The sequence below is a fragment of the Myripristis murdjan genome, chromosome 11 (assembly GCF_902150065.1).
Source record: "Myripristis murdjan chromosome 11, fMyrMur1.1, whole genome shotgun sequence".
In the NCBI taxonomy this organism is placed as follows: Eukaryota; Metazoa; Chordata; class Actinopteri; order Holocentriformes; family Holocentridae; genus Myripristis; species Myripristis murdjan.
In genome coordinates, this window is record NC_043990.1 from 25124920 (window position 1) to 25185867 (window position 60948).

The 60948-nt window shown below is 42.4% G+C and overlaps 5 protein-coding genes across 9 annotated transcripts in view; 3 read left to right on the forward strand and 2 right to left on the reverse strand.

The window, feature by feature from the left end:
• The window catches only part of khdrbs1b (KH domain containing, RNA binding, signal transduction associated 1b), a 16940-nt gene extending 14183 nt beyond the window's left edge, over positions 1–2757 (reverse strand). For both annotated transcript variants that reach the window (XR_003928918.1, XM_030063199.1), the window contains exons 1-2: positions 2339–2757; positions 156–277 (exon numbers count right to left, since the gene is read on the reverse strand). Coding sequence is in view for 1 of the 2 variants with exons in the window: in XM_030063199.1 (XP_029919059.1) it covers positions 156–277; positions 2339–2432 (216 nt within the window). In the remaining variant the exon portion in view is untranslated. The remainder of the gene's footprint in view (positions 1–155; positions 278–2338) is intronic.
• A 25447-nt stretch (positions 2758–28204) lies between these two features.
• Positions 28205–43733, reverse strand: LOC115368415 (homeobox-containing protein 1). 4 transcript variants are annotated; one of them, XM_030064530.1, is made up of 11 exons: positions 43436–43733; positions 42107–42224; positions 40358–40784; positions 39937–40022; positions 39128–39238; positions 37510–37740; positions 37051–37207; positions 35452–35534; positions 32084–32179; positions 31486–31604; positions 28205–30233 (listed from the first exon to the last, which is right to left on the reverse strand). In XM_030064530.1, exons 2-11 carry the CDS (start codon positions 42189–42191, stop codon positions 30087–30089), a joined length of 1542 nt encoding a protein of 513 aa, XP_029920390.1. In that variant the 5' UTR covers positions 42192–42224; positions 43436–43733; the 3' UTR covers positions 28205–30086. The 4 variants fall into 4 exon arrangements, with proteins under 4 accessions (XP_029920390.1, XP_029920389.1, XP_029920388.1 ...); XM_030064529.1 differs by having other exon boundaries at positions 42107–42292; XM_030064528.1 differs by having other exon boundaries at positions 42107–42221; positions 43436–43731.
• A 1643-nt stretch (positions 43734–45376) lies between these two features.
• On the forward strand, positions 45377–46736 carry LOC115368417 (gap junction beta-4 protein-like). The gene is made up of 2 exons (XM_030064533.1): positions 45377–45912; positions 46170–46736. Exons 1-2 carry the CDS (start codon positions 45377–45379, stop codon positions 46459–46461), a joined length of 828 nt encoding a protein of 275 aa, XP_029920393.1. The 3' UTR covers positions 46462–46736.
• Positions 46737–48988: 2252 nt separating this feature from the next.
• Positions 48989–49720, forward strand: LOC115367307 (gap junction beta-3 protein-like). The gene has a single exon (XM_030062979.1). The coding sequence runs from the start codon at positions 48989–48991 to the stop codon at positions 49718–49720; it is 732 nt and encodes a 243-aa protein (XP_029918839.1).
• Positions 49721–51100: 1380 nt separating this feature from the next.
• tmem54b (transmembrane protein 54b) lies at positions 51101–60551 on the forward strand. The gene is made up of 6 exons (XM_030064532.1): positions 51101–51235; positions 52426–52622; positions 54232–54291; positions 55619–55810; positions 58500–58646; positions 59670–60551. The coding sequence occupies exons 1-6, from the start codon at positions 51223–51225 to the stop codon at positions 59964–59966; spliced, it is 906 nt and encodes a 301-aa protein (XP_029920392.1). The 5' UTR covers positions 51101–51222; the 3' UTR covers positions 59967–60551.
• The last annotated feature ends 397 nt before the right edge of the window (positions 60552–60948 follow it).

Consider the following 60948-nt stretch of genomic DNA (forward strand, 5'->3'; position numbering starts at 1 on the left):
CATGGTTGAGAGGAGTAATTTGAGAGCTCCAAGTAACCCCATGGCTTTGTGTAATTGAAACCAGGCTGCAGAATGAATTAAATCAAGAGGGGATCAGAGTGGGTAAAGAGGACAGAAGAGGGGGGAAAAAAGGGGGAGGGGGAAACAAGGCTCACCTTCGGATACTGTTTAACAGGTATGAGCACTCGTTCCTTAAGTTTGATGTTCTTTGTTGTGAAAAGGTCCAGGTATGTTTCTCCCTCCTTTTTGGGCTCTCCTTTCTGGATTCTCTCGATTTCTAGAAGGGGAAAAAGGGAAAAGTTTCCAGGCATTATTATTGTTCATGCAACCTAACAGAATTTAATGTAGCAAAGTCGTGGTGAAGATTTATGTGTGCTTACATCAGCTAGGTCAAACAATGGCATCTGTACACACACAGCGGGCACCGCGTGGGTAAAAATACTAAGGGCAGATCTTGCCGTTACCCTGCCTGCACAGGAGCTCCATTTGAAGCAGCAGTGTTTTCACAGCTATGCTTTTGTCCTGTTGCCTACAGCCATTCAAAACCACTAGTCCATCCATTCAGCATTTAACTGTGCTATGCCTTGAGTCACCTCTTCCCTCGTGGCAGAGCACCCAGGCTCCAGCGCCCATAGCACCCAGCAGCAGTATTATAGCAGCCCATTTCAAACCACCTCCTCACTCCGGGCCATGACAACTCCTAAGCCTGCGATGTGCAAACATGTCAGCTGCTGTACAGGCTACCAGCTGCACAACGAGGAAACCACAGTGGATGTCTACCCGAGGTAACCGCAGCGCACACTGACACACTTGGTTTTTCTCCGTTACTCATTTCCACAAGCCTCTCTTTCCACTCTTCCTGTGTTTCTCTCATTCTCAGCGGCGTGGCCTGTTTCTTCTCTTCTATTTCTGCTCTTTCTGGGGTTCTCTCGCTCTCGTTCTCAGAGGCGTAGCCTGTGTTTTGCATATCCTGAGACAAAGACACCAAGCCAGGCAAGTTATTCATGCTATCACCATCAGGCAAGTCGTTGAAGCAACTCGGCTGCAGCAGCAGAAGCAGCAGCGAAAACAACAAGCAGCTTGCAGCAGATCCTCCACCAACCACTGAGAAAGCACATGGACGACAACAAAACATGCAGCTCAAAGCCTCCCTGACAAAATAATCACTGTACCACTCCTACAAGGCCTTGGAGTATTATCTCCTCAATCCCGAGCAGATATTGATGCTATTTTTGTATTCCCTGTGTCTTATAACTGGGTCTTACAGTATGTACACTACTCAGTCGTCAATTATGGCCCTTAGGTTTATTTTTTGACATCACTCTATTTGTTCTGTAGGAGGTGCCATGCTATAAAAAATAATTACAGGATAGAAGACTCCAATTTAAGTAATGCTTTCAGAGCTGGCTGGTGAACAGAGAAATACAGGAGTGAAAGAAAAAAAAAAAAACACAGTCCCAGAATAATAACTGTGAACGCAAAAAAAAAAAAAAAATCACGCACAACAATAATAATAATACCAACAATAATAATAACAATAATAAGAAGAATAAATATCGATCTCTGCAGGGAAATTTATTTTTGCCCATGTCCAGGTTCAGCAGCCCTGGAGCTGGCAGGAATTCAGCGTCTTGCCCAAGGACACTACGGCAGGGCGGCCGCATTGCCGACCCCGTGCGGAGCCTTGAACCCCGGCCGGCGCTCGGGCTGCAGAGCGGGCTCTCTCGCCGCCAGGCCACCGTGCCGCCTGCGGGGCGGCTGGAGCATCGAGGTGACCCCGCACGCTGGCGCACATTTTAACTGCGCAACGTGGCTGCCAGACAATGCGATCAACAGGGACTCGGCCGTGGACACAAACGGCCATATGCATGCCCTCTCTCTCTCTCTCTCTTTGTGTGGCCAGCAGAGTGGAAGTTTTCAGTGAGGTCCGGGGCCTGGGACTCTCAGCACCCCGAACGGCACAATGCAGCGGCAGGGAGGCGAGCGGAAATTACTCGAGAGATTTCTCTAAAGTATCTCATTAAGTGCAGCAGAGAAAGCTGGGCTAAAAAGGACACGTAGCCTAAAAAGGAAGAAGCCATAAAGTACCCTATCATTAAACTGTAACGATAACTCTACACGTGTCAACGCAGTCGCTTGAACCTGAGCACTAAGAGGATTATTGTGTGCGGTTAACGGGGCAGCCCGCGTCCCGTCCGCCACCACACGGCGCACCAAGCACTGAGGTTTTGGAGGGGTGCGATCATGGGCCGTTATAGCTCCCTGTCCAACCCGAAGAGCAGACCCCTTCTAAGAAAACAGCGAGCGGAAAGGCAGCCGTCGTGTCGGACTACTTTACCTGCATTTAAAAGTTTCATGGCGTGCGTAAACGACGAGTCCAGGCTGTCCTTCTCCGCCAGGAGCTCGGGGAGATATTTGCCGTCGTTCTCCATTTTGAGTTTTGAGGGAAGAAAAAAATCTCAGAAATACGTGAAAAAAAACCCCAACAGTAGAAAAAAAAAGTAGTCCAATTATGTAACTACGGAGTGCCGTGTATCCGTTCCGCAGTCTGCGCTTTGCATGTGGCTACCGTGCGTTTTGGCGACGGACGGACCGCTGCTTTGCGTTTTTGTGCTTTCCAAAGCGGCGGATTCCCTCTTGTCAGCAGCGCTGGCTGGATGGAAATGGAAGAACAAAAGCGGGCAGACTGGAAGAATAATGATCCGACTCAAACCGACGGAAGTGAGCTCAGAAGGACGCAGCTAGCCGGACTGACGCCGCCTACTGTGCTGTGTTGTTGCGCGCCTCCTCCAATAGTGATAATCCCGCTATCAGATTTTCAGCACTGTTATGGGTGTACCCGCTGTGAGGGGTGTAGCCTTTTTCCCACTTATAATAAGACCGTCTAGAGACCACCCTGGGAGCCTTCAAGTCAAGGCTGCTCCTGAAGTCACTCTGCCACGAGGAGAAATCACTGTAATATCATTATAGAGTGGTATTCATCTGTGTGTTTATTATAATCACCTTTTACTTTTAGGTATTTTTTCACCTCCTGCCGTATCTGTACAGTATACCGACAGGGATTTTGATGTGATTTTCGTATAGCACAGAATTCTCCGATTTATCCTTTGATAGGGACACAAGTTAAATATGGATTTCCGTCACTGTTTTGGTTGTTTTTGCTGTTTGGGTGTGTCGGTTTTTAATTATTAATACTATGACATCATTTTAAAGTTACCCAGAAATTCCCGATTGTTTCTGTGAGGGTGTTGTTTATTTCCGTGTAGCAACATTAGGGGTTATATCCTGTCCTATAATTTGTGAATTATCCTGAGATTACATTCCCAACATAACAACAGTTGAAGACTATATGTTTGGGTGAGGGAATTGGAAATCCAAACACTGCAGGAATATTAACCTTTTTTTTTTAATTGATATAAATGATAATGATCATCGTTTACGCAGTGCCATCGTTTAATTTGGCCATTTGATCTCAGTCCATACAAAGAGCTGAAGCGGTGGCAGTGCCATTATAGGCTATCTACCGCCCCTTAGTGGTTGTCTTGAGTATAGCAGGGAACCAGCCACAGTTCAGGTCACACATCTAGAACTGTACCCTTGTGAAGAAACCCCCCTTCTCTGTCCTCTCTCCTCCTTTCCTCTGGACTCCCATCGATTCAAAAGCACTTAGGGAAGGATATGCGCAAGTGAAAGGCACAGCGCGGAGAGCGTCCTGGAACACACTCCGCTCTTGGATTGATTCCCCCAACTCGGACGCTGGTAATGAACCTGTCATGGTGCTGAGAGGAGCACAGCGGGTCAGAGGTGAGAGCAGGCCTAATGCATACAAAGCGAGGCCACGCCATTCCCCTCTATCTCGTGTCTTTCAGCATATAGCATGCATTATCTGCTGTCTGAACAAGCCGCGAAAACGGGCCGGGCTATTTGTCAATGGAGTGAAAACTATTACGATCGACCGCAGGTGTACCCAAGCATGCATCTGCTCCAAACAAATGAAGGCAAATATTGTGTGCCATCAACACTTATGGGAGGCCGTGCACCCTCTCTAACTATCAGCATTCAGGTTGATCTATCTCTGACCATTACAGTGTTATTAGTGTTGGGGGTTGCAAGGTTGTCCCGACTCCTCTTGTCATTGACAGAATGGATAGCCTGTGAGCTGAATATCAATTGGCTCATAAAAGGAAGAATTACTTCTCTTGGCAGGTGGAGGAGTTCCAATCTGATGGCTCGCTCCCTTGCCTTCTGCTTGTGTGGACTTTCCCCGTCCCATAACATACAGAGCCACAGTCTGGGGTAAACACAGGGCAGATGGAGGGGGTGAACACCGGGGTTTGGCTCATATGGCCAATATCTTTACATCTGACCACTTTCATGGCTCTGAAATTCCTCAAAAATGTCAGCATCCTCAGCATTTCCCTAAGAATTTTATACTTGCCATGGTGGAAACGCCTCTGAAACAGCATTCAGACCATTATGGGACACTAAAACTCTCCACTAAATCCCTAATGGAATTCTTTTAGCTGTGTTAGTGGCTCCTCAAGGCAGAGTGAGGCAGAGTTCACCGCAGGCTTTACAGACTGCTGAGTAAAAATCCTCCCACACCACAGTGGAATGATTTCTCTGGTTAGACATCTGAAATAAAAATAACGATGATGAAAAACATATTCAGTAGCTCCGCATCAGTCAGAGAGGGGCTTCTATTATCTCTGAGATGGACAAGTGGCCAAAGTCAGCTCTGTATATCTGCAAAACGACGTGTGATCCGAACATTGTACAGATAGAGAATGGAAATGGTGGGGAGAGAGAGGAAGATAAACAGAGAGCTATAGAGTGGGGGAATTTGTAAAGCCTAAATCCTATATTGTGACCACACGATCAGTGGAGGGTTTTCCTGTCCATGGTCTGTTTAGGCATGAAAGAGAGAAAGAATGAGAGAGAGAAAGAGGAAGAGAGAGAGAGATGGCTGGGTTCGGCTTCAGGGTCACGCTCAGTTTAGCGTCGCTACAAGGCCAGAGGAACCTTTTTTTCCCCATGAAAGCTTTCAGAACTGTCACACCTGCTTAGGTCTGTAACACCCTCCCTCTGCCCCCTTCCTCCTCCTCCTCCTCCTCCTCTTCTTTGCAACAACCCACACACAAAAACACACACATCACAAACTCTCTTCATCCCATCCCCATGACTCCCTCATTCCCCTTGTCGTGCCCACAAGGTGATTATTTAGTTGATGATCACTGTCTCCAGGGAGGCTTCTGCATCAAAGAGGTGCCTGTTAGATTTGAAAATAATTTCAGCACAAGGAAAATTGGTACAAATTTCCATCGGTGGTTTGCATTTCGATGAATATCTTATGCTTTTGTAAAATTACCTGCTGAATGTGTTTGACTACATTACGGGCTTTGTGCTTTTGCCTCTGGAAAGTGCAGAGTTATATTTGCATCGCAGGAGGAGTCTCGCTCCACTACTGGGAAACAGGAGTTTTATTTGGGCAGCTCGAGGAAAAGCCATTAGCGAGGATGTTCAGAAATTCTGCAGCATCTCAAAAAAACGATTCCTGGCCCAGACCCAGAAGCCAAAAACGTTAGCATTCCCTGTTAAAAAACTGGAGGGTAAAAAGCATGGCAGGTGAAATCACAACATCGTTTGCTGCGATGAATAAGTAATGTGACATTTTAGGTTGTTTCATTTTTGGCAGAGCTGAGAGAATTTGGGGAAAATCACTGCACTGTTATCCTTGTAAAGAAAACGAACTTAATTAGTCATTTTGAGAGAACACTCTTCTCTACAGCCTCTACTTAACAACACAGTCCTCAGCAATGGGCTACTCTTTTTCTGTGAAATGTGGACACCATAATTCTGCTGTTTTATACTGTGAAAAGTCTTCTGGATTATGACTCACAGATGGATGGAGTTGAAAATGTTTTTTTTAATCTCGGTATGATGAGAACATTGGTCACAAAATTATCGATGTGTCCCCTGCAGGTCATTTGTTCCAGTGCTCCATGTTAACATCATAACAGACAGTGAAAAGGCTGATAGTGGTTTTACTTAAGTGCCTCTAGGCTCATAGACTTGAAATGAAATGCCACTAACTGTATAACAAATTTGGCAAAGTTTTTTTTTTTTTTTTTTTTTTTTGCAACTGTTCCAGCAACCATGTGTTCTCCCACTGCACAGTGACTGTTTAGCTTTTTAGTAATTTTCTTGTAATTTAAAAGAAACCAGTAGTTTGTGGTAATTTTATGGCAATTGTCTTGTGATTTAATTTTTAATATGTAATTAAAACAAATACAATTTCTTTTAAAATATATTTTTCCCCCAAATTTTCTAGTAATCCTTTTCCTTATTTTGTGATATATTTTGCAATTTTTAATTTTTATTTGACTCAGGTTTACAGTAGTTTCCAGTGCTTACATATGTCACTCAAGAAGAAAACAGACAGCCAAAAAAAAAGGGAAAAAAAAGAAAAAAAAAAGATATAAATAGAATAAGTAGAATACTGGAGGTAAGTATGTGCTCACAAGAAGTGAGCGTTATGGCTTGTTATTATGGCTGAATAATTAATAAATAATATACAGCATTTGTATGCATTTTCAACTGCACACTTATATTGCACATCTGTCAGAGCTATGTAAGTGAGAGATAGTGTGGTCAGAGATGTGTAAGTGAGAGATAGTGGGGTGGGGGGTTACTTACACTCTGTTTCCCTGGACTGGGACACAGGACTATCTATAACACTGCTATGTAAGGAAGAGGGGGCTCTTCACAAAGTGTCATGTGTAGATAACAAGTGTCCATGCTGTTAAGTGTACATGAGAGAGATGGCCTGTGGGAGAAAAACTGTTCCTGTGTGTCGTGGGTTTGGTGCTCATAGTTCTGTAGCGCTTGCCAGAGGGAAGGTGATCAAACAGACTGTGTCCTAGGTGTTTGGGGTCTGTGATGATTTTGCCTGTCCGTTTCCGGGCTCTAGAGGTGTGTAAGTCCTCCACAGTAGGCAGGTGAGTGCCAATCTGTCATCTGCAAACTTCAGAAGTGTAACAGCTGGGTCCTCAGAGGTGCACAGAGGGAGAAGAGCAGTGGGAAGAGGACACATCCCTGGGGGACACCACTGCTGACTGTCTGTATTCCACAAGTGACTTCACCCAGCCTTCACCTGCTGTTTCCTAGCCATCAGGAAGCTGGTGATCCACTGACAGATGGCAGGGGATACAGTGGGCTGGAAGAGCTTGGAGGAGAGGATTTCTGAAATGATGATGTTGAACACCGAGCTGACATCCACAAACAGGATCCTTGCATGAGTCTCTGGACCAGTCCACGTGTTGCAGAATGTAGTGCAGTCCCATGTTGACTGTATCATCCACTGACCTGTTTGCCTGGTAGGTAAACTGCACGGGGTCCCGTAGGTGTCCTGTGACCTTTCCCCAACACTAGTTGCTCAGGAGTTCATGACCACAGACGTCAGAGTGACAGGCATTTAGTCATTCAGTCCTGTGATGCAGGGTTTCCTGGAGGATGCTCAGTTTGGCGGGACTTCACACTGCTCCAGGGATCTGTTGAAGACCTGCGTGAAGACTGGATCCAGCTGGCCAGAACAAGCTTTAAGACAGGAGGGATAGACCCCCTACCAACCTAGTACTTTCCTGGTCTTCTCTCTCAGGAAGAGCCAGTTCATATCCTATTTACAGAGGGCAGGGGAATTACCAGAGGTGTGATGGGGGCTGGTGTTGATGGGCTGGAGTGGGTGTGGTGTGTGAATTTGTCCATCTCAAAGCTGCAGTACACATTCAGGTCATCAGCCAGGTCTTTGTTTGCCTCAGCAGGAGGAGATGGTCTTCTGTAGTGATGTTTGTGATGTCTTGCAGGCCTCTCCACACTGACAGGGTGTTGGCTGAAAACATATTTAGCCACTGTGATCTCCTTTGTCAGGGAGTTTCTGGCCTGCTTGTACAGGGCTCCATCCTCACATACAGACATCCTGCTTGGCCTGCTGTTGTCTCAACACTGGTGCACACAAAATTTTCTGATCTTAACCAATTTTAAAAATGTGGGACACCACAGACATAACAACAGATTTAACAAATCTTTAATATTTAAATGGTAAGAAGGGCCACACTGAAACTGGCTTGACCTCACTTAGCTCACATGTCTTCATGTAATCCATCATAATATTTTCTGATACAAGCTTTACAAAAGTGTATTTTTTTTTTATTCCTTTCTACCTCACATAACATAGACTTAGGTTAACAGTTACACTAGAAAGCTTTGCAGCAACTTTGTGTTACCATTGGCATTTTAACGCATATCCAAAGACAAAGCAGTTTCTGCCCAACTCCTCTCCTTGTCTGTCCTGTTGGCATTGAACAAGCTCTCGCACTATTGCCATAATTCCCCAAGCTTGTCCACTCATTCTACTGTCTTTCAAATAATTTCAATAGACCTTTTCGATATTTACCAAAGTAACTAATACTTTGGACAACCCTAGTGTGTAGTTGTACACCGAGCCTTGCCTGAAGCATTGAAATCCCTGAATATTTCCCATAGACAGTTAATGTTAATGTTTGCTTACTGATGACACAGAGCAAGGATTGAATGCAAACGCTTGAGATCTATACAGTTTCCCAGAGGTGCCACTGGGCATAAAAACGTAACGAGCCACAAGGCATTATGTGAAAATATACGTGTCTATAAATGCTGTATTGGCTTTCCATTTGGGCCCAATGAATGCAGCTGTGTAGCATAAATCAATACTGCAGGATAAGGATCTTCGGAGGGAGAGCATGCAGCACTTACATCAAAGTATCAAGGAGAGAGGGAAAGCCCGTGGGTGTAAAACATGTCCTACATAAATCACACATGTACTCAAATACACATACACAAACGCACACACACACACACACACACACACACTCACACATAGAGCAGACGAGTGTGTGCAAACACATACTCAAACCAAACATTAATACGCAGAGAAGCTCGCAGAGAAATCAGAACATCAATGAAAATAACAAATGAAATCCTTGAGTATGAGTAAACAGATCCAGCCATTCCTCCGCCCCCTGGGCAAAGCAGCGGCCTATTTTCTTACAGCACAAATCACACCACTCAAATCAGATGGTATCACCCTTTAAAGGAACACGGCGAGTTTTTTGGAGATTTGGAGGTTGGTTTGTCCAGTGGAAAGACGTAAAGACAATCCTTCATGACTCTGGTCATTTACATACTTTGGTCAGTGTTAACACTTTAGCACACTATGCTGAAAGATAGCAGGTATCTTAAAAGTGAGAAAACCCGAAAGCACATCCAAATCTAAATGATAAGAATGCATTTTCTATTGTTTTGTTGTCTATATGTGTTGATTTGGTGGCAAATGAGTTTCCCCTTTGGGAATTAATAAAACTGTCTAATCTAATCTAAACTAAATGATAAGTAATCTTAACCTCTGGTGCCAGAATAGAGGGGACAACCAGACTTTTTGTCCCCCACTTTCAGTGATGCTGAGGCAACGTCAGATGTCTTTTGCAGGATTCGAATTATATTCTGAACTTTGTGGAAGTCCCTAAAATAACTAACAGTAGGGATGGAGATAGATAGATAGATAGATAGATAGATAGATAGATAGATAGATAGATAGATAGATAGATTACATGGATCCGCTCTTTTTCACACACACATCAGCCCATTTTTTGCAACAGCTGTATCAGGTAGACTGCAACAACCCACAGCTGCCCAGGATGTCTGCAATATTGAAACAACAAATTTTCAAAAGCTTGAAATATGCCAAGCAAGGGCCGGTGACAGGATGAAGTTACTGACTACACCCAAACAACAGTGCTGTCCATGGTTCTGAAACAACAGCGCTGTCCATGGTTCTGAAACAACAGCTAAACGATAGTCTTGGTAGCAAAACTAACACGAGCTGTCATGCTACCAGGTGAATTCAAGTTATATTCCAGTTATTTTTTTTTTTTCTTTTTGAAAAGAAACAATTTCAAATGTTCAAATGTTTGTGGCTTGCATGCTCTCAAAAGGCATAGTTAGCACAATATTCTACTGCGCACCCTGGTGGTTTGGTGGTGAACTGCATTCACCAGAGAATACGGTGTTTAGTTCCTTTAGAAAACATGTTTCTTTTAGCCTATTTATTTATGCAGTATTTGTGATAAAAGTAAGGGTTGTTGGTAATGTTTTAGTGACCCCACCAGATGTATGATTTTATGGCTTTCATGGGAGCTCAAACCCCTGCTAATGGGAGCTCAGCTCTCACTGGCTCCCACATAACTCGAACCCTGGTCTTGTGTTTAAATATTTAAACTGTTCCTCATTTTAGATATTTCCCTCAAGGACCCTTTGGGGTCCCAAGACTCCACTTTAAAACCTCTGGGATGGAGGACTTGCAAGTGTTCATTTCGGCTGGAAAGTTACAGGGACGTAAAGTAAGCTAACGTTACAATTTTTAAAGTATACATCAAACATCAACACTATTGAACAGTTATTTTAACTGTTCATTTTTATGATAAGCATTTAACTTGAACTGTGGCTGTGACTGATATGAAGACACTATTTTCCAGACTCTTGCATGTTATTTACTGTCTAGTTGGATATATCGGAGCATCAGAAAAAGATGAGATTCCTGGTCATCATTACCACTTTGATGTCAGAAGGTGGCACTTACAGTAAATATAGTTTGACATGAAAGCAGCATTAGAGAAAGATTCAGTTTCCTTAACACATGTACTGCAGGTAGAATCCAGTTTTTAGAAGTGCAATAGTTTTGTAGACCAAGGACTCAGGTATGCCATCCTTTACAAGATGCCCTAATTTGCAGTATAATTTCCCAAGAGTGCCATTCTCTTTCTCTTTTATTTCAAATGGTGGCTGTCTTTGGAACCAAATGTCAGCCCCTCTTTTTATACACTGCCTGGCTCTTCATGACCAAAACTGCGATCCTGCATGGAAAATTCTGGTGGCTAAGCCATGTCTAGGGTTCAAATGGAGCATACCTGCTCTCTCGCTCATCTTGCCTGCCTCTCTCTCCTGAATCTCCTGTCTGAAAAGCAGAAATACCATAAATAATCTCAAAAACCGAAAGAGGATTTAGCATTTCATTGCATGGTCTATTAATTAGAAATGCATTTAGGCCTTCAAAGGCCGGTTGGAGAAGGCGATGCAGATGGAGATCAGAGGCCTTTCTCAGCTGCTAAAGCTCCATAAAGAAATGTCATGAATACTGAGATTTTTTCTCCCTATCACCTGCTTCCTACCTTGAGGGCATTTATAAAAATACAGCATAACTCATCCCACATTCAGTTTTTTAATGATTGGAAATGATATACCTCTCCTCATAGTGGTTCTTCAAAGCTTCTATTCTTTTACAAAGATAAACTAGAATGGTAAAGAAGAGGAGAAAAATCCTGTCTTTGAGCTGCTTTTCAGAGTTCCCTTTGATCGAGGGGTACGTGTGTGCGTGTGTGTGTGTGTGTGTGTGTGTGTGCGCGGGTGTATTAGTATGTGTATGTGTGTGCATGTGTTCATGTAAACAATAAACAAAAGGTCCATGTGTCTAAGAGACACAGATGTGTGATCAAATACATTCCTCTGATATGTGTGTGTGTGTGTGTGTGTGTGAGAGAGAGAGAGAGAGAGAGAGAGAGAGAGAGAGAAAGAGAGTGAGAAAATGATAGGCCTGCCTCTTCGTTTGGCTCGTCCCAGCTAATGACAAACCTCGCAGACACAACTCTGCATGCAAACAAGAAAAGGTAAAGTGCCACCGCCGACACCCAACTTTCCCTGCATCATTACCCCTCACTTTGAATGTTTCATGCACGTAACAAATGCACAAAAATGCAATTTATCACCTCCTCGCTCCACATATCGCTGAAAATTATTCATGGGAATTCATAATTATGTCGAGGAGACATTTTCCTGTTCATTCCCCGAGAACAATATTCACATTCTGTCTCAGCTTTCTGCAGCCTTCCACAACAGAGAAGCACAACCGTGTGACATTTGGCTCATTTACCAGACATTAACATTTTTGCATTATCTATGTTTCCTAGTCATACAATGTTCTATCTGTCTCTCCCCTCCAGCATGTATGTTAATCTACGTCGTTTTATGTATACACTCTTTTGTATTCACCACAGCGACCAACCAACCCCACAGCGCCAAATCTTATCACACCTCCTAATTTAAAACGCAATGTTTTGTGTCTCACCTCCATGCTTGGCTCACTAGGCATTCATAAACAAAACTCTTTCCTCTGCTTTACGAATTCTTTTGGGTGCGATGAGCTTACACGGACAAAAAAGGGGCCATCAATCAAAGCCCTGGGGAGTTTTGTGTCTCTGAACATCAGGAGACTCACCCCTCTTTTGCCATCTCAGTGATATGATTGGTTGGCCAGCCCGGCCCCCTCCTCACACCGGGGTTGTGAGGTCCTTCTTGGGTGTCGAGTCAGATTTGTCTGGTTTGGCCTTTAGTTAGAGAGTGCACTCGCACGCGTGGTCAAACACAAACAACATGCGCACATGCTTGAATATAAATCCAGGCGCCTGCACGCCGTGGGCGAGGCAGAGGGTGAGGCCTCTTGACTCAGACAACACCTGGATCTGGACGGCTGGTCTGATGAGGTCTGATGTGGCCTCCGGCAGCTGAAACTCTGCATTCTCAATGGACTCCCTCAACTACCTGCAGTGCTTCCTACAGTACTGAGGTAAGGCAACCACAGCAACTCGGATCACTGAGGCTTTCTCATTTTAAGGCTCTTGCAGGGCTCTAGTCAGCTCTGTGCATTGCATTACATTTCCTTACCTTCACTTGTCACCCAAAGGACTCCGAGTACGAATCCCACCGACTGACCTTCTGTTTCCTGATTATACATCTTTAAGATCTGGCTACCAAACAGCAAAATTTGCTTAATCTTTGCTCTCAATTATAATGGCCAAAACTGCAAGATCAACTTTATCCTCACTCAGGGATAGCGAATGCCTACACTTCGCCATAGTCATGCTTATACGGTACCACACTCAAACACATAATTCTGGGATTCAGTTACCCTCCAAACTTTAAGTGGAATTTTTTTTCTTATTCTACCATCAAGCTCGCAGCTGAATTCCATTAAGATATCCTCCCCCCTACTCTCCTCTTGCGGTTTTGATTATGATATGAGCCGAGGAGTTAATAAGCGTATTAATTACCTGTGTAGGAGACGAGTCAGGCTCCCCAAGCGAGTCCCCCACCACCACCACCACACACATACACACACACACACACACCTTTACGCACACCAACTAAGAGCCGTCACTGTTGTGTTTAAATGAGCTATCATCGTCCGACTGTCTCCAAGGTCAGCCGAGGCTCTGCTGTTAGTATAGTACCTGCTATGGGAAGTCTCTGAAGTCACGGCGTAATGAGAATAATTAGAATAATACAAGGTCAAACAGGACGACAGAGAGAAAATGACAGGGGGAAGGGGAGAGAGGGAGGGAGTAAAGAGAAAAAATAGAGCAGAAAAGAGAACGGGACGAGGCAGCGAATATAATCCTTCAGGAGCTGGAGATCATTGCTGGGTGCTTAAGTTTCTAATTATCAGTCTTTGTTAGAGAGGACAGAGTGACTCGTTGGCAGTGCACAAGCCTACACACACACACACACACATACACACACTAGCAGAAGGTACACACAGCATGACAGGTCTTCACCCTGTCTGCTCCTCACAGAAAAGAGAAAAAAAAAAACTCACAGATTCCCTTGATGTGACTAACCCACACACCTACACACCTCGTGGTAATGTGAAATCTTCTCAGAATTTCAACATGGATCTGTCTGGCACTTTGGGCATGCCAGGGCATAGGTGTCTTTTCACAGTGAGCTCCGATGGAGAAAGCCAAAAACACAGCCAGAAAGAAGAGTTTCAGCTCAGTGTGTACAGTACATACTGCCAGAGGTCAGTACAGGTCAGCACGCAGGAGTAGAACCCAAATAACAAGCATAACAAACAGCAGGAATGCAATTCTCAACTTCAGACTTTCTCAACACACCATATGGGGATGGGTATACAAAAGTGCTGTCACAATATACAAGTTTTAATACAAATATTACCTTATATGCCTAAATCTCAAAATGGTGCTGCAACAGATACCCCTTTTCCACAGCAGGAGCTCTCCCTGGATCACGGGAACTAGAACCAGGAACCCCCCCCCTTTCCCCAATGACCAACTGCTTGTAAAAGATTGCGCTATTATGAAATCGTTTGAACAGTAACAGAAAAAATTACAGTCATAAGAAAAAGCACACCTTCTTTCATTCAGTTCTGTTGTTTTATGTATCAGGACATAATGAAAAAATCATCTGGTTCTTACCAGGTTCTAAAATTAGATAAATCTAACCTCAGGTTTAAACAACACACAGATTCACGCTTGCCAGTAGTTGTTGCACAAAAAAATTCAGCGAAAATGCAGAAGCCGTGTGTGAAAAACTAAGCACACCCCATGATTCAACAGCTTGTAGAACCAGCTTTAGCAGCAAAAACTTGAAGTAGTTGTTTTTTGTATGATGTTATCAGTCTCTCACATCGTGATGGAGGAATTTGGGCCCACTCTTCTTACGATGTTCCTTCAGTTCAATGATGTTTGAGGGCATTTGTTTATGCACGGCTCTCTTAAGGTCCCACCACAGCATTTCAATCGGGTTGAGGTCTGGACTTTGACTTGGCCATTGCAACACCTTTGCTGGTGTGCTTGGGATCATTGTTGACTCAATGACAGCAAGGTGCCCGGGTCCTGTGGCTGCATCACAAGCCCAAATCATCACCCCGCCACCACCACGCTTGTATGAGGTGTTTGTGCTGATCCGCTGTGTTTGGTTTTCACCAAACGTGGTGCTGTGCAGTATGGCCAAATATCTCCACTTTGGTCTTGTCTGTCCAAAGGACATTGTTTCAGGCTTGTGATTTGTTCAGATGCAACTTTGCCAACGTAAGCCATGCTGCTATGTTCGTTTTAGAGAGAAGAGGCATTCTCCTGGCAACCCTTCCAAACAAGCCATACTTGTTCAGTTTTTTTCTAATTGAACTGTCATGAACTTTTAACATTTAAAATGCTAACTGAGGCCAGAGCAGTCCTAGATGCAGATCTTTCTCACTGTAGAATGATGGACTTCAAATTGTTTGGAAATGGCCTTATAAGCCCTCCCTGATTGATGGGCAGCAACAATTGCTTTTGCAAGATCATTGCTGATGTCGTTCCTCCTTGGCATTGTGTTAACACACATCTGGATGCTTCAGAACAGCAAACTTCCGAAACTTCTGCTTTTATAGAAGTGGCCATACTTGCTGATGATCCATCAAGTGCATTAGATCAGCAACACCTGCCTACTAATTACCTTCTTAATTCATGTGGAAGCAGTGAGGGTTTACTTAATTTTGGCACATGGCTTCTGCGTTTTGGCTGAATTTTTGTTGAATAAATATTGCCACCTTGGAATCTGTTGTGTGTAGTTTTACACCGAAGGTTAGATGTACCTAATTTTAGCACCTGGTTAGGACTAGATTCAATTTCAATTCAATTCAATTCAATTTTCAATTTTTATTTATTTATATAGCCCAGAATCACAAATTACAAATTTGTCTCAAAGTGCGTCACAGGAACTAGATGATTTTTTTTTTTTTTTTTTTTTTTTTTTTAAATTATGTCCTGATATGTAAAATCACAGAACTGAAAGAGGGTGTACTGTCTTTTTCTCATGACTGTATATTATTTGTCTCCACTTGCAAATGCACCAGTGGCAGATCTAGGTGGTGCCACTACAAAAAGGCCTTGCCACCCCAGTTGCCACCCCAGTTTTGGGCAATATCATTTTTAAAAAATGAAATATGAAATATTGTTACTGGGCAGAAATTTACAAGACCAAATCTCAGATGTCCAGGTTTTAGAGAATGCAACTTGACCGAGTGCAAGTGAAAGCAGCATTAGATGCAGTATTCTCATTAGGGCTCAGTTGTTTCCAATGATATTTTTTGTAGTTACTGGCTATTTTTTCTTTTTTTCAAATATCAAGTTGTTGTATAGATATCAGCTTTAGTTGGTTTATGTGTAACATAATGTTGTTAAATAATTATACTCATACCAGTGGTGTTTTGAAAGAGCCATTGCAGCGGGCAGGACCATGACTGCGCTGTTCAAAACTGTGCACAACAGTTACGTAAGCAGCAGTAGTCTATGTATTTTACAGTTGTGTATTCAAAAAGTAATAAAATAATGCTAAAAACATTTTCTGTCTTTCATTCAAAGATGATGGAGCAATGACCCCCTCACCTGACCACCCGTCATCCTGCTAAAACTCCATGTCTCCACCTGATAAATTTCTCCATCCACCACTGGATTGCACATTGTGTCCCAGCTGGTCCCCATCACTCTAAGTAAAAGCAGTTTCCTCTTCTTGTCTCTTCTCTAAATCCAAATGCAGCACGATAGCAGCTAAGTGGTGAATAATCATGAACACAATGACGGCTTTGACATCTTCCATGTTTATTATTTTGTTGTTGTCAGTCACACGAAGAATGATCAGACACCTTCCTCTTATTTGCATTAAATTCACCGTTGCGATGCGGTGGAAACACAGACACACAAGTATTTAGGGTTCTAACTGTGTACCCAACCCTCCCTGAATAACAAGAAAGGAACTGGGCGCCATCGCTGCTCAAGGTGGAAAAGCGGCTATAACAAGGATTCACCCCCTATCCCAAATGAATTTGTGGTGTTGCTGTGCTCAGCATTGGGAAATCTTCAGGTGGTGGAATACAAACTGTCTCCTGGGTGAGTCATCCCAAGCAAGTCCTTCAGTCTTTCATTTAGCCCCCACTTAGGGCCACCAGTGTCTAAATTTGCCTAGTGCAGTTTTAACATCTAAAAAAATCTGCACCACTGTAACACTTGTGCAAACAAGGAAAACATTTAAGCAACGTGTTCAACCTCACATGGCTTGGGCAATACTAGTGCAGACGTTTTGACATGTCTTTTGGTCGTCACCCTTTGTCGGCTCTATAAATGAGAGCATCAGCTTCCTGCTCCAGTTCTGCTCCCAGCGAAACAGTTTCGCTGGGATGCTGCTGCCACGATTTCAGCGGCTTGACTGACTGCTGCAATCCACTGTCAGGAGCGAGACTGACGCTCCATCTGTTCCAAAACTCCCTCTGCCTCACCTTCTTTTAACTATTCCAATCTGCCATTTCCAAGTCTCTGTGGAGATAACAGACGAATGGAAATGCAACTGGCAGACCACATTTTGGTGAGAGCATTGAACATTTGGAAAACTCAGTGTTGAATCTGTCTCTCGCACTGCACTGCATTGAGCACTCGTACGACGCTGTTCCATTTATCAAGCACAGCATAACTTGAGCCACTCCTCCTGACCATATGAGCCCTGATCACTCTTGTGTTAAATCACAATCTGTGTCATTACAATAAAAATTAAGAGGTAAAGCGACTGAGGACTGACTGGCAGAAACACTCTGCCTGCGATAATAGGAACATAAGAACCAGTTCATGTTCACTGGCTTTGCAGAAGGAGCTTTTATCTCAAGGTTGTTGGTTTGTGTGTGTGTGTGTGTGTGTGTGTGTGTGTGTGTATGCGCGTGTGTGTGAAGATCCCTGGATCCTCCCAGTCTCATTTGCATGCAGACTACACAGCTGCAGCCATAAAAAGTGACATAGGCGGGAATGTAATGTTATAGCCATTTTTAACGTAATAATGTACTCAGCAGCTATATTTATATGAATGTCAGAACGCGTGTGATGTTAAATGGGCAAGAGTTAAAGTGTGTGTGTGTGTGTGTGTGTGTGTGTGTGTGTGTGTGTGAGGGTTTACTTCCCTCTTCATGTGGCTGTCACACATCATCACTGAAGGGAAAGACAGCATTCTGGCATCTTTTACACACCAATACACTGTAGAATAAATTCCATCACAGGGCCAGCTACTGCTTCACACACACACACACACACACACACACACACACACACAGACGCACAAGGATCTTCATAAATACAGCATAAACATTGGGCATGAGGAAGTTGCTGAGAAGTGAAAAGCCATCTGAGCTGCTGATCCTGTTTGCTGCTTTGGAAATTTCCAGGGAATCTTTCTCTTCAATCTTTTTTCATTGAGGGATGAATGTGCGGTGGAGGGGAGGGGGGGTGGCTGAGCCTTATCTTTGATACGCAGGGCAGAGTGGGACTCTCTGAAGCTCAGCACACTCAGGTGTTTCATATGAGTGTATCCTCTGCCAATAAGCCTAAACCCTTATGAAACAGCGGGACGGCTGGAACATGAAATGAAATGAGGGAGCAGCATCTGGGAAGCCAGTATCTACAGGCGGCATAGCAGAGGAACAAACAGAACACATTTAAGCGTTAAGATATCTAGAGGTCAGGAAGTTTGGGATTGGACGGCTGCCGATTCAAGTCCCTCGCCTGGCTGGGAAAATCTGGATGGAGAAAGTAAAGGATTTAAAGTCTTCCTTCCCTCAAAAACTATCCGCTAGGTGCCCCTGCAATGCATTGCTCCAATGGAGCAGCTCAGTGGCCTCCAGCACAGCCCTCACACAGCAAAACACATCTGCCAACATAAAGGAAAATATAGTGCAATATATTAAATCATACACCGCCGTATGTCAATTTGCTACTATTATTTAATTTGTTGGTACCTCTTGATCATTTGAAAGCCTGAATTTTAAATAATCTTAAACCTTTCAACTCCCATTTGTGCCTGTTTTAACTGATTTGGATGTTACAGTTTGTATTAACTGTATTTATATGTTAGTTTTAATAGTTTGTACTGTATTTTTGTTATTTTATTTCTGCTTGACATTGTTGTTAATGGGGGCTTTTACCCTCAATGATTTTCGGGTTTAAATAAAGACATACATTTAAAAATAAATCAATAAATATTACAGTGTGTGCAATATGTATGGCTACATATTTTTCCATGTATAAAGCAATAAGTGTACAAAATGTGACATGCAATAATTTGAATGAAATGCTCATTTTGTGAGGTCCTCACACTGTTACTCACTGTGGATCAACACACATCGATACAATTTGGAAAATATGAGAAGCAGCAGTTTCTTCTTTTCAATATTGTAAAATATTACCATAATATATTATGTATGTGTATTCAGTTTTGTTTGGTTTTTTTTTACATATAAACCACCAGTATTTTTTCTGTTAGTGATTGATCAGTGTTAGCCAGTACAGCCAAGAGGATTCTAAACTTTCATAAATCTTTGTGCCAAAAAGTAAATCAAAAGCCTAACTTAATATATTGACAGTTCATACATAGAAAAATACTGTGTGCATTCACTTCCCAGTGTGAATGCATGTAACTGTGAGTGCTGATGAAGAGCATGCATGCTCAAAAATGCTTCCTCTGACATATCAAGGTTAAAAATATGTGTGTAACTGTCATTTGTGTCTTATCTGAACACTTGACGATTTGATATTTCCGTAACCAGACCTTGGATTTCTTTCAACTTGCAAAAGTTGTTTTTTTCCTTTTTTTTCCCCACTGCAATCCTACTGAGGAAGATTGAAGGAGCAAAGAAAGGGGGGCAGAAAGAAAGAGAGAGAGAGAGAGAGAGAGAGAGAGAGAGAGAGAGAGAGAGAGGAAAACACATATCTAGCTCACAGGAGAAGCCTCCAAGGAGGGACGAGCTTTGCTTGTTTTATTTGAACCTGCTCCTGTTCATTTGAGATGTTGCTAGGCGCTGCTGAGAGATGCTCTGAATTATGGGAAGAGGAATAAGTCGACAAGGTTAAAAAAAAATCAGAAAACATGGTGAGATTACGACAAGTCCTTTGTGGAAATTCTTATCTGACGGTGGGAAGGGGGACCAAGGCCCTGACAGATTCAGGGCATAGCGTGTCATTGTGTGTGCGCGTCACTGTGTCTAAGTGTGTGTGTGTGTGTGTGTGTGTGTGTGTGCGTGATTTCCTCCTTTTATTTGTCTGGCAAAATAGGACATGGTGAAAAGGTTCCAACCCATCTACTCTCCTGTCATTCTTTCAAGGGCAAAAGAGCAACGTGGCTGGTCCCTGAGCTTTATTTAAAGCGCACACACACACACACACACACACACACACACACACACACACACACACCGTATGCACACATGCTATAAAAGAAATCAATGCTTTGGGGTAGATGAAACTCCCTCTAACACACAGACTCAAAAGCTGCAATCTAGTGGCCACACAGAGGGCCAGGCTGAAGGTAACCTTTCCATCCTCCCTCTTTATCTCTGTCTGTGTAACACTCTCCCCTCCACTTCGTTTCTCGCCTGCTTTCACTCGACACAGAAGGACACCTCGCTAAAAAGGTGAGGCTACAGGAAATTTAATCAGACAAGAGGGACGTCTTATAGATAGCCAAATGGGGGGAATAAACACTTCCTCCACTCACACAAACAGGCGCGGTGACAGCCGGCTCAACAGAAAATGCCCATAATCAAAACATAACTGTCGATGGTACAAAGTAATAACCACTGACAAATTGAATTGCATGCTTTTCATGCCACTTGTGTCATCAAGTGTTTTGTGAGGCGACTAAAATAGCTGGGAAATCGTTTACTAAGGCAGCGGATGGCCTGTGCAGTCAGCAGAAAAGGTGACGGGTCATGAATTCTGTTTTCCACAGGGAAGAAGAGGATGAAAAACACTTGTGAGGGAATGAATGATAGAAGAGCCACGTTGAGCTCAAAGCCTGACACCGGCAAAACACATCAGGGCGTGTGTGTGTGTGTGTGTGTGTGTGTGTGTGTGTGTGTGTTTGCACCTGCATGTTGTATGCCTGTGTGTGTGCGCATGTGTGTGCCCACTTTTCATGTCTGCACGTGTGTATGCTGGTGTGTGTGTCTTTTTTTGTATATTTCAGTATAGGTCAGTATGTCTTCATGCCCAACTGTCTTCATGCATGTTTTGGTGTGTGTGTGTGTGTGTGTGTGTGTGTGTGTGTGTGTGTGTGTGTGTGCATGAACTTGTGCACGGGGTGTTGTATGTTATGTGTACCTATGTCTTTGTTCCAACCAATGTATATATGTGCCTGCACTGTGTGTGTGTGTGTGTGTATGTGTGTATTTGAGTAGTATATGTATCTGTATGCCTATATATGCCTGTATTTTGTGGATCCATATGTGCTTGTGTGTGTATGAGCTGTGCTGTGCTGTGTGTATGTGTGTGTGTGTGTGTGTTTGTCTTGGGATTGCACTAAATTTATGTATGTGCTTTAATACATACGCATGTGTGTGCTTGCTCATATGCAGGTTTGTGGGTTTTATGTGTCTATTTATACAGCTCTATGTGTGTGTGTGTGTGAGAGAGAGCACATGTGGTTTAACATCACAGTAATGAGGCCTGCTCCTCTTGGTCTCCGTGCAGCCTGGGAGACACTGATAACCTGGAGAACGGGCACACAAAGGAGCTGAACAGAGAGGAGAAAACAAGAGCAGAATCACTTTGACCCCCAAAACGAGTCAGACGCCACGGGAAACAAGAGTAACGATCTCACCCCCGTTGACACCGCTTTTATCTTGTCTTAAGACAAAGGAGACTTCAGACTGAACTTGCTAAGATGGACATCAGCTGCAGTTAGACAACCAAAGGCACATTCAGATCCAGCTGTTTTCTGGAGTCAAACATGAACATGGACAAGGCTTCATTTGCAGACTTTGCATTAGGCTGTTTAACATACAAGATACGTTTGGTTTTACTGCATCAGGACACGTCAGGGAGTGTCAGATAGCGGGTAAAACACAAAGATATGGTCATTTGACTTGCAGGAAAATTCATGGCGCTTGTTTAAACTTTCTGTGCTGTCGTAAGTGGAAAACAAATGCTGTTCTATGGAAAACACTTTGACTCCAGGCTTGTCTCAGGGGGATTTATGAATGCAAGTGTATCTTGTAGGAATATAAGTTCCTTCAAAGCAAAACTGAGCTCGGTAGAGCTGTGAGTTGTATAGGTACCTGCATGTGATATGAGTCCATATGGTGGTGAAATCTCCTCATTAGTTGCTCTGTGCTCCCCTGGGCTGCTAACCCACACCACTGGATTTCTATCTCTCCATTCACTTCCATAGTACAGCAAAGCATCTCTTAAAATGAAACCTTTAGAACATAAACAAACACAAACAAAGTGGATTATGCCAATATATATACATATTTCTTCCTCGTGCAAGGTTGCTATATGGCTAGCTGCAGCCGGATCTACTTTCCGATGCAGATAGGAAAACAAGAGGAAAAGAAGGAAAAGAGCTTTTTTACAAGACTTTGTTCTCTTTTATTTTGGCATAATCCACTTTGTTCATGGTTGTTTATGTGCTGTAAGTGATATTTTCGGATCTACTTTGCTACACAGTGTAGGCCTAAAGAAATGGAGAGACTCAAACACAGTCTTGTACATTAGCAGCCTAGAGGAGCACAAAGCAACTATGGAGGAGATTTCACCACCATGTTAACTCATATCACACTCAGGTAACTATACAACCCAACACTCTACCAGAGTTGAATTAATAAATGTTGGGTTTAAATCAGTGCCAATTCAATACACTTCAAACAAGCTGGCACTGTAACAATGATTCATGTCACCCCGCTGCTCAAACCCCCCCTGACTGAGCCAGACAATGTCTCCATCATGTGGTTTAGCTAAGAAACTATGACTGAAGAGAAACAGGACCTTGCCCTGATTTTTTTTTTTTTTCCCATTTCATTGACAGTATGTGTCGGGTTGCGGGGGGTAATTATTGGATGATTCACATTTGGAACAGTTCCTGACTTCAGCATCAGCAAACGGGCTCAAGGCCAAGCGCACACACCAGCTTTGTTAGGGGTGTGTGGCAAATTTTATCATGCTGCTATCCACTACTTTAATCATTCTTTCGAGTCAATGAATCTACATTTTCTCCAAATGCCAATTTCCGGAGATAAGTTTATTTTGCTTCTTTGCAGCCTGCCAGATCCTTAGCTCCATGTGCGCTGCTCAATTGAAGATCAATTAACAAGTTAGAAAACATAAATGTGGAAGTAACTAATGATTTTCTCGGGGAAAGTACATTCATTAGGCTTTTTTTCCCCTGATAAGAAGCTGTTCTTATTGAAAATCCTTCTCCATGTCTTGGGTGAAGGTTGTGAGGAACATATTTGTGATGGGGTTTTTTTTGTTTGTTTTTTTCTGTTGAATGATGTGTTCCGTTTCTTTATACATTATAAAACATTGATGACGTTTGATCGCCTTGGCTGGGATTCGTTATGGTATGTCCTTACATTACCTGCAGATTTCACAGCAACATCCAGCTAATTTATTGGCTGTGAGCAAAAACACCATTAAAATTTCACAGGAGGTATGTTGGAGAAAAACCAAGGACCTACTCAACCACGTAATGTTCACAACTGTCTGGTTTAACAGATGCTCTGTCAAAAAGGTAAAACTTTGAACTCCAGCCAGCAACCACCATAAAGACAACAACTCCCAGCATGTAAGTTTTATTTTCTTGAAAAAACCCTTTTCTCATATAACTTGCTTCACATAATGATCATTAATAAAAATGTATGACATCTAATGTGCTCGTTACTGTAACTTTTTGTGGATTGTGTTTCTGTGTGGATTTTAACAAGAGGATGCATTTCCTCTGTGTAATTCTAATGCTTTGCAAATGTGTCCACTTTATTACAATGAATATTATAGGAGGAAATAAGCTGCAGTTACCCACAGAGCCTTGCTTTGTTGGTGATGGATGCACAGTGCCCTCGGTGTATTCAAACCCTTTGACTTTCCCTACATTTTGTGGCGTTGCAGCCTGAGTTCAGAATGAATTCAATTAGGATTCTTTGTGTATTCAACATCTTTTCAGCGACAGCCCAAACTCTGTTCAGGTGCATCCAAACTCTTGTGAATGTCCTTGAGTTGCCTCTAAAACTTGATATGAGTGCACCTGTGGCCAAATAAAATGTTTGGCCATGTCTTTCAAAGGAAATACCTTTGTCTATTTAACAATTCCACAGATGACAGAATGAATGCCTCAGCAGACGCTCTACCAAGAAGGTGAAGGAACTGTTCGTTGAATACAGAGACAGGATTGTGAGGAGAAAAGTATAAAGTTATGAGAACCCAGTAAAAATCACAAACTAACCAAATGATCAGGGCCATGGACAGGGAGGTTACCAAGAAGTCATGGACCTTTGTGACAGAGCTACAGTTTTTTGGCTGCAGTGGGACAGCACTCCTCTGATGTAGGATTAATGATAGCATGGTCAGAAGGAGGCTATTTGTGGAAAAACAAACAATGACAGCAGTCTGGACTATGCAAAAAAGCATGTGAAAGACTGAAAACATGGCGACTCGAGAAAGGCCCAGCGGCAGACCGTAGATCTCCAAAACTTTAAGGAACACTCTCTTTATCGAACACTTCCTCATCCTTACTCTAACCTTACCTTAACCAAACTGAACCGCTGCCTAATCTTAACCATCTCTTACTAGACACCTATATAGGGAGATTGATATGATGTGTTTTTTGCAAACTTTTGAAACCAGATTCCAGAGTGGAATCTCTTGGTAATGCCATCATTACATTTGTTGTGTAGACAGGCAATATGCATTTCTTTTGAAAACTGTGACAATATAGCCCCACTTCACACAGGGCTTTCACATTTTCAGCCCACATAAGAAGAAACAACAACAACGTCTGATTCCGTTAGTGTACTGACAAGTATTAATACATGCAGTCAGGTACAAGACAATAGCATTAGACATTAGTATTCAGAATTAAGAGGACAGAAACAGAAATTAAATTCACATGGATTCCTGCACATATTGGAGTGGGAGTGGATGGAAATTAACCTACATTTGAATATGCAAAAAGAAACATGGCTGTATAGTACAGTAAAGCTGCGATTGCAAGTATAATCAAGTCAGAAATCAAAAAGAAATGGCAGGAAGAGTGGGACAGAGGAGATAACGGCCAGTACTGCTAAAGTATCCAAAGACACGAAGGATAAAGGAGAGGAAGCAATAGAAACAGAAAGGAGGAGGACATTATTTCAAGGGTGAGGTTTGGTCACACCGGTCTGAACAGTGCAGTAAAAATAATGAATACGCATGAGAAAGGTAGATGTGAACATTGCAGACAACAGGAAATGGTGAAACCAGTATTTTTACGCTGTTCTGGATGAGACAGACACTTGAAATTGCACAACAAAAGAATCAAATGACAATAGGTATTAGAAATGTTGCAGAGGAGTTCAGGTGGTGAAGGGTACAGGGCTATTTTCAGATTTTTAGAAAACGCAGGAATTATTAGGAGAATTTAATTTATTAGCACAGATCCACACTGCCGTCCAGAAGGTGGCGGTAATGTACTCACCGAGAAGAAAGCCTTTGTACGCAAGGGGCCGAGACACGATCTCTGACCCCATGGGAGCTATGGGGTCCGACACATGCACATTAACCCTAACCCAACAGATGCCGTTAGAATTCCTAGGAGGTATTCTTAGGCACTCCTTGGTATTCTGTTGTATTTGTGTGGCATCTATTGATTCTCTCCTCAAGTGCAGACCAGATTTTACTGAGCAAGCGTGGTAGCCCAATGATATGATGCAATGTGACCCCTTGTCCTCTCCTTCATTTTATCCTCCTTGTTTGTACAAAGGCACAGGGTGTTTCCTCTGTGGTGTTTGTATAGTTGAGTATCAAAGTTATTTTGTCACCCACTGGCCCGGCATGCATACTACAGCATGTTCAATCTCTTTTGCGTGTCCGTGTGGACGAGGATTTTTCTCACAAAGTTTCCACATGGAGGCAAAACTTTTGAAACTGCAAAGGAAAAACTTTTCCGTTTTTTGCAAAACCATTGTCGTGCAAACGTATCCTTAAACACTTCTCAAAGAATTCGGAGGAAAATGAGGTTTTCTTTGAGGTCTTCGTGTCTGCCGCCAGACCTTGTTGAAAGATTCTGTTTGAAACAAAAACTGAACTCCTCAGCCATAAGGCACAGTCTGGTGGAGACAGTTAACACTCATCTAATACAGTCAGTACTATAAATCATTTTTGTGGAAGGATCATGTCGGGTTTTCCAGCAGCCGGGATTGGGAGACTTCCCATGAATAATGGGAACAATCAGTGGACCCAAACAGAAGCAAATTCTTGAAAACCTGCTTCATCGCCCCAGTTAGACTGGAGACTGGGGTGATTTATGTTCCAACAGTATAATGACCATATGCATACAGTAAACTGAATGCTGGAATGGTTTCAGAACAAATATATGAAAGTCCTTTAGAGACCCTGCTTAAGCCCCAACTCAAATCCCATGGAACCTATAGAAAAACTTCAAGTATTACAGAAGCCTCAAAACTGTAACCACTGCCAAACATGCTTATGCAGATTGACGCAAGGTGTAGAGTACTCATTTAAATCTGACAAAAAAATAGGGACATATATTAAAGCATCTTTTCATTTTATAAATATGGGGCATTTTGTGTAGTATGTGAACAAAAACAATTAAAGTTTCATCTGTTTTGAATTCATGCTGCCACACAGGAAGAAGTCAAAGGGGGTTGAACACTTTCTGAAAGGTGCTGTTCATATTGGTTATGTTTTTCGCATTCCTCTGTACTTGGTAGTTATTCTGTCATCACCTGCCCCGCTGCACCTATGTTGTCTCTCCCTTCAGCGCAGGATCTATTTGACATGCAGGCTGTCTTTACACCTCCAGCCTGGGATCAGAGGCCTGAATAACACAGCAGAATGTGTGACGGCGTGTTTTTACTAACAGGTTTCAGTACAAAGTCAAAAAAATGTGAACATGCACTGGGCTTAATAATAACTTGACAGACTGTGAGGATCACATCCCATATTGTCCATGCTTTTGGCGCCCACGCCGCTTTCGTTTTCAGACAAGTAACAACACTGCCATCTTGTGGTACACAGCTAGGATGTAACCACATGTGAACAATAACCTTGAAATGGGGCTACAATTGGACCCAAATCTGCCGACCTGTTCTATTTGGCCCCTCTCTCTTCTGGAGTTTTACACCTGTCCTTGACTTCCAATGTGTAGAAGCCAACTGGATACAGTACCTTGGCCTGAGTCCAGATTTGAACAAATTTTATACTCACAAAGGAGCGGAAAATCAAAAAGACAGAGACACAAAAAAATAGTATTCAGGGTTGAATTCAGGGCCAGTGTTGCCTAGACTTGGGTTTGGACTCCCACATCTAATGATTTATCCCACAGACTACACATTTAGTCTGTGATGGTTCCACCTTGTTCCCAGGAAAGGTTAATAGTTAGTGGTTTTGAAATTTTCGCCAGTAAATGATGTAAGATGCAAAGTCTGTGGCATATTTATGAGAGGCTGGGTTGAGCGTGTCTTGATCAGTTCATTCAGTTTGAGAGTAAATACGGGGCTCCTGCTCTTCTAAGGAAATCACTTTCCAGGGTTTCTCAAGGACATATTCACTGACTTAAATTCCCATCAGCTGTTGCTCACAGAAAGTCACCTTGGTAGGATTCAGAGTGGACAAATCTCTCAAAAATGCGTGAATCTGACTTGAGCTAAGGAGCTTTGAATATGCAGAACTTTACAATTTTACAGGACCTCACTAGGACTTCCAGGACATTTGATCATTTTCATTTTCTATGACGGGAGAACGAGTCCATTAATTTCCAGGATTTACTGCCAATATCAACATCATGACCTTGAGGTTCCACTGGCATGATTTACTGATATCAGGATGGAAATGCAAATTAACATTGGCGTGAACATGTCATTTAGTCTTGTATTACAATTAAAATCCTGTTTATATTAAAAAATTAAATCTGTAGATAGGCCAAAACACTAATTGTTGTGTGGTTTGTTTGAAAGAATGTGCATGGATTGTCATTTTCATAATAGTGCAGTGTCTGCCTAGTGGCACTTTATAGAAAATTCCTGAAGTAAATTTAACTGTGTTTCTTTCTTCTCGTCATAATTATTCACGATGTTTAAAAAAAAAAAAGATTTTAAGATTGAATAAGACTTTTAAGCACTATAAAGCACTAATAAATGAGAAGCAGCAGAATAATGTATATAGACATCAGGGCAACTGTGGTTCCTCAGCAGTGGACCACATCTTACATTTCATCTATAAATCCTTCCCAACAAATCCAAACATATCACAGCCATTGTTTACAGATTTTATTACTGTTATTGTTTGTTGTTGTCAGAGAAAAGCAGATAGAGAGGAGCTTAATAATCAGAAACAGCGTGCAGCTTTGGGGGTTCCTGTCCAAAGCCAGACAACAGAACTGTCTGAGGTGAGTATACATTAACAATACAGGGCAAACCCCACCGTCAAAAATGCTACATAACACTGTCCATATCATAAACAGTCACAGTAACAGCCGCTGTCAGTTTTATGACAACTAGCCTGTAACACATTCATGACAGAATTATTTTGAGGTAAGCTAGAGTTGGCTAGTGTTGTACTGAGCAAATGAACACCTATAACTATATCGTGTCATGTCAATTCTGTTGACATAAGATGTAGATGTCTCAACTACACTGTTTCTATGAGCACAGTTTATTCTGGAGCTCATCTCTACCTTGGCTTAGCTTTGGCATTAGGAGGTAAGATGGTAGCGCCCTGTTGTGGGCCACTGGAGAAAAAGCGGCTTAGTTCATTTCATGAACATTTAGAGAGCAAGAACTCCCACGGCCTTGGGCCAATCAGTATGGGGGACAACATAATGCAGAGTTTCAGTCAGCTATTCATATTTCAAAATCAACAGTTAATAGTTTCTAAATGCTGCCAATGTATTTCTTTTTAGACACAGGACAGCACCCATAGAAGTGGTTCCTGGGTTGTGTCTAGGCCCAAACGCAAGGTAGTCTGTAATGTTCCCTTCTTTCAATTATAGTGGGATCCACTTTGAAGTGCAGCTTTGCAATCATACAAACTTACGTTAGCTTAAGCTTTAGCTTATTCCAACATGAGAGAAGGTGCTTCTAGCAAGTAGGCCAATGCATTATGATTTTATAATATTTGTTTTAGCATATTTTTTTTCAAACATTAAAAAAAATTCTAAGTAGACTTTCATAACTAGTCTAGCTTCACTGGCTGAGTTCAGGGTTCAGACAGACTTTGAAATGTGGGTACAGTAGATTACAAAAATGAACAAAGACGACAGCATTCAGTTGAACAAACAAGATGAATGACAAAGATATACTGAGATACATGATCCTGGGCTTATTTTGCTAATACAAAAGGTATAAATAACACATCCTGTTTTGGCTGAACATAGTCAAGATGATATGACACATTCATTTGAAGAAAACAAAGCTTATGTCGAGAGAAAAACAAAAAAAAACTTGTTACAATTCACCACTGTCTTCATCCACCATCTTTGGGATTACCTGAGATTCCAGTTGTCCCTCAGGGCTGCACTGATTTGACAGCAAGACTACAAATTGATTGATCGATTGATTTAATCAATCGACTGATTGAGGTTATAGTCTCGCGTACAAGGTGGGGTCACAGACATTCAAGCAAGCAGAGGTTATCTTCGTCACAACAAGCTACATCCTGTATACCGTGCTATATCCCACACCAAATCTCACATCAAGCTCTCTTCTCACCCACAACACACCTGACCTGCAGGCTCTGCACATTCATTTCACCATTGTCCATCAATCAACCGCTTGTTGAAAATGTTAAAAGAAGGCATGTCGCAAAGAAAAAAAGAAAGGCTTAGCTTAAAGTGGGCGAGGTATCTTTTACACTCCTCTCCCTCTAAGGAATTTAGGCTTGTTAAGACTGTCTTGGAATGCACTATATATATATAGAGATAGATATTGCCATTAATATAAGCAGGATTACTGTTGATACATACAGTGGCGTCCTTACCACTAGAGGCACCACAGCGAGCTTTAGCACCCTTCTCCCTTTGTTTTCTGAGTGTCACAGGCCCTGAAGGCCACAAGGGGAAGAGGAGACACTCATATTTTTCCTATTTCATCTGATAAGAATTCAAATATGTGGCTATCCGGGATCCTCTAGCTTTGGTCACTCCTCATCCACAGTCTCCCTTTTTGACTCCTCATCTTTCTGTTCCAGGACGTGAGGGGTGGGGCTAGGCAGGGCCGCTACCTCAGCAGCAGCCAATGAGGAGGGGTCTTGTTGATCAACATTCTTCTGGGAAGATGTGTCTTCCTGTGGAAAAACCATGAATACAGTACAATATGAACAGTTTGACTTCACCCAGCATCCACATTAGGCACATCTATAAAATACCTGGTAAAAGATCTTGGTTGATGCCGACATCATGGCCTTATTTGGTTTCTCTGCATTTTTCAGTGGCACATTCATGCTGTTAAAACCCTCTTCCTTCACCTATGTTTATTTTACAATTTTGAATATGCACACAGCAAAACCTGATGCACTGATATTTGGAAAAACTAAACTAAAAACTAAATTTGCAAAAAAAAAAAAAAGAAAGAAAAAGTTTCTACACTTGGCTGTGGTGGATTACTTGGAGTGTGGACGAAGGCAAAACACAGTTATGTCTAGTGGAAACAATTTAGTTGAGGAAATAATGATGTAGGGGGGATTTTGGTATGTGCTTCTGCTTAGCTTAATGACAACAAACAGAGGCAGAGGGGAAAGATAACATTATGTGTGGACAGGCTTAATAAAGCCACGTACAAGGAGGGCTGTTATTACCACTCTCCCCAGAACAAGGAGGTCATCAGATTGCTCCATCTTCAGAACTGTCTGCTTGCCCAACATTGATTACGTAAGAGGCTACACTGCAATTTTCAAAATAATATGCATGATGTAGTTAATGGAAATTCCCAAAGATTTTCATTTTCTTCTGCCAATCTTCAAAAATGTGCTGAATAGGCTCAAACTTTGGATGAAATGTAACTACTGTCATGTTCCTAGAGCCATATTATTCTGGTTAAAGTGTTTCATAAAAAAGGGAATACTGCTGCCATGAAGGGATGTACCTCATCAGCATCCAGGTTCAGGTAGGCTGTGGTCATCAAAGAGTTATCAGCTGGTAATAAGGGTGACAAGAGTGTTTCGACAAAATTTCCCCCATACAGTCACCAGGAAGGACAGATCCCTTGGTTGTTTTTGTGTTTATTGCACCATTCATAGTAAACTCGTGTTACTGTGACACCAAAATTGCAGGATGGCTGTTTCTGAGATGCTCAAACTATCTGAGCATGATTGCTAGTGCCAGAGTCACTTAGATCATGTTTGTGCTCATTCTATTCGACTCTTATTTTAAGAGTAATTGAACATCTCAACCCTGTCTGTAACCTACATGCTTCATTTAATGTGACTCGCTATCTGGTGGAGTAAGCTGTCGAAAACAAGAAAGATGCACTTAATCAAATGGGCACTGGGTGCAGATTTGTACACCATCAAAGAGTAAAGTGGCTCTGTGTTGACTTACTTGCTCAGAGAATCGTTGATTCACCTGATCGGTAAACTCTTGCGTCTCTCCCTCCTCTCCGTTTGAGTGGCAGCTTGGACTTGGCACCTCAATCCCGTGGCTTTCCAAAATGGCAGCCTCTGATGGAGTTAGAAGGAAAAGGGAAAAGAAGAGGCGAGAGACAGAAATTAATCTCATAGCTGTGTAACAGATTGCTCAGTCCCAGCAGTATCAGCAGTATCATCAGATAACATTTTAACAATCCCCATGGAAAAAGTGGAATGTTACAGCAGCAAGTTAATAGGACACGGTAAAGTAAAATATAACAGAATAACAGAATATAACAGATTAGACTGGTTGGTATCAAACATAATGCAACATCATGCAACCAATGATCACAAGATAGCATATGAAGAAGAAATCCATTAAACAGCATGGATATTCATAAATTACAGCATGTGTGCAGGGTGCACAAAACAGAACATACTGAGACAGACGATTAAAAACATAAAAACAACATTTAACCGCTATGTGGATCATATTCACATTTAAACTGCATGAGGTCATGCACATGGAATGTACAGGAGAGTGTCTAGACATGCATGAATCAGGTTGTCACCTATATTCGCCCTCCTCTTCATCTCCTTCCGACGATTGGCAAACCAGTTGTACACTTTCAGCGCAGTCACACGCTCAAACTCAGACAGCTTGCAACCTGCGCGATGAAACAAAACACACGCCCTAAATCATTCTGCCATCCTCAAAGCAGCACAGAAAGCAAGCTGGGATAGGGAAAATAAAGAGCTTGTCTTGACTGGTTTATGAAATTTTCTGGGTGAAAAAGGTTACATGCAAGTTGCAATCAGTAAGGTACAAATCTGCAGGAAACCTTTCCAAATATGAAATACAAATATAAAGTAGTGACTAAGGTGGAACACAGAAAACCCAGCAAAATATTGGTTTTTGATGTCAGAGTCACAGGGCACCCACAACCACTGGGAAGAAAAGTTCAAGGCCAAAGGTTTTTCCAAGTCTTCTTTGGTGAAATTCAAGGACTCAAAACTGGCACAAATGTGAAAGACATTAAAATGGTCAAACATCTTTAGGAATCTCACGATTCGATTTCGATTGACGATTGATTTTTATTTTCAATGCAATGTATCTACAGTAGTCTGGCGCAGGTGTGGTCTGCATAGAGAGAAAACAGTGAAATCTGCCTTTTCTAGGTTTTCACTAACAGTGTTTACATACAGAACTGAGGTAAGGCGACCTTTCACAGTATATTCTCTACCAATTTAGAGTTCCCTTGAAATGACCTCACATGACTTCTCCTTCCTGTAAAACACAGTATCTTAAATAGTGACATCATCCTGCACTAGTGGCTGTAAATTAAAATTTCAACCAATAAAACCTTCACAAATTTTTAACCAGCCTCTCTCATCCACCTGTTCCTTCAAATAAAATTGTGTTTCTCTCCCAAACCGACATCCTACTGCTTTGCACTTGTGAATGATCCTTCCCTGCGTCCAAGCAATGTCCCACCCAAGCATCCTGTTTCAACAGAAAATATATAAAGAGTCGATCTCATTGGGTTTTTAATGAGGTTTGACTTGTCAGCTAAACATTTTGCAGATCTTTTGGACAGGACAGCAAATATCAAACACCAAGAGGATTTACTCTGGAAGCGATGGGAAAGTCTTGATTATCAGCAACATGTCAGGGATGCTGGTCTTTTAAAATGAAATAAGCAATGGGAAGTTATTTTCTCTGCCTGTTCATAGTTGACTGTGCAGTGGCCCCACTGCACTGTGAGTCTGTGACTGCAGCTGTTTGCTTGCAGCAGAGCTGTGCTGTAGCAAACTTAGTTATGAGGAAACCTAAACCACAATGCCATCTGTAGGATTTAGTGAAGTAAACTAGTTATAGTTCTCAAGTAAGGAAAAAATTCAAACCAACATTATTACAACCTGAATATGAATCGATTTTTGGAATCTGTGAATTGATTATGAATCGGCAGAAGACAGAATTGATTTTTTCCCCTCACCCCTAATTGAGCACTCATGTTTTACTCATGATCTCTTCTCATGTCGAGAACTCTTGAGGAAATGATTCATTTTAAAACTGAGGCTAAATCAAAGTAAGTATCCATCAAAGTCATTTCCTTGTTGAAGGATGGAGAGCGGTTGAGGCATATTGTTAAATTTGGGTGCCAGATTTTAATTAAAAGCCAAAGCACTTTCATAGCCTCTTAAAGTATACCAAGTTCTCCTCTTTGTGATCTTCAGGGAGGAAAGTTCTTCACAGGCACTTTGACACTAGTTTCCACTCTGAGGTTAGGACATACAAGGTCAAGGACAGAAAATGAGTCTCAAGCACTAGATTCTACTAGTTGGAGAAATATCAAGATCCTCTCAACTTTTCGCTTGAATCTCCCTTCACAAGTGATTATACAGCTCACAAACAGCAAGCAGCAACTTGTGAAAATTCTTTTTGATCTGGTGGAATATGCTGACAGTCAAATGTTTTTCATCATATATCTACTGCAGAGATGGAGACCATTTCTTTGTGCCTTCTGCCTCTGTTACCAACAATGCTGTGGATGTAAATCCCCTTTTGCTTTGATCAGTGTTTCTCTCAGAAGTGTGTATGTAAGTTTGATGCATTACTACATTTGTGCAGCACTGTCCTCATGCAATATTTGCAGATTGCTCTGTCCATATTTTAAGTTTGGAAATATTAAATGCAGGCTTGTTGGCAGAGTTTAATTTTTTCATTCGGATAATTTTGAAGCCATGCCTCATCCTCTCCAAACAAATACATACACCCTTTTACCTGTTATATCAAGTTATATTGTGTTCTCTGCAGGCACTATAGTCTGCTTATTTTAGTGAGTTTACACCAAGAGCCAATATGAAGACCAGGAAAGGTACTATGTATTTGTCTCTGTCTGCTCGTCAGTCAGGTGCAACCTCTGAGCCTCTGCTGGCCCATTGTGGATGAAACGTAGGGGAAAGATGGATTTCAGCACCAGGATCTGGCATTTTTAATACCTTGCACTTATTGTGAGCGCCGTCATGGTCGCTGTTAACTTTTTAAATCCATCAAAATGACAGATGACATTTGGAATTATCCGTCAAATCTAAAATTCAGTAAATGAGAGAAATTTCTCAGTTAAAAAGAGCCACTTGTGCGCTCTTTCTCTCAGGTAAAGGCTAATTCATATTTAATCCCCATCTCTCCAAGTGTCACAGTTTTAATAATCTTGACTGATTTATCAGGTTACAAACTTTTAAGTCAAACTCAGTGTTAGAATTTAATGTTTCTGATGTGGAACTATTATTTTCTGATTAGCCCTGCATCTTATAATGACAGATGACAGTACTGCCCGTGTGCAGAAAATAAAACTGGTTGAACACTATTGGATACCAATAAAAGCAGAAACTGATCCTAGCTCGCCTGATAGGCACCCAGTGAAATGGAGTCTTCCAAGATAATGTTCATACTGGTACCCAGAGAGGCACAGCAGTGGCTGATTTTCAAATGCTGTGCTTCTTCCATAACAATGCCATGAGCCGTGTGATGACCAAAATGTAGATACTGAGTGACAAATCGCCTGTTACTGCTAGCATGATTTTGCATGCTTATTTAGTTTTGTTTCAGTATGATTTGTGAAAGTCAATGACGGTAGGTTATGATAAAATTATTTCTGATGTTTCTCTATCAAGCAGAAAACAGCTCATCTACCTGCCTGAATCTAAATGTTCCACACTCAACACGAGGTTGGCCATGATAGATGAATAAACAGGAAAAAAGCAAAGAGTATAATTGAATAAAGTGCAAGGTATGTCATCTTGTTGAAGACGGGCGAAAGTCTTTAGGACTTTGGGTTGTAAGAAACTGATTATCTGAGCTATTATTATGAACAGATGCCCGAGGGGATTTTGGAAAGGAGTAGACCTAGATACTGTTGCAGATACTTCTTAATACCTGGTTTCTGGATGACTGAGTTACAGGCATTGGCAATCTCCTCTCGCTTTGCCTCGTCTGGGTACTGGTTCTCCATGAAGAAACTGTAACACATACCATCCAGTATATTGGACACAGTCAAATCATCTTGCATCAAACAAAGGGTATACTTTCAATAATAAAAAAAGAAAAGATAGCACAGGTCTGGGCACAGCAAGATACACCCAACTTTCACACATCATAAATTTTTAGAATCCCCATACTAAATCTGAGAACAGTGAGATCCATAAGAGAGAAAGAGCAGATACATAAGAATGCTGTGACAATAATCCAATCAGCGCATGCTCCTCACAGTAAAGGACTAGATTAATGGACACATTACGTGGATTAAATTCTGCACTTTTATCAGTGCAGGTTTAAATCTCTTCCTTGGCCTGTAAGTAAGAGGTACCCCTTGTAAAAAGAAATATTAATAATAAAATCAAATTAAAGACCAGTGTAACATTTTGTCTCCCTCCCCTTCCTGTCCTATCCTAAGTTCCCTTTATATCCTTCCAAGGCTCGAAAAGAATAATTTATCTCATTTTTACAAAACACACAAGGATCAATTTCCTCCAGCCTTCTCATCCTCTCACACTCCCCTCCCTACTGCCCTATCCTGCCCACTGTGTGTGTGTGTGTGTGTCTCTCTCTCTCTCTCACACACACACACACACACACACACCATCTTAACCTCTACTGTATCGTCCTTCAGTCTAAACTAGCTCATAAGGATCAGCACTGCAGTAGAATTGCGTAATCCAGAGCCGTGCTGGTGAGTGTTGTCTGAGTGCCTGTGTGGTCTTATTACTCTGAGTGCCCTGACTGCACCCTATACTTACAGCAACCATATAATAGAGAAATCAATTGCACACAGCGGTTAGGAGCTGTGGAAGAATGCCTACTGCTCTGTCTCAGCATCCTCTGTCAGCTGCTGAGAAGTCCACACTGTTTGGGACAAATACCAATAAATAAGCAAGGACACGTCGCCCTATTATCTGTGTAATAAACATGTACGCAAGGTTATTATAAAAGACAATTCTCTCAAGCAATGCCACATACACATCATATACAGTCTGAAAAACAACACTGTACCTGCATGGTTTAAATATTTGTTCATTTGAACCACTCAAAACACCATCACTTAAGTTTTCTGTAGGTTTTTACTGCTTCCAATCATCTTTTTTCACTCAATGCACATACACTTGGTGAGTGATACATTTGAGCTCATGTACTGCAACCAATCAAACTCTGCAAAGTCAACAACAACTTTAAAAGTCCAGTCCCAAGTTGTGATCATAAATTGACTTTCGTGAGGAAAACTGTTAATGTTGTTCATCTTATAAACCTTTTCTTATTCTTGACTACAGGTATTTTACTGTTGGTGACAACAGAGCTGAGGAAGTTGGAGACTTCAGGATTCCAGCTTTGAGTTACCAAGTAGAATTTACCAGTTGAGGGCTTATTTGAACATTTTTCAAACAGGAAGTTCCCATTCATCATCTCTCCCAAATGACATGAACACAGCATAACTGTGTCTTCTGCTGTTACATACTGAGCACTGCAGGAGGTTTGGCTCACCTCTCCATGATTGATTGGCACTCCTTCCTCCAGGTGAACCTGCTTCCTCTGCGCAGCCTCAGAGGCCCTCCCACCATCCCACCCCTGTCACCAGCCATAATCCCCGTCCTCCAATCAGGCTCCTCCTTCACCAAAGAACGCATTGACAAGGTGGCACCTGATGAACAGTGTGAAAATGAGTTCATATTCATAGTTGCTGTGAGCACAGAGGACTAGATTGTTGCTGCTATGGAAAAGACAAGAGGACCTATCTCAATAGTCAAGCGCGGCTTCCTGTTCATTATTGAAGGTAAAATTCTCCAGTTAATCTCTGCTGGTGGGAAATACACCATTTTTGAGGCTATTGAGATGTGTCCCTAACGCACAGAAGAGTGGCTACAGAGCGACGGGCATGCAGACCAGCGGATGTGCAGGTTTCCTCTGAGGCAAGCTGCTGAGGCCAGGGCGAGGCACAGTTACCTGGCTGGGCCTGGGCGGCTGCAGCAGCAGCAGTGTACCACGGCAGCAAGTGCATCAGCAGCTCTCTCTGCCTGCCCCACGCTGGGTTGGGGTTGAGGTTGGTGTTGGGGTTGGGGAGGATGTTGGTGAGGCTGCCGCTTGCCCCTGTTACCGTCCCGTCTCTGTCTCTGTCCCCTCCCCTGGCCCTGGGCATGGGACTCAGGCTGTGCTGGCTTTCACTCCATCTCAGCCCTTCAGTCAGGACAAAATCAATGGCCACGCAGGCCACAGCCATAGATTAGATTATAGACAAGTGTTTTCGCAAATGTGATTGGAGATTTTTCAGTTTCAGTGGTTCCATATTTGTGCCAGTAAAAACGTATGCATCTGTGGCTCTGGGTTAAATAAGCACACTCCTGTAGACCTGCCAGTCAGTTTTTATTCATGTTGAATTCAGAATCAAATGTCTATTTGCTTGCAATACATTCCAGTGTATCTGCTAGATACATGTCAATTTGACTGACCAGACTACTGTAAATGTAACAAAGGGCAAAATATTGTCCTTTCTTGAGGGTAACAATGGGCAGGTCCAAAGGAGTTTTTATTGTAAGCAAAGTAATGTGCCCACCTTGGATTGCAAAGATTGTGGAGAGAAGTTGTTATTGTTAGTGCCATAATTAAAAGCCTGTTAGCCATGTAGGAATGAAAACCAGCACCGGAGTACCCAGGATCAGGGCTGACAACTACAGGGTAGCTATGGCAAAGCTTGGGCGGGGAATTGAACAAAGAAAAAAAAAAGGGCAAGGATTTAGATGAAGGCAGAAAGCAGGGACAGCAGATGGTCCATAAGTGGCTTTATTCATTCCATACTCAGTACTGTAAACAACAATATTTAGGTATAATATGATTTGCTGTGGATGCATGTTGTCTGATCCAACAAACATGATGGCACTTCTGGCTCGATGTATAACCAGTGGGTCTGTCACATGTACAAACACTTGGTGAGGTGCAGCTGTTTAAAATGCCTGCAAATTTATGCAGAGATTTTTGTAGTAGATACATCCCGGTACGCTAGGACACGGAGAGGTCAACAACAACCCAAGCTGTTACTCTAGCCTGTACAGACAAACCGCATTCACCCACTAAAGTTTCATTTCCAACCAGAAGCCTTAACATTATTGATTAGCCTCTCCAGTGACAGGACTACCTTTATCATTTGTCTTTCCTCTAAAATTATAGATTTGCCTCTTGTCCTTCCTTGACCTTACAGCCCTCAAGGACCAGGATGGAATGAGCATGAGTGAGGAGGCTGAGTTTACCGTGCAAAACATAAACAGGACGAAGGGGAGGAGGAGGACAGATGGAAGGGAGGGTTAGCAAGCAGGGGTCCACACTCATACACCAAAAATATCAGCATTTTTCTTGCAGCCTTCCTTCCTACAGCATTCAGTCGATGATCCATTATCATTTACCACACATTCAATATCCTAGCCCCTGTCTGCACTCAATCTCAGAACTAATCTTTCTGGATCCAGCTTCCATCCATTTATAATAATCCAAACCTGCACTGTATCTTCAACACAGCTCCTCTATTCCCAGTCTAACTGCCACAGTCCTCGACCTCTGCCCTGCGTCTCACCTGGGTTATTTCTCTCCAGTAGGTACCAGCGGTAGAAAGCTCTGCGTTTGGAATCGCTCATCTCCAGGCCTTGCTGCAGCAGCCACTGGGAGATATAACTCTGACTGATGCCTGCAAGATGGGATGAGAGATGGAGCAAAAGGGGGCTAAGAGAGATGGCAGAGGCAAGACATGTTATTGTAATATATTAATGACATTTGATTTAGTGGTGCACTGGTATTATCTGTAGTCTTGGGATCAGCAATGAGCCTGCTCCAAAGTACTTCATATAAGCTAATGAAACTGTTCTGATATCAACACTTAGTGTTGTGTGCTTTGCTGCGATATTAAAATTTTCTCCAGGGGCAGAAAAGCAGCTTTTGTTTGGAAGAGAAGCCTTGTCTATATAGTTTAAATATCATTCTGCTTTATCTGAGCTAACCTGTGTTTGAACAATACATGAAAAGCGGCCCATGTGGTATTATAACCTGATCTTTATCATTATTAATAATAATAATAATAATTACTGTGCACATTTTCATTGATTTGAGGGTTGTTTTACAATGCATGTACTCAAATGAATAAATAAATACAATTGATGCTGCATAGCTGTGTCTTAACAGGCTAGTACTACAGCTGCAAATTCTATTGTACTTGCATCAGTACTCAGATGTGCCAGTCCAGTTGATAAAATACTCTGCACTGACATCAGTTATGAAAAACTGCTATCAGTGCACCTCTAGTTTTATGATCTAATAACATTTTACTAGTATCCTTGTAACTGTTAAGAAGGCTGTAATGATTTGGTAAAAGCGGGGAAAGCAGAGTACCTGTGACTTGGCCCACTATTGCTTGAGAGATCCTGCGATTGTTGAGGAAAGTTTTGATCTCTTCTTTCACCAGGTTGCTGTCCCTCCTGTAACAACAACATCACCCACCCAGCGTGGCTTTAGGACCATTACACGGTGGTTAAAAACAACAGCCATCGCTTTGTCTAACCTTATTCACTGATGCCTCCCTTAATTCAGCCATCCCCATACACCTGACCTGAATTAACTCAACCAGATATTATGGAGAATAAGCCTGCACCTCTGGGGACGTTCGCTGTCATTATCTGATGTTATAATAGTCTCCTTTTGTCTTCACAAATCCTTTGGTCTTGCCTTGAAGTTGTCCTCATATAGCCTTAGCTCATCTCTCGCTCGCTCACAAAACTAAGCACCGCCATCCTCTTCTAGCCCTCATTCTCACCTCATGTACTCCTCCACCTTCTCCTCCAGGTCCCACTCATCCTCTCCCATCATGTCATAGCTGAACGACCTCTGGACTCCCACACTGGGAGGGTAGAGGGGTGGTGGTGAAGCCTCATAGCTGTTGCTGGGGGACAGAGAGGCTCCATCCAGGCCAGAGGTCTGTGTGGTGGCAGAGGCCAGGGAAAGCGAGGAGGAGGAGGATGAGGATGAGGACGGGGCTGGAGCCGCTGTGGCCGGGGTGTTGTTGGACGGGGCAGGGTGGGAGTCACAGTATGGCGGGCGGTAGTCCGGGTCGAGCCTCTCCAGGGACTCCAAGGCGTGGATGATCTGGGGTTTGGTCATGCCGGACAACCGCAGGCGTTGCAGGAGGTCAATCTGTTCGATGGTGTAGCGCGGCTCCACCTCACAGCACTCCATCCTGGCATCTAGATACATAAACTGGGGTCTAATTTCTGTCAAGTTAAATCTGACACTTAAAGACCTCTTCAATATCAGCTGAATGAAATATTAGACCAATTTTGCAAAAGAACATAAAAATGGAGGCAACTGTACACCTATCATTATATGCTGCAGGTCTGCAAGATTGGGCTGATTTCCCCCCCAAAACAGACAAAATGACATATCAATAACTTGCAAAAAATTTTAAGATGTCAAAGTGAGCTGAGGACTTAAAATAGTCAGCACTCAACATCTTTTAAAGGCATTGAGTTTAGGTATTATGATGTAAGAGTTTTCTTTGGATCTGCAGACGTGCTGATAAAAAAGCAAAGATTATTAATAGATGACAAAGCACATAAAAAGGCCATGAAACGCTCAATTCAAACACCATTTCCTTTTGTACAAGTTTAGTTTTGATGAATGAGGCACTTTGAAAACAGAAGGGGCACTGACTTATGTTAATGTTAATATTAATAAATATAACAATAAAAAATGTGAGCAATTCCACCTTAAAATTATTTCTATAACTGAAATCGGGAGAAAAAAAATAGACTGCATTCTCCTCTGAACAACTCACGGGTCAATAAAAACTTTGGCACAGTTTCAACTGCTTGGCACAGCGGCCTGGAGCTAACCTTGCTCCATTTGACCATTTTGCAAGTGAAGATCACCCTGACATGCATAACCTGACATCAGGTCCAGACCCGATCAGTCCCGTTTCCTCTGCTGAGAAAACATCGGACAATGTAATGTGGTCGTGCTTACTAACAAAAGGTAGACACATGGTAGAAGAAGACTTTTCTGATCGTTAAAGAAAAAAAAAAATCAGTGCGGCATACATATTACGCTCGATTTGAGTCTGAACTCTGTAACTTTTTAACTTTTAGAACTGCTGAACCCCGGTTGACCCTTATATCTTCTTCCTCCAAAACACACCATAGTGGACTACAGCGCGCAAACTGAATCAACTCTAAAAGTTGGGATTTTAATGCAATTAAAAAGGTCGCTTGTTAATTTATATGTATGCCGACTTCACAAGAAGACCCAAACGCTTCGTAAAATGCCACAAGTCAATTTACACGGTGTATGTACCTTCGTGGGGAAGCAAAACAATGTTGAACTATCAGATTTTAAACGGCCTCTGGTGCCCTTCTCTCGTACCACACAACACAACCCGACACGTATCTGGGCTAAGTCAGCCAATTTAACCACACAAGCTCATGTTCTAGCTGCGGCCGTGCAACACAAGGAGAGTCCACAGCAAACAGTTGGAGTTTGCTAAAAAGTGAAATGTGTGGGGTGTCGTTACCTGCTGGAGGGGGTGACACTGAGAGGCGCCCCGTGGGGAGTGGTTCAGTGCGTGGGGTCGCAGCCGGGACACACCACTGTCGCATGGCTCGGAGGAGCTCAGCTCGGCTGGACCTCTGCTGAGGCACACAGGGGACTTGCTGCAGTGGGTTGCGGTTAAGCTGGCTTGTTTAGCATGCTGGCAAGCCTACAACAACAGCACACAGCCCGCTAGCCAGCTGTGGTGGCTAAGCTAACAGTGTTAACTCTTAGCTTGGATAACTTGCACGCCAGCCTCTCACCAGCTAGCCTAGCTGTCTGCTGCGTCGAGCGAGCCAGCCAGAGAGAGGAGAAACAAGGCAGGAAGTGAAACCACCTCACCTTCGAAATAAAAGCGCACTCGTGTCAGCCCTACACATGACACATTTTGGGTGGTATTTGGAACACACCAGAGTTATTACAATTTTGTATGTTCACTAGTTTATTTGTTATTATTTATTTTTATTTTTCATTTAAATTCAGTTTAATTTCAGTTAGTTGGTATAGAGTAGGTTCAGTTTAGTTTCTAGTAGCTTCAGTATTCGTTTGAGTTTATAATTATGATTATTATGATTTCTATTACATGGATTTTTTTCGTCAGGGGCAAGATTTAAGAAGTTCAGAATATGTATTACAAGGCAGCTGATTTAGTCCTGTATACGTCCCAGTTTCAGTAAACATCAGCACCAACACCTCCTCATGCTGCTTGTGTTGACAAACTTGACCAAACTGACAGACTAAACCTAAAGACAAATTCTGCATACTTTTATTTTAGTTTCATTTATCTTATAAGTACACAATATTGTTTTATTCACACTTAGAGTTAACGTTTAATTTAGTTTTAGTTAACTCTAATAACCTTGGAACACACATGTATGTTAGCAGTGGAAGTGTTTAGTAGAAAATGGGACGAGTATCAGGGAATATCAGCACACCAATAACCAAAACACTTTTTTTTTCTTTTGTAAAGTTAGCTCCATCTTTTAACCATTGCATTGATTCAAATACAATAGCAATGCCCATTTTATTTTGAAGGTAATTGCCGGAAGTAGGATTTCATTCTGGCTGGCTTGACACTCTTCAATCTGTCTGACTAGCTCTATCTAGTTAGCTCAGCTGACACTACTTATCTGCTAACGAGACAGTGACAGTGTGTCTCCTCAGCCGGTGTGGCTGCTGTTTTGGGCTGAGACGCGGCTCAAAGTGGCTATAGGACCCCAGCTGGCGGAGTTAGTCCGCTGCTAACTAGTTAGCTCACTAGCTAGCTAAGTAGCTAGCGGGACTGTCCCACCGCGGCGCACCTCTCTCTTACCTCCTGTCGATGTACAGAGGCAGGCAGGCAGCAGCCGGCTGGACGGAGAGAGGTGATGGAAAAAAATGTTGAGAAAGTACTAGTCCACCCAAGTCGCAGCACAAAGTAACTCCTCGGTCCGGGGCTGACAGTTTACAACCGGCACAAGATGATCCGTGCAGGGTCACATTGTCTAGTCCAGCGATGCGGCGGGGAAATGAGCTATGTAAATGTGGGGAGTCTCTCAATTTATGACCCCTCACCCGACACCACTGTCAAGCCAGCCGAGATCAGAGTTAACTTCCGGTTAACGTTTATGCAACGAATTCCAACATTTATCTCAGTAATGTCAAGTGTAGAAATTAGAATAAATAAATATTTTCGGTGAAAGGCTTTGGAAATTAAAATGCAACTAAGTTTTTCCGGTGTTGTGTACACCTCGGTTGTTTGAGGTGACAATTTCTACGCTTTTATTATAAAGTCAGGATCGCCTAACTTCCGGATGATCCAGTTAATTTAATTGCGGCTGTCTTGACGCAGCGCCACCCAACTCATTTGCAGCTGTGATTCATGGAGCTGGATCAGAGCTGCACATGAGTTCAGGGAGCTGGTTCTGTTGATTTCTAGTCGAAAACTGGGTGATATGCGATCTTAACGTCTGATCCCTCCACTTTGCCCTCTTTCAACCAGCTATAATGCAGTTACAACATCAATGTCGCCAACTTTTTGGCAATAATATTTTTTTCATTCCAACTCTGATGTTTGAAAAACAGAAAATCTGACTAGAGAGGGTGAATCACACTGACAACCAACAGTTGTGAAACTGCATAAGACATGATGAAAGTTTATTGGTGCCTGTAAGGGAAATAGGTTGCTGCTGCTGCAGAAATTATTGGATTTAACACTAAAAAAAAAAAAAAAAAAAAAGAATACAAGTGAAATGCGTCAAACACCATGAATTATGCAGGAACCCTTGCATCGTCCCTCCTAATTTCACCAAAATCAGTGGTGTGGCAGTCATGACCTTTCAAAGTTTGAAACGTTGACTTTTAATCTCCCATCAGCTGGATGTAAAGTTTGTTTCCAGTGGGCGTTGGACTCAGCCAGGGTTGGCTGAGTCCAACAAAGGGGCGACAAAGGGGTGGCATGGACTTTTGGCAAGATGGCTTAGGGGAGTGGTGGGTAAAGCGGGCAACCTTAATGTAAATAACTTTAATGTATTTGGATTGGAGGTGCAATGACAATGATTAAGTATGTAGCTCCTCACAAGAAACCCCCTCAATGAAAGAGAAAGACTCCTCAGAGAACGTCTGCTGAAGTTCAAAGTGCAATGAGACCAAACAAGGACCAAGAGTTGCTGCTTGGTCCCTGTTATGGAATCACTAAAGAATTTTGTTGACTTGCATAATTTACATTGTGTCACATACTAATCTATACCTGTAATACCCACTACATGCACTACAAAGCTACATAACATCGGCTCTTTTACAAATCTGTTTCTGTGCAACAACTTGATATTTTGCCTTGCCAATAAGGAGTAGACATGTCATGATTCTGGCAGTAAACTGGAGTCACTGTGAACCTAGACAGCACTGGACAGTTGTTTGAAATAGTGTTCATGAATCACTGTCTCTGTTTCTCCTGCCGGCCTATGTTCATCAAGGTGTTTCCTACCACCACTCCCACCTGTGCATGAGCAGTCAAAGAATAATGAGTGTGTTTGCTTTTCTTCGATTTTCTTCCCTCCCCTCCAACCTGTGCCAAGAAGGCAGTAGTAATAAGTACTGTATTAAACAGCCGTCGTGCCTGATGTGCTCAGTTCACTGTGATATGTTGGGTTAAAGACAGCTTCAGAGGGAGTTCTTGAGCACCCTGTCTCTACAGATTGTGTGCCACATCTTTGGGGTGTTTTTGTGTTTTTCGGTATTTTGGGGTCCATCGTCATTTTTCTAAAACAACATCATGAATTGGGCCTTCCTCCAAGGCCTCCTGAGCGGGGTGAACAAGTACTCCACGGCGTTTGGTAGAATCTGGCTGTCTGTGGTCTTCATTTTCAGGCTCATGGTCTTTGTGGTGGCCGCCGAGAAGGTCTGGGGCGACGAGCAGAAAGACTTCGACTGCAACACCCGTCAGCCCGGCTGTCACAATGTCTGCTATGACCATTTCTTCCCCATCTCCCACACCCGACTCTGGGCCCTACAGCTTATCTTCGTCACCTGCCCGTCCCTCCTGGTGGTTCTTCACGTGGCCTACAGGGAGGAACGAGAGCGCAAACACAGATTGAAGTATGGCGAAAACTGCACCCCTCTCTATGATAACACGGGGAAGAAGCGAGGGGGTCTTTGGTGGACCTACTTTCTCAGCCTGATCTTCAAGATAGGGGTGGAGGCTGTGTTTGTCTTCCTGTTGTTCTACATCTATGAGGCCACCTTCTTCCCACCTTTGGTGAAATGCAGCGAGGACCCATGTCCCAATGTAGTGGACTGCTATATTGCCAGGTAAGCATGAAGTTAATGTTAATCATAATGAACTCAATTTTAGTTCCCTTTGAATAGTTTTCTAATCTATTTTCCTTAAAAAAAAAAATAAAATAAAATAAAAATAAGTGTCCTCATGCAAGCCACAAGTCCCTAAAATGTCTAGGATCATGGTTATAAACTTTAGCTGACCTCTGACCTTAAACCTCTAAGTGAAAAGACTATTTCTCTATACTGATCCTCACTATCTTCATTATCTCTAACAATGTCTTCCTCAGGCCCACAGAGAAGAAGATATTCACTGTCTTTATGGTGGTGACCAGTTTTGTGTGCATCCTCCTCACTCTGTGTGAGGTCTTCTACCTGTGCGGGAAGAGATGCTGGGAATGCTGTGGAATAAGACATCGCTCCGTGAGGGATAACTCCTTCATCATGACTAAGGCCCCTCTGGCTGGGAGGGAAAACTCATTGTTCAAAGAGCCTGGCCTGGAGAAGATCAAGATGTCCGATCACAGGGGAGATGGAGCCAAAGAGAGTTCAGCCCCAGCATACCATGTGGCAGTCTCCTGAGAGACATTTTCTTAAATGAAGTTTGACTTGAGAAGTTTGGGGAACAAAGAAAGTCTTTACACTTTGTAGCACTGTACTCTTGGCCCAAGCTATCTGCAAAAAAAAATTAACAATGGAAAGAAAAATGTTGTTTACAAAGCCTGTGTCAACTTTTTTTTTTTAATATGTATATGCCATGCAATTTTACACCAAAACCATGTCCAGTGATGTTATGGTCCCCTAATATTGTTGAGTTGGAAATGTGTGTGATTTTTATACTTGTGACCTAAATTGATACATTGGTACATATTATCTGATTTTACTCAAATTATTTATAAGAGTATGTTGATATGTGCAAACATGGAATTTCACAGTGGTGCAATAAAACTCTCCCTCACTTATTCTGTGGTCTAAGAGTGTGAATATAAGCTTAGACTAAAGTAAGCACCTTTGAAATGGGATGCAAATTATATTTTCTAAAATAAGCAGCCATCATGTGGTATTTCCCAATCCACATGTCCCACTGTTATCCCTGTGGGAATGATTTCTGAACCCATTTATAGCTTCCATGAATGCATACATACGATCCAGTTATGCTGGATCGTATGTATGCAGTTATTAATCTGAAATGTGATTACTATCCGTTATCATGTCACTCCCACATGAGGAGCAGATAAATAGGGGAGACAGCTGAGATGCTGATTTAAATTTCTGTAATACAGAGATGATAACAACATGTTCAAAAGGAATAAAACAATGCAGTTTTCTGACGTACGGAAATTTCTTGGGAACAATATGATCTTACATAGGTAGTGATGGAATGAGAGTTGCGATATCAACAAAAGTTGATAAAATGACCACTCCTGAATTTCAGACCACGTCCTGCATTGCTTAATCAGCAGATTCATAAATGAGTAGGAATACCAGCGTTGCATAAGTGACTGTGACAATAAGGCAGTGGCAGCTGTACACCACTATGTTAGGAAATGAATCAACAACCACAATGAACATGCATACCTTGTTCTATCTGCCTATGCGATACTCCATATCTCCATATCTCAGCTCTGTGCCGGCACCATTGGCTCCGGGGTTCTTGCACAAACAGGTGGTGGCCCTGTTAAAACCTGACTAATCAAAGGGTAGACAAAGGGCACAGTTCCAAATCAAAATTACCTGGGACTGATACCAAGTCACCTGTTATGAAACGCGGTGGTCAGTCACAATGTAAACCTGGCTATGGATTAGATTAAACATAGCTAAACAGGATGCGGGGTCTACTTGGACGTTTCTTCTGCTGTAATGCCTCCTTTAGCTGTGTCTAAAGTTAGCATCCCAACTCCTCTTTCAGTCAGTCTTGACAAAGTTTCTAGGACCAAATGACACACTACCTTGGATGTATTCATCAGTTGCTAACATCTCAATTTGGATACAGGGTCATGAAATAACACTGACATGAATTTTAGTATTTACTGTTCAAGGAGCTCAGGTGAGTCTAAGTTGGATGTCCATTCTGAGGTAAATTGATAGCGACATGGAGGTAGAGAGGGATGTTGAGTTCAGTGAATTCAGTAAAGATTAACCGGCATAAAAAGTTAGAAGCAGGCCATTAATGAGGGTGGTTTAAAGGGAAATTCTGAATGGATGCCAAAATATAGTGGCCACACCTTTGCATTATGGCCAGGAGTTTCCTCGTTTACCCACCCAAATCAGAGACGAACTGTAAGAGGGCGGTTGCTCAAAGTACCGCTTTACTTCATTCTTAAAGGTCTACATGCTGGACAAGGGGACACAATGGACTGAGCACAACACCTGCTTTATTAAGGTACAGATTTTATGATAGGGATTTTAACATGAATTTATGTTATGATTTAGTTATTGTATGTAGGGTCAGTCTGCATCAGTTTAAGGCTTAGCCAGATATTTTGTAAAGCAACAGCCATAAAATGTAAGAGCTGTAAGTTGTAAAAAAAAAAAAAAAAAAAATCATACGTGTCGATAGAATATAGGAGGATGAAGGAGGATTATTTGGAGGATGAAGAGGAGAAAAATCCCTGTGTGCTTTAGCGTACAAATTCCTTAGTCTTCATCTGCACTGTGGCTTGCTTTATGTGTCTAGCAAGCCTATGTTTGATCAAATATTAATGATCTCTTCAAAGTGCAAGTAAGTAAACACTCTTTAACTGTTACGAGTGGGAATTGTTGGCTTTCAGGGCTGCCACAGAGGTAGTTTGATCAGAAGTTAGAAAGTAACAGTAAAACATACAGAAAAAAAATTTACTTTTACAACAGAATACCAGGCTTGGTAAATATGTGAAGAGGGTTGATTTTCTATCATTTGCTGTATTCTTTACTTTGTGATCAGCTCCCTTAGATCTATGTTCTTCTCTTGACAATTCCATGGTGAACTCTATGAGACTCTCTCAAGAATATTCTTTGTCTCCCTGCCTTTCCAGTTTCTTTAAAAAAGATTGCTAAGAGAGTTTGAAGAAAAACTTCTTGGGGATCCAAGGTCGAGAGAGGAGAAGACAAGCAACCCCAAGCTGAACTCATGGATTGGAAGTCACTGCAGGCTCTGCTTAGTGGAGTCAATAAGTACTCTACTGCCTTTGGACGCATCTGGCTGTCGGTAGTCTTTGTCTTTCGCGTGATGGTCTTCGTGGTGGCTGCTGAGCGTGTGTGGAGCGACGACCAGGCCCATTTCGATTGCAACACCCGCCAACCGGGCTGCACCAACATCTGCTACAACTACTTCTTCCCCATCTCGCATATTCGCCTCTGGGCCCTTCAACTCATCTTTGTCACTTGCCCTTCTTTCATGGTGGTGCTGCACGTGGCCTACCGTGAAGAGCGGGAACGCAAGTACCGGGCCAAGCATGGAGAAAACACCCGGCTCTATGACAACCCAGGCCAGAAGCACGGAGGGCTGTGGTGGACCTACCTGATGAGCCTCTTTGTCAAGACCGCTGTAGAGGTGATTTTCCTGTACTTGCTCCAACTCATCTATGACAGCTTCCGGCTGCCAAGGCAGGTTTCGTGTAAGCTCCAGCCCTGTCCCAACGTGGTGAACTGCTACGTATCCCGACCCACGGAGAAGACAGTGTTCACCTACTTCATGGTTGGGACATCGGTAATCTGTGTGATACTCAACCTCTGTGAAATTTTCTACCTGATTGCAGCCCGGATGGTTAACCTCAGACATCGAGGCACTGTCCACACTTCAGCTTGTCAGATCCAGGCTGAGTCGGACTTCGATGGCTGCAGGCCCGCTCTAAAATCATAGGTGTGAGTGGAGGGAGTCTACAGATGTCTGTTGATGAATATCACTGATTGATGAGATGACAACAACTATAATAACAACTTTTTCCACTGAGTGTATATCTATTTAAATGAGCTACAAAGACATTTTATGTGTATTAGGTTACATTTCAACACTTCAACCCCATTATTCCTTTCCTTTGTTTAACAGTGTTAATACAGAATCAGTGTAATAAATATTTTAGTAACCTACAGAAAAATAGACAGTTGAATGAATTTGTATCATTTATCAAATTACCATTGGCCCTAAAATTATGCTTTCTCATTGATTTGTGACCATCGTGACTTTTTCTTACTTCTCCCAGTGTTGCATTGGCCAAAACTAAGATGATTTTTGCTTATTTTGTATTTACTGATAACTTTTATTGGAGCACTGAAAATAAAATTTCTTCAACTTTGGTTTAAAATGGTATTGTCTGTGTAGCACTTTCTGTGGCAAGAGCCACTGCTCTCAGGTTTTATTAGGCCTTTTTCTCCACCTGGTGGCACCAAAGGCCCATTACACTGATAAGACTTCACTTGCAGTAAGGTACAGGTAAGTTGTCCATTAATTGCATTGCTTAAAAATCAACCAGCTACAAATAATAATAGGAAGAAGATGAATGAGAAAAATTTGGAAGAATGTCATTGTATTATTCCTTCAACATTCCTAAAAGGACTCAAAATGTGTCTGTGTTACTCAACAATGAGTTTATAGTAAATGTACTCAATGGTAATTTTCTCTCCATCTTTATATTCCTCAATTTCTCCTTTGTTACAGGTGATATCATAAGACCCTTATCATTTACAAAAAAAATCATCTCCCATGGTACCATTCTAATAGTCCTACAATGTTATATGTATTTGATTCATCATATTATGGTTTGGTTCAATAGATTATAGCTGTGGTATAATTAGTTATGTTCTAAAATGGTCTTCAGGGGTTTTATCCGCCTGGTGGAGAACATGTGAGGTAGTTGCACAGATTTCTACCTCGATTTGAGAGCTCTCTACAACACGGGGAAGTCACCTGTTCATCTGAATACCAGTAATAGATGGAGGAGGGAGGTGCCAACCAGGCGCACCTGTGCTCTGCGTCAAGTACGCAGGCATTAACCTCAAAGCACCGGAAATATGACGACCTTGGCTTCAAAATAAATAAATAACTTTGTTACATGCAGACTAATAAAGTTAGGTGTACAGAGAAATCTAACAATAAAGAACTTTTACCACGGATTACTCTTTAAATATGTTCATATTCTGTACGCTTACTATTTCTTAAATGAAACTTTAACATCCACTGTAGTCTATGAAATTTATAAAAGGTTGGTGGTGTTTGTTAGTAAGGGATTTATTTTGAAAACTGTGAGCATGATCCCTGTTTTATATGTGGCTTGACGCGGCGTTGTGTGCTCAGACTGGCAGTGAGAGGAGACGCGCTCACTCAAAAACACACCGTCAATTTTAACGAATGGTGACTTAACGGAGATGGGCAAGTCAGGTAAATAACAGGCCTGTTTATTTCAGTTTCTGTGTGTTTACAGCGCAGGCAGGGGTTGTTCAAAACTTTCTACAGAGTTCGTGTGTTTGGGTGGGGCAGAACCTTAACACCCACAGGGCTGGAGATGGATTATAGGCTATTTTGTATTTTACATGAGGGAATTGTAAACTTTGACGCACTTAACATCAGCTGTGCAGCAAACAACAACAACAAAAAAAAAGGTTAATTCTGAATATTGAGAATGCTGGTGCACATGTTTTGTACAGTCAGGTTCAAATCAGAAATTGGCTTGAACCATGGAGCCTCTCAGAGAGGACCAATCACTGGTCTTACATGTGGACACAGGCTTATTTTCACAGGCTTAAATGTGTGTGCAGTGTAAATGTGGAGGGTAAGTTGTCACCTTGGCAGGTGGAACGTGTCCATTTAGCTGGAATGTATGAGCAGGAATTCACACAATGTTCAAGTGGTGACACGTCTTGTCATTGTGTGAAGGTTGGAGCAGTGGCAAGGAAAGATGGTGTCATCCCATGACACACACACACACACACAAAGTCGTTTTTTATTTTTTTTCCTTTTCAATAACAGTTACCCTCGAGCACTTTCAAAATCTGTGCTCTTGCTTGCTTTTATTCTAATACTTTATTCATACCTAAGCAGCTTGTGCTCCCATATAAAAGAGCAGAAAGTACTTAAAATAGGCATTTTAGTAAGACCTCACCCTCCCTTCAACTTAAAATATGAGCTGCAAGTACATGTGGCTTTTACGCTTACATTCTGTAATTATCTCCTGTACTCTACTCTTAAATTGACTTTTTTGTTTCATTTGATTTTGGTTATAGTTCCAACGTTGATTTTATTTCAGTTGACTTAAAAGTTGTCTCATAGCTATTTTTATTCTCAGTGTGATTGACTGTGTTTGTTTGGGCCAGTCCCAGTGGTCTGCACGGTGGCTATGTGCTCAGCAGGTAATCATTAATGTCTGTGACAGCTCGGCTGTGGTTTTGACCTGCCTCCTGTGTCCCTGATCAATACAACAGCCGAGGAACTCTGGACCTGGACAGCACACATGATGTAACATCAACCCGATACTCCCTGCACCGCACTCCGTTTTGTTTCCTGCCTCTTTGTATTTCACTGCCTTGAGCTTTAACCTGTTTCTTCTGCTCTGTCCTTGCTTGCCTCCTCAGGTGTGTGTTGTGCCAGCCTGGAGGAGCCCAAGGCCCTGATGAAGATGGGGCTGAGCGTGGTCCTCATTGGTCACATTAACTTCCTGTTGGCAGCGCTGGTGCACGGCGTGGTGCTCAGACACATCAACCTCCACAAGCAGGCCAGGGCCATGGAGTACGCCATCTCCAATGTGGTGGCCCTCACCTCCGGCCTGGTGGTGAGCACAAACACACAGGCGCTGTCTGGAGTATCATGGAATCCAATTCCAAACACAAAACAATAAGGGAAACTGATAAAACTCTCAGGGGAATAATTGAAGAGTTCATTTGCAAAAACAGATATCTCCATTTGAATTTATTAAACCTTTTCAAACTTTTTTGAATTTTATTACAATTTACTTTATATTTATTTCTATTGTTTATATGTTTATTTAGCCTGGCATAATGTTTATTATCCTAGATCATGCTTTGTGTGTGTGTGTGTGTGTGTGTGTGTGTATATATGTGTGTGTGTACTCCAAGCAGTATCAGTGAAAAAGGTGTATTCACTTTAAGGATGTTTTTTATCTGTTTTTGCAAATGAATTCAATTGCAAATGGGATACAGTAGAATGTATTTTTCTACTTGTGTCATTTATTTCACATTTTGGCACAACTGTAGCACACAATTTTCTTCATATCATTACACTGTGTATTTTTAGGTTTAGCTTTTAACATCCTGGCCAGGCACTGTGGATGGAAATGATTCAATCTCAGCTAATTCTGGCACATTTACACTTCAAACGGTGATCAATGTGCACTGTCCCTGACAAAGAAGCAATTTAAATAATAATAAGTAAACTAAAAATAAATGTAAAAAATCAGACCGTTCACACCTTTCAGAAAAATAGCAAACGAACCAGGATGGAGGGCCATGGAGGCACTGAAGGTCATGAAAAAGAATGGCATTTTACGTCATGGCCACACAAATTTAACTGCATCAGTTCCATCAACAAATTTATTAAAATTACTTACGATATATTGTTTGTGCACTTTGAAAAGCAGGTTTGATGTAGTTGCCAGAAAGTGTTTTTTTTTTTGTTTTGTTTTTTTGTTTTTGTGTGTGTCTGTACCCTTTCATGGTGCTATACCCTTAAGAAAGGATCTCTAAAGCACCATGCTCAAATAGCTGCAGGCAACAACTGACCTTTGTTGCAAACTATTTAAGAATGTATGACATCTTCCAAAGGTGCTGTGTTAAAATAACTTTTTCGACACTACATGCTGCAGTTATTGAATTATTATTTAAGCAAATCTGATTATTATTTAAGCAAAGCTGATCTGATTTCTTTGGCTTCTTTGAATGTTTTCAAAAGCATTTAATTCATATCGTTTTTGCAATGTTAATTTTCAAATTTAAGGAAATACTTCTCTGAAAAAGTGCCTGAATTCTAAGTCTTAAAGCCAAATATGAATTGTCGGTTGTGAAGTTAAACGAGACCATACCATGATGATTTTTTTTTTCTTCAGACCCGACAAAAACAACTCGCAAACCATACCTAAGCACTTACATGCATATTCCAAATGCTTGTAGTCAAAGCACTTTGTAGGTGGTGAGAGTAATGGTCTCTTCACGCTCTCTATGGAGCTACCTTGAGTGTACATGAAGAGAGAAACCTTTCACACTGTAGTCACATTGTGTTGCACCTTTACTGCCCTTTTCACTGCTTCGTTGTGTTTTGATCAGCTGTGTTTACCAGGGATTGACTCTGAATGTGCTCTTCCTGTGGTGGATATGGACGGAGCAACATGGATTATGGTGTAGATCTCATTTGTGTGCTCTTTGCAGGGTGTCGTGGTTGGCATTCTGGCTATCATCCTGTCCAAAAACAAGAAGAGCAGAGCCCTGGTTGGTATCAGTTTTGGTTTCTCATTAAGAGCGTATTGCACTGAATGTTCTTGGGGACAGAAATCTGCATGCGGCGTGTTCCCCTGACATTAAGCACTGATTTCTCTTTGCCTCTTTCTCCATTGTTCCCTACCCGCTTTGTCAGATGATAAGCTTTGGCATTTTTGTGCAACTAATGTTCCTAAATTTGATCTCTCTCTGATATCCTCCGTGATGGTGTTGCCTTCCTGCACAAACTTGCTTTCATGTGTCTTGAATGTGTTTTTCTTCTTTCTCACACTTTTATTCTCAGTCTGTGCCTCTGCCTCCAGTCAGGAGGAGTTGCAAAAGAAAAGGCTTTTGTACTCCCGGGTGTAGCTTCAGGTGCTCTAACACCTTCCCCGTCGCGTCTCGAGCTGTGGTTTCTGTCTGTCCTTCTCCTCGTCTTTTTGTTTCCCTCCCTCTGGTCATGTAGCACTCCTCCGCCTCCCTGTTTATTCAGTCAGCTGTCAGGCCGCTCAGACGAGACCGACGAGGCAATGAGCCGAACACAGTGAGTAAGCCCTGGGAAACACTTGCTGTGTTCAGGCCACGCCCCCCTCTTTCTTTTTCCAGTGGAACCGTGATCTTGGAAAGGCAGAGCTGACAAACAGCGAGTCAAACGCTCATCCTTATTATTAGCTGAAGTTGCCGTCCGTACCGTGCAGGGCATGAATCACATGTTATCATAGTGCAGTGAGCACCACTCCCTTCTTCATGCTGACATGTTCTCACACTGTAAAGACCAAATACCCCGATCACAGAGCTGTTAATCTCCTTGACACAGGATCACCACTTTCTCAACTCTTTGTTTCTTCTCCCACCAAGCCTGTTTGCATGCCCAGACTCTGCACCGTGTGTCTGACTACCTGCAGACCTGTCACTGCACATATGATATGTGTTCTGAATGCCTGCAAGTTTTCCTCACGTTTTCATTTGTCTTATTTGTTATACATGCAGTTTTATACATATCTGTTTGATTTATACATATATGTTTTGATTTTTGGCAGTTTAATTTATTTTGTCTGAAACTGCTGCATACCCCGTGTACATGCAATAATTCCTGTTTTTTTTTTGTTTTTTTTTTGTTATGTGAGTACTCATTCTTTATTTTCACACTCTTGTGTTGTGCTGAAATACTTAATAATTTTGTTCTATTTTGTGTTGATATTTATTTTTCTTTGCTGTATCCTACTGCTGCTTCAACAACCCAGCAGCCTCTCCGAGATCATCAAACTTTAATTTTCGCAGTCACCAGGTTTTGGCTCTCCGATGTAATTATTTGTATGTCCCTCTGCTCTTTCCCCAGACGTGGTCACTTTTCACAGTCAGTCTGGTTGCTGGGCTTACAGCCGCAGCATCAGCCATCGGGCTGATGGTCTCTGTGGTGAGGGCCATCGTTCACGGTGGGCGGAGCCTCCTGACTCACTGTCGCTTCCCAGACGCCATCGGTTACTCCAGCGTCACCAATGAGTGTCCTTTTGACCCCACACGCATCTATGTAAGTGTATATGTGTGTGTGAGAGAGTCAAGTCAAGGTGTGATCTGACCTTTTGTCTTGCAACTTTCAACCGCAGATGCTCGCCCAGTCCGCTGTCACTGCTGCATAAACAGAGCAAACAGACACGTTACAGTGTCATCTTACCTGCATCATTTTCCTTCATCTACTGTATATTGTGTAGGGATTTACCGTGGGATCTGGCTGATATATTATTTGTTTTTTTGTTATATTAAAAATCAGATATCAGCCAGTGGAGCGTCAGCCATCTGCAATATGAAAGATCCTCCGCAGTTTGTTGAAGCTAGGGACACACTAGGCGACTCTCTCCAAGTCATATGTGGAGTTTGTCACACTCACCAACAACAGTTTGTGCTGTGCTTTCTGTCCTAGAGGGCTTCACATCCCACAGCTATGAATCTAGGAGGTGGCAATGCATGTGATGCTGCTGTTTTTTCTGCTTCTTCTTAACATAGTCTTACGAAGGTTGGCAACTAGTTGGCATAACCGCCACCCACAGCTCAACAGTGTTATGCAACAAGCGTGTGTTGCATGAGATTGGTCCACTGGCAGACCAAAGACCTCAAAAACCTCAAAGAACGCCCACCTCCTCCTTACCCCAACCATAAACATCTCTAACCTATACCTAAATTTGACCATCTGACATGAGGTAGGCATTCGATGCAGTGGGCATTCCTTGCGGGCTTTGTTTCTGCTGCCAGAGCTTGTTGTGTTACACTGCAAGTGTTATTGACTTTGCACTCCTCTCACAGTCAATCAAAAAGAGGCAAAATGAAAGACATGCTCCGTTCATGTGGCAAATTTTGTCTCATTGGAGTTTCTACTGTCACGAACACAGAAGAAGAGCTGCCTGTACTTTTTTCCACCTGCGATCTCACTGGCTTTTGACTGTTTTGTCACAAGAGTCTGCTCCTAGGACTTAAAATTGTCTCTACCGAGACGTTGGAGCTCTAAAACTACATTGGAGTTGAAGACACACCAGATGACGCTTTTTTCCAGAGTTTTTCTCCTAAAACGATGCAAATCAAAGCAAAGCAAATGAAGCTGGGGACTTTTAGTCTTTGCCTTAATTTGCATAGTCTTAAGAGTTTCCTTATATTGCCTAAGGAACACAGAGGAGGAACCTTCCTTTAGTTTGACACCCTAGCGACACAGTGTTATTATTCGTGGGACTCACTAGAACTCTCACTAGAACTCTGACAAAATCAAACATGTTTGATTTTATCCTAAGGGATAAAGGCCTTAAATTTTCATGTGCTGTATTGTGACATTTTGATTGAAATGTGGACAAACATGCAAAAACATGTGAGATTGTTTTTAGCCAGAATTTCAATAGATTTAAAATGGAGGCTTTTCCATTATGGGGGAAACTTTGAATAAAACTTTTGTATGAAAATAGTCAAATTCATGGTATGAGCATCTACCTTCAATAACGCAAACTGGTCAGATCCTGGTGTTGTCCCTTTTGTCTGTGTTTGAGCATGTGTGTGTGTGTGTGTGTGTGTGCACGCGTGTAAAAGTGAGAGAATTGGGTGACTGTCTTTCTGTCACTCAGTCAGTCACACTCTGCAGCCTGTGGGCTAGTGACAGGGATGCTGACCTGACCCTGTCCGTGCACCTCAGGGTCTGTCCTGTAACAGTGCGCTACAGATGGCCTGTCAGCCCCGCTCAGCCTCACAGCTCCATCCACACATCAGCGCATGACTTTGGCATTTTAGCATGGTTAATAGTTCACATTTTGTCAGTTAAGCGTCCTGGCCCTATCTAACCCTGTCCCGACTAATGCCATGGAAATGCCACCGAGGAAGAGAGGCTCTGCAGTCGTCACAGCTGTCTGAGCAACTGTGTTTGGCACCGTCATGGTGAAGCCAATGAAAATTGGCTGCACACAGAGGTGCCTGAACAATTATAGTGAAGATGTCGTTCCATTAGGAATTGTGTGTGACAAGATAGTGGTTTATGTGTCACTTAGAAACATAACGTGGATAATAGAAAAACTGACCACGTGTGCTTCATCTCAGCGTCAGTCGGTATAGAATCAGTTTATCAACCTCTTTTGAAACAGTGAGGCATTTAGAAATTGCTTGCATTGGTCACCCAAAAGCTGAAAGTGGCTGCCATGGCTGTGATACATTAGGTGAAAGCCCTTCATGGCCTGATTTTCACATTTATCCTGATACATATTTGCTTTCTGACAGATTTTATTCTCATGCAAAATGTAGCTTCTGTGCCTCCTGCGTACCAAACTCAAGACCTAGAACCAAACTTTTGCTCCTTGTGGATTGCATGCTCAAGTCGGAATCACTAACAAAGAACATGTGTCTGATGTTTGATTTTTTTTTTTTTCCCCCCCTTTTTGATTTCTTTCTGAACATTTTGTCTTTGAAATGTTCTGCTCTGCGATTTCTGTTCCCGCCGACTCTCCTGTGTAAATGGAGACGGCTTGGTTTGCCACTGTGTTCTTCTCCAGATCGCTCTTAGAGGAATATTCTCTACCATCACATCATCACATGCACACAGTGGGCTCATTTTTTGTGAAGCTCGTGACTGCTCTTGCCTCAGATTGTGCTCTGCGTGGTCCAGCTGGCATTTGCTAACAACCGTCTGTTCTCCCCTTGTCTCTCTGTTTCTCTCTCTCTCTCTCTGTGTCTCCTTCTCTGTCTCCCTCCAGAGCACCACTCTGGTCCTTTGGGTGCCTCTAATTGTGACGTGCATCATCCAAATGGTGTTTTCTACCCGGTGCTTCATCGTGTGCATTTCGTTCCTTGGTCTCCCTTGCTGCCCTCGTAAGACGAGACCAAGAGACCACGGCAGAATGGTGAGGCTTGGACTCTGACATGCGGCATTTTTGCCTTGAAATAGCAGGCACACACAGTTTGTACTAATGACACTAATTAAGGTTCTGTTCTATTCAAGTGTACCAGGATGTTTCTAGTGATCCATGCACCATCCCTGCCTCTGTTAGACCTAAATGAAACAGAACCTTAACTAATGTCATTAAAAACATATTTACCTTCTGTTTAATGTCAAAATGGCTGCTGTGAAAAAGGTCTGTTGCACCCCATCTGAGAGGATTTGTTGTTATGTATGACTTTATACAGAATTCTTAACTTTATTTACTGAAGGTGAGGAAACCTGTGAGCACAACAGTCATCCTTTATACTATACTCATTGTGCTTGCTTGCAAGTAATGAAATAGCACTGAAAGTGAACCATTGTTTCTGAGGTCACCTGGATTTCCCTCAGGGACCTTTGGGGGTCCCAGGTGGGCTTGGAACTGGCAGACTGCCAACGCTCTTCTCTCCTGCAAATAGTCACCACTCAAACTCACAACATATCCCTTAGATTGATGCTGGTGTAGATTGAAGCTACATGACACTTACACTGAGTGAAATATTGAAACCCAAGACCCCGTTGTTTTATAGTTGCACCATTACATCAAACAGAAAATATATAGAGGTCGTGGGCATCATTTTTTACACATTTCCCTGTAATTTAGCAGGACGTATGTGGTATCTTTGGAAACCCCGGGGGCTCCACTAGAATATAAAATAGTTCCGAGCATTAACCTCAACTGCAGAGTTGAGGTTAATGCTCTCTTGTATGTAAATATCTAGAAAAGACAAAAAAAAAAGAGCCCACACAGAACAATGCACTGACCCTCCAGCTACCAGCCATACAACTGCCAGCACAGAGGCTGCTGGAAATATGCTAACACAGCCATCTGGGCCTTCATCTGAATGCTTAAAAGTTAATGTGTGAGATGATTTTATGGCACAGCATGTTTTGAATTATTCATTCCATGCCTCATGTTTTTCTCCCTTCATGTTTGTGTGTGCAGATCAATGCGGCGAGGCCGGTGGAGCGATCTGCGCCGCCTCGCTACGGTCCACCTCCACCTCGCTACGCTCCACCTCCTACTCGCCGCTCTCCACCTCCTCAACGGGAGCCTCGTCCTCCTCCTCAGCAGCACCTTCACCGCCAGCACCGCAGCCTTCCTCCGTCGGAGAGGCAGCCTCTTCGCCAGCAGCCTCACAGAGGAAGGCCAGCGGCGAGCAGCGGCAGCCAGCAGAGAGCACCTGAGCAGCATCAGCTGCTGGAGAGAGGTGCGCTGGAGAGATCCAGCTTCTGGATATAGACGACTGTGCTGATTCCACCGGCTGTGGGAGAACGTGCTGTTGTCCTAGCTACAAGAATTGGATTATAATGTGATTCACCCATCCCCCTTTTCCTGTCACTAATTCAAATCTATGAACTCTGACCTCAAAAGTGCTAGAAAGGAGATGTTTTATTTACCTGTGCTGTGGATGTGAGCTCCAATCTGATGCATGAATTCTCTGTTTGCACAGCAGATCCCAGTCATGAGATTGTGTGTGTGTGTATGTGTGTGTGCACACATGCACGCGTACACGTGTGTGTGTGTGTGTGTGTGTGTGTGTGTGTGTGTGCGTGTGTGTGTGTGCATGTATTAGGGTGTATTTGACCCAACCTGTCTTTGTCAAAGATTGTTTTCTTTCCCGTTTGTGATGCCTCTTTGATTCCATTATTGTGTGTTATGACTGAGTACACTATTGTTTGTGTGTGTATGTGTGTGTGTGTGTGTGTGTGTGTGTGTGCATTTGCTGGTGGGTCAAGAGAAACTCGTTTCACGTGAAACTAGCTCTGCAGTGCGTCCACTTTGTATTTATTTTCCTACTAAATAAATGTCTTATTCATAATAGTTGAATGGTCTTTGTGTGTTCAGTGTTTTGACGTTGTAATGAGTCTGTCAACTGTGATGTGTCATTTAAAGGTGCACTACACAAATTTGCAAAGGGTCGATGTAACCCAACATCTTGACTCCCCAAAAAAGATGGTTGAGTCTACATGGTTCTCACTCACTGGTACGGTGTGTGTGTGCTTATTCCGCTTTTTTGTCAGTTGAGTGTGAAGGTTCTCATGCAAATCAACCCTTGGTAATTTTGTGCACTGCACCTTTTTAATAACTGGTACTGTCAGCAAACAGTGACCTGACAGGACTGACTGGTTACACACACTGACAGGAAGACAGGTTGGTCGAAATACACACACGCACACACACACAGCTGACAGCTCAGCAGTCCTTCCCACATCCTGTCAGA

What these genes read in the sequence shown, in the direction of transcription:
- LOC115368415 (XM_030064530.1), bottom strand. Translation starts at nt 42,191, where the DNA reads ATGCGACAGTGGTGTGTCCCGGCTGCGACCCCACGCACTGAACCACTC. An exon ending in AGTGTCACCCCCTCCAGCAG is followed by an intron (nt 40,785 to 42,106) that starts GTAACGACACCC and finishes TTATGTATCTAG; the next exon opens with ATGCCAGGATGGAGTGCTGT. An exon ending in TGCCAATCAATCATGGAGAG is followed by an intron (nt 35,535 to 37,050) that starts GTGAGCCAAACC and finishes TATGTGTTACAG; the next exon opens with TTTCTTCATGGAGAACCAGT.
- LOC115368417 (XM_030064533.1), top strand. Translation starts at nt 45,377, where the DNA reads ATGAATTGGGCCTTCCTCCAAGGCCTCCTGAGCGGGGTGAACAAGTAC. An exon ending in GTGGACTGCTATATTGCCAG is followed by an intron (nt 45,913 to 46,169) that starts GTAAGCATGAAG and finishes TGTCTTCCTCAG; the next exon opens with GCCCACAGAGAAGAAGATAT.
- LOC115367307 (XM_030062979.1), top strand. Translation starts at nt 48,989, where the DNA reads ATGGATTGGAAGTCACTGCAGGCTCTGCTTAGTGGAGTCAATAAGTAC.
- tmem54b (XM_030064532.1), top strand. An exon ending in ACAAGAAGAGCAGAGCCCTG is followed by an intron (nt 54,292 to 55,618) that starts GTTGGTATCAGT and finishes CTCTTTCCCCAG; the next exon opens with ACGTGGTCACTTTTCACAGT. An exon ending in TTGACCCCACACGCATCTAT is followed by an intron (nt 55,811 to 58,499) that starts GTAAGTGTATAT and finishes GTCTCCCTCCAG; the next exon opens with AGCACCACTCTGGTCCTTTG.